The sequence below is a fragment of the Lactuca sativa genome, chromosome 8, assembly GCF_002870075.4.
Source record: "Lactuca sativa cultivar Salinas chromosome 8, Lsat_Salinas_v11, whole genome shotgun sequence".
Taxonomy (NCBI): Eukaryota; Viridiplantae; Streptophyta; class Magnoliopsida; order Asterales; family Asteraceae; genus Lactuca; species Lactuca sativa.
This window is the reverse complement of record NC_056630.2, coordinates 76,847,623-76,919,711: the sequence shown is the minus strand read 5'-3', so window position 1 is coordinate 76,919,711 and position 72,089 is coordinate 76,847,623. Positions and strand designations below refer to the sequence as shown.

Genomic DNA, 72,089 nt, shown 5'->3' with positions numbered 1-72,089 from the left:
GGGACTAGAATTGTAATTATAAGATAATTGCAATTGGGCTATGGATTACCTTATAATATAAGGTTGGACGAATTCTATGGGGAAACCCATTAGAAATCGTCCAAGGCTTATTAAAAAGGGGGTTCATGGGTTGCTTAGGGCCTAAGCATCCAAATTAGAGTTTCCTTGTTAGACAACCCTAATAGCCTCACTATTTAAAGGACCCTTAAGCCCCAAAAACGTGGTGAACTAATTCATTAAGGTTTCCACACATTTTGGGCAGCCTCCTTCTCTTCTCTTCTTCATCCTCTTGCTCTTGGTGTTTGTGAACCATTAGAGGAGTGACATTTGTGACTCTAAGCTTTCTAAAGTCAATACAAGAAGGATTTGAGATTGTTATTGCTACATAACAATTAAGGTATGATCTAAACCCTAATTCATATGTTATATTGATTATCATATACTAGATCTAGGGTTTATAGTCTTGGATGAATTGCATGTACGATAGAGAAACCTAGATCCAAGCATTAGGGTTTGTATGAGCACATAGGATGTTTTTATGGCTAAAACCCTTCAGATACATGATGTGGTTTTCACATTTGCTCTGACTTGCAGGGACTAAAAGAAAGTAGGGATGTGGAGCATGGGAAGTTGAACCTGATATGGGCAATAGGAGATCATCACCTATTACCAAGATCGACGTTTATTCTTTAGTGCTTAATAGTGGGTTGTGTTTAGATTTAAGGAATTGTTGCTATTCGTCAGAGATGACGAGGAATATTATTTCCTTCCATGGTTTGTACAGATAAGGTTTTAGATTTTCTTTTGACAATGAGAATGGATCTATTCATTCTTATTATAATGGTGTATTGTATTTGAAGTATTACCTTGTGATGGTGTATATGAAATTGTGATGGTTGTAGACTATTTAGGAAATATTGTATTGCAAATTGATTCGTCTAATGGTTTAGAAAAAGCATGCTTGTGGCATTATCATGTTGGACATGTCAACGAGAAACGCATTTCCCAACTCCAAAAAGATGGAGTGTTGGAATCATTTGACCTGAGGTCAGATGATACACGTGAGTCTTGTTTGCTTGGAAAGATGACTAAATTACCTTTCATTGGTTCTTGTCGAAGAGGTGAAGGATTGTTGGATCTCATACACACAAATGTGGGTGGACCTTTCAGATCTATGTAACATCCCGATCTTCGTAGGTATATTTCAAATCCCTCCTCTTTTGCAAGTTTCTAATTGTAGTCCCTGGAATGTTTGAGTTGGACCATGAGGAGTATAAGGACTGAAGTTGCCACTTTGAGTCGGGAGGGAGTACGCTGAGGGTACATAAGGGTACGCTGAGTGTACTAGGCGCGCCCTAGTACGTTGGGCGTACACTCACGTACGTTGGGTGTACTAATGTCTGGAGCAAACAATAATATTTGGGATTTGGGGACTATATAAACACCCTTATGGATCATTTCCTATGATTATCCTCAGCCTCCACAGCCTACATTAATCCTCCCCAAAACCCTAACTCTTCTTTGTGGGTGTAAGCTTGATTATTGTGTGTTTTGGAATGTTTCAAGAGAAGAACATTGCATCCAAGTATTAGAGAAGAAGATCAGGTTCATAGATCTGAAGTTACTTTGTGATCAAGAAGCTCCAAGAGGTATAAAGTTCTAAACTTTATGCATATATGCTTAGATCTAATCATTTTACTTTATTAGAAGCATCTATTGTCCTAAGATCCATAAAGTGATGTATTTTGTGTTATGGACATAAAGAGATGTCCTTCCAGACTCTTGAAGGGACTTTGAGTGTTAAAAATGAGGTTCCAATGGCTTATGAGGTCCCATGCAAGTAGTAGAAAGGTCTTAATGGATTAAGACCTTGGATTAAGAACATTCTGGACATCCAAAGTGATAAAGTCCAAGACTTTAAGAGTCCCTGGCATGTTTGGTCGATGGATATGAAGTTTGGTCTTAAGAGCTTAAGCCATTAAGCACTTATGAAGGCTTTTGTTCAGTTCGTGTACGCCCCGTGTAGGAAGCTGTATGCCCAGCGTACACGGTCAACGGCCCCATCTTCCAGTCAACATAAGTTGAGGTATGCCCCGCGTACCAGAGGAGTACGCCCTCTGTTGGGCTTTTGACTTTGGGCTTTAAGTTTTAGTCTGTTTAGGGGCTAGTTGGACTTGGGCCTTGGTTTCACATTATAGATATGGTGTTTTGGGCAAAGTCTTGTTAATGGATCTTGGATTTAGGCCCAATTAAGTAGTTGGGCCCAATTTGGAAAGTTGGGCCAATAATGGTCCTTATTATATGAACTTACAGATCGTGGGTTTGGTTTTGAGCCATGACCCAAATTAGAGGGGAGACAAAATGGGCTATTGTTATATGGGATTCTTGGTCCAAATTTTATATTCTCTGTTATTGACTTGTTATTCGCTATTTTGGATAATTCGGGATTGTCAGTGAGACGGTGGTTCGGGAATCTATTTCTTCGGTTCAGATCAGGCATTTCGAGGTGAGTTATCCTCACTATATCAACAGGGTCTAAGGCACCAAGGTCGGCCCTTTATTGATTGTATTCGAATTATTATTATGATATGCCTGCTGATTTACATCATGGTGGTTAGGATGCTATGTTAGTGACCTGTTAGGTCAGTGTCCTGGTTATAGGATCATGGTTATGCTTGTGATCTGTTATATCAGTTTGACTATTATATGCATGCTATTGTCCGTGTGTTATCCATGTGCACATGATTGTTTGTTTGGAGGTTGGGTTGAGGTGGTCCTACTTCGTGTTGTAGGCCAACATACCCGGGGCGGTCCGGATAGGCTGCAGCCCCTGAGGAGGCGGTCCAGTCATGTCGAACGCCCGACAAGCGGTACGGATAGGCTATAGGCCCTAACGAGGCGGTCTAGTCATGTCGAAGGCTCGGGAGCGGTCCAGATAGGCTGTAGGCCTTGAGGAGGCGGTCCAGTCATCCTGAAGGCTTATTATACATGTTGTTTGATTATTTTTCTATGTGGTTTATGTTGGTATTTTGGGGGTAACTCACTAAGCCTTCGAGCTTACATTTATTGATTTTTGTTTCTGGTACTTCAGGTGACCATGGCAAGGAAAAGGCATGACCCATACATCCTCACATTTTATGAGTTGGATTCTGGGAACTTTGATATGAAATCATTTTGAAATAAATTGTGAACTATGTTGATGTTTGAACAATTTTTGATTACTCGGTTTGGTTTTGAAAAGTTTAAAATTTTAGTAAAATTTTGTGTTGTTACAAGTTGGTATCAGAGCCTTGGTTTGAGTGAATTAGAGGAACACTCATGTGAATTCAATCTCAAATCAATGAAAGGATTCTCAAAATGATTTTCAAATGAATTTCAAAAAAAATAAAGAAAAGGGATGTGATGTGTACATTAGCCGGAGCCAGTAAGTAGACCCCAAAATACTATACAGTTGTTTGACTATGTGATATGTTAGAACAACATGCTAGTACTAGGCTAGAGATCTTCATGAAGTTGCATGATATAATTCCCTGATTATGTGATATCTGCTAGCCTAGAGTTCCTTTGTATGACATTGACATCATTACTATAGTTGATTAGTGTATGCATAACGGCTATACATAATTAAGATCTTATAGCCTAAGAATGTTTGATTTGGCCTTATGTTCTGTTCTTGTTTGATTGGGGGCTTAGGGTAGGATCGGATATTTGAAAGTCTATAGGGTCTAGCGTTATGTATGGGTAGCATATTCTAGTGCTACAGGGGTTGGTGGAAGTTTCATAGGTAGGTTGTGAGAGGCTGGGAGGCTAGATACGTGATATTTAGCATTCCTTTAGAGTTTGAGCGCTCGGTATGTTTATGTATAATGTTAAGGTGTTGTGATGATACTTGAGACAACTATGGGTAGGTGTGGAAGGTATTATGGGCCCGTACTACTAAAAGCACAGGACCCATACGCGTAGCAAGGAAGTCACAACCCTAGGGTTAGTTGGGAATTCGTTTCCAGTTATTATGTGAATTATTTGATATTTTCTTGATATGTTTTCAGTATAGTGGTTACGAGGTGCTTCGGGGTTGGATCCGGATCGGGATTAGGGTCAGTAGCTGGCGGTCAGGAGGGACCGGTACCACCCGAGGTCATCGGTCAGATGGGGACGGATGAGTTGGATGCCAGGATTTGTGAGATCCTACATGATGAGGTTGCTACTCTATTCCGGGCGCAGTTACCGGAGATGTTTGGGTCTATTAAGACTGCCATGGTTAAGTACTTTGACAAGCTCTATATAGCCCTGGCTAAGACGGCTGCCGTTGCAGCTATATTGGCTGTAACAGCGGCAAGGGGAGGAGCTATCCGGGCATTCTAGTACCGAGACTTCAACAACATGAAGCCCCCTACTTTCAATGGGGTTTAGGATCCGATCGTCGCTATGAGATGGTTTTCTGACATGGAGGGATGTTTCTTCACGTGTTCATGCCCCGCTGATCAGAGGGTGAAATGTGCTCTGAACCTGTTATGGTCCGGGGCGAAGGATTGGTGGAGATTGGTTACCGGGTCGTATAAGGAGGAGCGGCGAGTTGCGATTTCTTGGGATCAGTTTAGAGACATGTTCAGTACCTGTTATGTTCCACAGGTGGAGAGGGAGAGACTAGCACAACAGTTCTTAGATTTGCATCAGGGCACGGAGTCGGTGACGGAGACCACCAGGTTGTTTATTGAGAGGGCGATGTTCTGCCCGGAGTTTGCTTCTGAGCAGGCTCAGATTACTCGTTATATGAGTATGCTCAAGACTGATATCAGACAGTTTGTTTCGACGCAGAGATGTGACACTTTGTTGGAGCTTCAGGAGGCTACGAGGCAGCGTGAGTTGGAGATTGAGTTACAGTTACGGGAGTTGACACAGACCCCAAGGCAGGCACAGCTGGCGCCGAAGCGGTTCAAGGCCACTGACTCCAGGTCAGGAGGGCAGCGTGCCCGCACTTGTGGGAAGTGTGGGAAGGTTCATACTGGAGCCTGTCGATTGAGTACTGGATGCCAAAAATGTGGCAAGGAGGGGCACTACGCGCGAGAGTGTGGCCAGCCCGTCCCTACCCTGGATATGAGGATTTGTTTTCACTGTCATCAGGAGGGTCATGTTAAGACCCACTATCCGCAGTTGGCTGCCAGGCCGGCGCAGGCTCCAGCACCGGTTACTTTGAGGATCACTAATGGGAGGCAGGGTGGAGCAGAGCCCCCGAAAGCTTGGTGACACGTCTTCCAGCTCACAGCCGAGGAGGCCCAAGCAGCACCAAATGTGGTGGTGGGTATGTTCCTATCCTTATTTTCTCATTGAATATATATGTTTATGCTTATACATATGTGTATGCATGTATTAGGTACGTTTTTAGTAAACTCCTTACCTGCTTTGGTATTACTCGACTTGGGTGCGAGTGGGTCGTTCGTCTTTCAGACTTTCGGTAGAGAGTTCGGTTTGCCGGTCGGGGAGCTTGAGTGTCCATTGCTAGTTTCTATCGCCAACGAACTTGGAGTTTCTGCTTCTTCAATCTATCGAGGTTGCACATTAGAAATATTTGGGGTGCCCTTTCCGATTGACCTGATTCCTATTCCCATGGGGGATGTCGGCGTAATAGTATGTATGGATTGGCTGAGTCGGTTCGGTGTCATGATTGACTACGAGGGTCAGGGGGTTGTAGTTCGAACCCCAAGTGGGGGAGAGCTGGTGATTTATGGTAAGGGAACCAGATCGGGTTCTGGGTACTGTTCAACTGCTAGGGCTCAGCAGTATATTCAGCACGGGTATGCAGGATATTTAGCATATGTGGTGGATACACGGGTCAGCGATAAGCTTTTTGTTGCACAGGTTCCAGTTGTCAAGGAGTTTGTTGACGTGTTTCTGAAGGAGTTACCTGGAGTTCCTCCGGAGAGACAGGTCAAGTTCGGGATTGACCTAGTGCCTGAAGCGGCCGATGTCGCCAAGGCGCCGCATGGTTGGCACCACTGAAGATGCAGGAGTTGTTGTCGCAGCTGCAGGAACTGTTGGGCAAGCAGTTCATTCATCTAAGCATTTCTCCATGGGGAGCACTGATGTTGCTCGTGAAGAAGGATGGATCGCACCGGATGTGCATTGACTACAGGGATTTGAACAGGTTGACGGTGAAGCACCGTTACCCACTCCCCAGGATAGACAACATATTTGATCAGTTGCAGGGGGCATCGTGGTTCTCCAAGATTGATTTGAGGTTCGGGTACCATCAGATCAGGGTAAGGGAAGAGGATGTGGAGAAGACCGCGTTCAGAACTCGGTATAGGCATTACAAGTTTGTGGTGATGCCATTTGGGATCACCAATACGCCGGCGATATTTATGGACCTGATGAATCGGGTCTGCAGACCGATGCTCGATCGCTCGGTCATTGTGTTCATTGATGATATTTTGGTATATTCCAAGACTCGGGGAGCAGCATGAGGAGCATCTGCGGGAGTTATTGGGGGGTTTTGATGCGAGAACAGCTTTATGCCAAGTTATCGAAGTGCGCGTTTTGGTTACCAGAGGTACAGTTTCTGGGGCATCTCATTAACCAGGATGGGATTTTGATCGATTCGGCCAAAATCAAGGCAGTTATACGGTGGGAGGTTCCGAAATCTCCCTCTGATATTAGGAGCTATTGGGTTTGGCAGGGTACTATCGAAGGTTCATTCAGGATTTCTCCAAGATTCTGGTACCCCTCACTCGTCTAACGAGGAAGGGGTGGATTTTAGGTGGGGCCCTGAGCAGCATAGGGCGTTTGAGACCCTCAGACAGCGTTTATGTGAGGCCCCACTTTTGACCCTTCGTGACGGAGTAGATGACTTTGTGGTATACTGTGATGCATCCATCACAGGTCTGGGGGTGTTCCTCATGCAGAGAGGAAGGGTGATAGCCTACGCTTCGCGGCAGCTGAAGCCGCACGAGACGAGATACCCCACGCACGATCTGGAGTTGGGAGCAGTGGTTTTTTCTCTCAAGATTTGGATACATTACCTCTATGGCGTCCGCTGCACCATTTTCACAGACCACAAGAGCTTGAGATATATTATGGATCAGCAGAACCTGAATATGAGGCAGCGTAGGTGGTTGGAAGTAGTCTAGGACTATGACTGTGAGACCCTTTACCACCCTGGTAAAGCGAACGTGCTCGCGGATGCTCCGAGTCGCAAGATAGTCGGACCTTCTATTTCAGTGACATGCATGAGGATATCAGTGGATACCTCACTCGTGGGCTTACTCGGGGAAGCGCAGACAGAGGGTATTTGTAGGGAGAGTTGGAAAATGGAGAGGATTAAGGGTGAAAACACTCGGTTTGTGTTGGATAACATGGGATTGTTGACCCGTTGTGGTCGGGTCTAGTTTCCGATGTCTGGTGGGGTTAGACAGATCGTTTTGGAGGAGACTCATAAGTCTCGCTTTTCTATTCATCCGGGGGCCACCAAGATGTACCGGGATCTGTGTTTGAGTTACTGTTGGTCGTGCATGAAGCGAGAGATCGCTTGGTATGTGGAGAGGTCCCTGACCTATACGATGGTCAAGGCTGAGCACCAGAGGTTGCATGGCAAGTTGCAGCCTCTTGAGGTACCCATGTGGAAATGGGAGCAGATCACAATGGATTTTATCACCAAGCTGCCAAGGACGGCAAGGGGTTTCGACGCCATATGGGTCATTGTGCATCGACCGAGAAATTGGTCGAGTTATATGTCCGCGAGATTATCGTGCGTCATGGGTTTCTAATCTCTATCATCTCAAACCGTGATGTTCGGTTCACCTCCCAATTCTGGCAGAATTTCCACGAGGAACTGGGCACACGGCTGCATTTCATTACAGCCTATCATCCGTAGACAGATGGCCAGAGAGAGCGGACCATACAGACTCTTGAGGATATGTTGAGAGCCTGTTTCATTGACTTCGGTGGGAGATGGGAATCCTATCTACCCCTCGTTGAGTTCTCATACCATAACAGCTTTCATTCCAGCATTGGTGCCCCGCCTTATGAGTTGTTGTACGGTAGGAGATGTCGCACTGTAGTCTGTTGGGGCGAGGTGGCTCACAGGATGATGGGTAGGACCGAGATAGTTCTGCAAACTACCGAGAGGATTCAACAGATCAAACAGCAACTGCAGACCGCTCAGAGTCGGTAGAAAAGTTATGTTGACCAGCGCCGATCTGAGTTGGAATTTCAGGTCGGTGATATGGTGCTCCTGAAGGTTTCACCCTGGAAGGGTGTGACCTGCTTCACGAAGATGGGAAAATTGGGTCCCCGATTTATTAGACCATTTCGAGTTGTTGCCAGGGTTGGCAAAGTTGCGTATACAGTGGATCTTCCAGAGGAGCTCATCCAGATTCACAGTACTTTTCACATTTCCCAGTTGTAGAAGTGCATATTGAATGAGGATGCAGTAGTGTCATTGGATGATGTACATGTTGACGAACACCTGAATTACGTGGAACAGCTAGTGGCTATTTTAGAAAGGAAGGTAAAATTTCTATGTAGCAAGGAAATACCTTTGCTAAAGGTGCAGTGGTGACATCGGAAGGGATCTGAGTGGACTTAGGAGCCAGAGCCCGAAATGCGGGAGCACTACCCGAATCTTTTCGCTCCAACAGACTTCGGGGATGAAGTCTAGGTAAAGTGGGGGAAAATTGTAACATCCCGATCTTCGCAGGTATATTTCAAATCCCTCCTCTTTTGTAAGTTTCCAATTGTAGTCCCTAGAATGTTTGAGTTAGACCATGAGGAGTATAAGGACTGAAGTTGCCACTTTAAGCCAGGAGGGAGTAAGTTGAGCATACATAAGGGTATGTTGGGCATACTAATGTCTGGAGCAAACCCTAATATTTGGGGTTTGAAGACTATATAAAGACCCTTATGGATCATTTCCTCTGATTATCCTCAGACTCTACAGCGTACATTCGTCCTACCCAAAACCCTAGCTCTTCTTTGTGGATGTAAGCTTGATTGGTGTGTGTTTTGGAATATTTCAACAGAAGAACATTGCATCCAAGTGTTGGAGAAGAAGATCAAATTCATAGATTTGAAGTTAGTTTGTGCTCAAGAAGCTACTAAAGGTATAAAGTTCTAAACTTTATGCATATATTCTTAGATCTAATCATTTTATTTATTAGAAGCATCTCTTGTCCCAAAAGCCATAAAGTGATGTATTTTGTGTTATGGACGTAAAGAGTTGTCCTTCCAGGCTCTTGAAGGGACTTTGAGTGTTAAAAATGAGGTTCCAATGGATTATGAGGTCCCATCCAAGTAGTAGAAAGGTCTTAATGGATTGAGACCTTGGATTAAGAACATTTTGGACGTCCAAAGTGATAAAGTCCAAGACTTTAAGAGTCCCTGGCATGTTTAGTCGATGGATCTGAAGTTTGGTCTTAAGAGCTTAAGCCATTAAGCACTTATGAGGGCTTTTGTTCAGTTCGCGTACGCCCCGCGTAGGAAGCTGTACGCCCAGCGTACACGGTCAACGGCCCCGTCTTCCAGCCAACATAAGTTGAGGTACGCCCCGCGTACCAGAGGAGTACACCCTCTGTTGGGCTTTTGACTTTGGGGTTTGAGTTTTAGTCTGTTTAGGGGCTAGTTGGACTTGGGCCTTGGTTTCACATTATAGATATGGTGTTTTGGGCCAGGTCTTGTTAATGGATCTTGGATTTAGGCCCAATTAAGTAGTTGGGCCCAAATTGGAAAGTTGGGCCAATGATGGTCCTTATTATATGGACTTACAGATCATGGGTTTGGTTTTGGGCCATGACCCAAATTAGAGGGGAGACAAAATGGGCTATTGTTATATGGGATTCTTGGTCCAAATTTTATATTCTTATTTATTGATTTGTTATTCGCTATTTTGGATAATTCGGGATTGTCGGTGAGACAGTGGTTCGGGAATCTATTTCTTTAGTTCAGATCAGGCATTTCGAGGTGAGTTATCCTCACTATATCAACAGGGTCTATGGCACCAAGGTCGGCCCTTTATTGATTGTATTCAGATTATTATTATGATATGCCTACTGATTTACATCCTGGTGGTTTGGATGCTATGTTAGTGACCTGTTAGGTCAGTGTCCTAGTTATAGGATCATTGATATGCTTGTGATCTGTTATATCGGTTTGATTATTATATGTATGTTATTGTTCGTATGTTATCCATGTGCACATGATTGTTTGTTTAGAGGTTGGGTTGAGGCTGTCCTGCTTCGTGTTGTAGGCCAACATACCCGGGGCGGTCCGGATAGGCTGTAGGCCTTGAGGAGGCAGTCCAGTCATGCCGAAGGCCCGGCGAGCGGTCCGGATAGGCTGTAGGCCCTAAGGAGGTGGTCCAGTCATGTTGAAGGCTCATTATACATGTTGTTTGATTATTTTTCTATGTGGTTTATGTTGGCATTTTGGGGGTAACTCACTAAGCCTTCGAACTTACATTTATTGATTTTTGTTTCAGGTACTTCAGGTGACCATTGCAAGGCAAAGGTGTGACACACACATCCTCACATTTTATGATTTGGATTCTGGGAACTCTGATATGAAATCATTTTGAAATAAATTGTGAACTATGTTGATGTATGAACAATTTTTGATTACTCAGTTTGGTTTTGAAAAGTTAAAAATTTTAGTAAAATTTTGTGTTGTTACAATCCACTACAAAGGATGCAAATAGATTTTATGTGACTTTTATAGATGATTATAGCAGATATGGATATATCTGCTTAATCAAGCACAAGTTAGAAACCTTTGAAAAGTTCAAAGAGTTCAAACATGAAGTCGAAAATCAATTGGGCAGGAAGATCAAGATGCTTAGATCTGATAGAGTTGGTGAGTATCTTAGTATCGAGTTCCACGACTATCTTAAGGAATGTGGAATTGTTTCACAACTGACACCTCCTAGGACACCACAACTTAATGGTGTGGCTGAGAGGCATAATCGAACCTTGTTGGACATGGTCCGTTCCATGATGAGTCGGGTTTCACTACCAATCTCATTCTGGGGGTATGCCATAGAGACTTCCGTCATATTCTAAATCTAGTCCCAACAAAGAAGGTTGCCAAAACACCTCACGAGATGTGGACAGGGAAGGTTCGCTCGTTGGCACATATCAAAGTTTGGGGTTGTGAAACTTTCATTAGGCGAGAGACTCACGGCAAGCTTAAACCTTGAAGTGAGTGATGTATTTTCATCAGCTACCCACAAAAGTCCTTAGGATACTTGTTCTAAAGACCTAGTAAGAATGTGGTCTTCATAGCACGAAGAGGAGTCTTTTGCGAGAGTGAGCTCATATGCAAAGAGGCCAGTGGGAATACAATTGATCTTGAAGAAATTCAAGAGTCAAGCGATCAAGGAACCTCTAACACTAACACTCAACCCAAGGATTAAATTCATGTTGAACCTATTGACGAGTCATTACCTCTTAGGCGTTTCACTCAAGTTAGAATGACACCTGAGTTTTATGGATTCCATATAACTACGGATGGCGATACGTTTATCAGTTATAGTACACTATTAAATTTAGATGAACCTTCTAACTACAAGGAAGACATGGTGGGCCCTGAGTCTGCTAAACGAAAAGAGGCAATGGACAGCGAGATCAATTCCATGTATGACAACCAAGTTTGGAATTTGGTTGACAATGTACTAGGTCATAAGACAGTTGGGTGCAAATGGATCTTTAAGAAGAAGACCGACATGGATGGAAAGATACACACGTTCAAGGCACGACTGGTTGTGAAGGGATTTACTTAAACACTAGGGGTTGACTATGATGTGACCTTCTCACCGGTGGCTAAGATTAAATCTATTAAGGTTATGTTAGCTATAACTGAGTTTCATGATTATGAAATTTGGCAGATGGATATCAAAACCCCTTTCCTTAATGGAAAGCTGGATGAGGGTGTTTACATGAGTCAGCCAGTAGGTTTTGTGGATACTAAGTACCCAAATAGAGTGTGTAGGCTTGAGAAATCAATCTATGGATTGAAACAAGATTCTCGCAGACAGAATCTTTGTTTCGATTAGAAAGTCAAAGAGTTTGGTTTTTCTAGGAGTGAAGATAAGTCATTTGTATATGTCAAAGCTAGTGGGGTATAGTCAGCTTTCTGGTATTGTATGTTAATGACATACTACTCATAAGAAACAACATTCCAACCTTGCAGGAAGTTAAGTCCTGACTTGGAAAATGTTTCGCTATGAAGGATTTGGGAGAAGCTGCCAATATTCTGGGAATAAGGATTCTAAGGAATAAGAATAGAAGACTAATTGGACTTAGTCAAATTACATACTTGGATAAGGTGCTAAAGCGTTTTAGCATGGAAAATTCCAAGAAATGAGAGTTACCTATCTAGACGAATACCGAACTAAGTAAGACTCAGAGTCTGAGTATGGATGCTGAGATAGCGGAAATGAGTCGAGTTCCATATGCTTCCGCCGTTAGATCACTCATGTATGTTATGACATGTACTCGCCTTAATATGGGTTTTGCTTTGAGCATGGTTAGTTGATATTAGGGAAACCACGGTGAGACTTACTGGATAGCAGTTAAGAACATTCTTAAGTATCTGCGAAGAACTAAGGATTGGGTCCTTGTGCTTGGTGGTAGTGATGACTTAAGAGTTTTTGGGTATAGTGATGCCAGCTTTCAGACAGACAGGGACAACTCCCGTTCTCATTTTGGTTGGGTGTTTACCTTTAATGGAGGAGCAATGACTCTGAAAAGTTCCAAGCAGGAGATTGTAGCTGATTCTACATGTGAATCGGCGTATATAGTTGTGAGCGAATCATCAAAGGAAGCTTCATGGTTGAAGAACTTCAGTGGAGACCTTTGAGTAGTACCAGCCATATAAGAGCCTATGGAAATTTTTTGTAATAATAAAGGATCGGTTACCTTGACCAAGGAACCAATAGATCATGGTAGATCTAGACATATAGATAGAAAATATCATATAATCTTTAAACCGAGATATATGAGTTGTTGTTTACGAGTTGGTTGTGCATTGATAGTGCGTAAACACATCAGTAACTTGATGTTATAAAAAGTATTGTTGTGTACCATTTGATGAGTAAATAGTACAAGAATATAAGTCAAAGTATATCTATTCCGTTTTCCCTAAGGATAAAAAGCAATATTTTGAGCCCCTCGATGATTTGGTGTTGACTTATGTGTCAAGCCTGGTCATGACTGAATTGATGTATTCGATTAAGTTCTCTGTCATTGCAAATCAGAACTCGGGAACCAAATTTTTGGATAATGAGAATAATTATGCTCCATGTCATTTGTGTGCATGATATCTTGGAGAATGGAGGATTATATGATCCCTTATCTTAGGACACGTAACTGACTAGATCAGAGTTCGACAGCAGCTCTGAGAGCTACAATTGCTAGTCAAATTTTGAGGTCGTATTTTCAATCATAGCTTTTAGACTTATCCAAGTGGGAGACTGTTGGATTAGGTGTCTACGCCCATAACTATAATTGTTATATACTTGATTTGATAGTAGCATGGTCCTTTTGGGTCGCCTTCATATTGGCAACTAGACAGAATGACTATCGGAGAGAGAGGTTCAATCTATTATTTGGAATACTAAATTGGTATATAAAATGATTTATTAATATGTTATGAGAATAATATATTAAGTATAAATCATATTATTAATTAGTATTTAATCAGAAATTAATTTGGAATTACTTTTGGGGTTAAAGGAACTGATTAAAAGTATATGGTCTGTCTTGCAATTATTTGATAGTTGTGGTTTTGGGCTCTTGGATCACCCTTATTAGGGAGGGCCAAAAATCCGTAGAATATTCTAGAGGATTTCATCCAAGCCTTAAGGAAGGGAGTCCATGGGCTGCTTAGGCCCTAAGCTAAGGGATTAGGATTTTCCACCTCAAAACCCTAGTTGCCTCAACTATAAAAAGACCCCCCCAGCCCTAATAATTTTATACACCTCCAAGAAACCCTAAAAGAGCCAAAATTTTGAGCAAGTATCTCCTCTCTCCTCTCTCTCATAATCATCCTCTTGCCCTAGTGTGTTTGTGAGTCATTAGAGGTGCTACACTTGTGGTGCTTGTTCTCAAAGCTCAAGATCATCAAGAAATCATTGTTATTACTATATAGCAATAAAGGTATGTGATCTAATCTTTTCTTATGTTTATTTCTAAATTATTAGATGCATGTTAGGGTTTCTAGTTTTTTGTGTTCAATGCTTGTATGTCTAATAGTGAAAACATAGATCCTCAAATTAGTGTTGCATGCACATATAGGATTGTCTGCTATGTAGAAAACCCATCATATATACCCTTCCACAACTGCAGGTCTCATTGCTTATTTTGATGTCGAATAGGGGGATGCTCCGCCTCGTGATGCTCTACTAGTGGGTACTGTGTATACCTTGGAGACAACATAATTTCCTGGTCTTCCAAACGAAAGGCAAAAGTTTTGAGATCCAGTGTTAAGGCTGGATACCGAGGGGTGACTAAGACAGTTATTGAGACTTGTTGGTTTCGAAATCTTCTTTGCGAGCTTCACTTCTCTCCAGCAAAAGCCACCATCGTTTACTACAATAATGATAGTGTTGTTTACATTTCATACAATCTCATTCAATATCAGCGGACGAAACATATAGAGATTGATATTCACTTTGTTCGGGATAGGGTCGCTACTTGGCAAGTTCGGCTTCTACACGTTCCCTCCTCTCTTCAATACACTAACATCTTCACGAAAGGTCTTCCTCATTTGCTATTCTATGATTTTAGATCCAGTTTGAGTGTTTGATCCTTATCTATCCCTCCAAATGCATGGGTGTATTAGTGTATTTGTATATTAGCCCATTTAGATGTTAGCCCTATATGGTTGTATGTAGGCCCATATGTATTATCCTATATATATATATATATATATATATATATATATATATATATATATATATATATATATATATATATATATATATATATATATATATATATATATATATATATATGTGCGTGTGTGTGTGTGTGTGTATCCGTATGAATGAAACCAAGAGAGAATATTTGACGCCCTAAAATTTTATGAACAAATGATTGATGTCATCCTTCACATCGCCACAACACGAATACATCATAGACTTCAATTCTACCCCTTGTTTATCCAAATTTCATCTAGGAGGCAACATATTAAGAACAAGTCTCCAAATAAAAATGTTACTTTAATTGAAAGACACCTATTTCACCTTGTAACACCACCAGAAAGGAAGCTTGTAAGCTCCAAATGAGATCTCACATCCTTCACCAAAAGAACATCTTCCAACATTTTTGCGAAAGTGTGAAAAGAATATTACACTCTAAAAGAAAAAGCATTTTTAGAAAAAATTATAGTTAAAAAGGAGATATATATTCCAATCTATCTCAAAATAATGTATATATATTATATGTTTGTATGTATATTAAAATATTTATCCGTCATGTTTAGATAAACATTCGAACCTATCCAAAGAATACACAATCACAATTCACACATACATACACATGTCATATAATTTGAACCGTAGGAGTTATTTATAATATATGTCTTAAATGCGGTATGTTATTGTTATGCAGCCGATGTTAATAAAACAAAATTGTAATTTTTGCTAGATTTAAAAAGATGTGACAGTAAGACTTTTTTCAGGGTCTCTTATTTGTGCAAGGTGAATACACACCAAAATCCTCATCATCTAAAATATAGTTCTAAAAAACTCGTCTTGTACAAGACTACAAGTCCCATGAAACCTAAACGTAGCTTAGATGGTCTTTATCCAAGACGTTACTTAAAGCATACGGAAAGATCTCAAATAGTGTTGGGGAATATGTAATCAAAACGTCAAAATTAGTATCTGTATTCAATGATTGCTATACAAACCGACTTCCATCACAAACCCTTTAGGTAGGAATATGTTCCACTTGTATCAAAAGACCTAGGACTAGAATTCGATTCTTAGAACCCTCAAAAAGAATCTTAATGGAAACCGTGTGCAACACGAGAAATCGCTTAATGTCAAGTTATACTTATATAACACACTACATCCTTCTCGGTTATTCACCCACAAACGTAGCCAAATCGAGCAAGCAGTTAAACACACAATCTTTGCATCGAACTAAGAATGGAAGGTAAGACCTACGTGACGAAAGGCTACTCGAACCACATCAACATTCCAGCCCGAGGAGGTGGTAATGAACATGGGACGAAAAACCCCGTTAACCAATATGCAGTTGAGAGCAAGACAATTGAGCGGGTTCGAGGCCTTGCTACTGGGTGCAAGGACTTTGTTGGTTCCCCTTCAAAAATCGAGCTTCTGAAGGAATACGTTTATTCCCCAACCATGTCGAGTAGTCAAAATTCGGGCTACGACCCAAACCACGGGCTCAACTATGAGAACTCAGTCCCACCCAAATTCCACAATAATAGAAATTGGTCCACAAAAACTAGCCACTTCTCTAGCCCAAATAAGTATCATCCTTCAAGCGCGATCCACGGTTACCATTCAGCTGAAGCCCATCCGATGCAGTTTGGACCGAGCTTTGCAGTGGATGGACACGTTAGGACCGGGAACATTTATGGTCCTAATAAATCTTGGCAGAGTGCCGGACCACTTCTGACAAATCATCCTCTTTCAACTTCAACAAACAATATCAACGAAGCCTTGGGTTTTCTTGAGCATGTGAATCATTCTTCACGCTCGGAACCGAGGCAAAGAGGGGTACTCGATGAACTTTCCCTGCGTCCACAGCCACTAGAACCACAGAAGCGATATCCGCGACCTGCATTTGTTGCTAAACGTTACGATTTATACAAGAAGCACTATTGATAGCCACGAGCGTATGTGAAAGGTGCTTCGGCTCCCTTTTAGAATCCAGTCCTAAGTTACTATGTAGTTTCTACATTTTAATGTCGTATTTGAAGCTTGTCTAGGTGTGTTTTTTATGTTTAATTATGATGCATGTACTATGAAGAAAAAAACCTGTATCTAACATAAATTACGTTATATATATATATATATATATATATATATATATATATATATATATATATATATATATATATATATATATATATATATATATATATATATATATATATATATATATATATATATATATATAAAAGATTAGGTACCCGAATATTATACTACGTCGTTTCGACAGCAAACAACTTCATAACCTTTTTTACTTTGCCTCTCTAATCTCCATGCGTACGATCGACCCCCATCCCTCGATCAAAATTGGATTTTGCCACTTTCCTTCTGGACCTCTACCTAAATTTCATGAAAAAGCTAATCAGTCTAGTTAACGTACATCCAAAAAAAACTGATTACACACCGTTCTTTGGTTTGAGTTTTATGATCTTCGATGTTCATGCCGACCATGAGCCAACAACATTCAACAATTTCATTAGCACCGAGGGAGAGAACGACCATGTAGAACAAGTTTTTCGTTTTATTTCTCAGGTTCAACATCTAGGTTCGTCAATTTAATTGTGTTCACAAAGTTTCTTCATTTTTATGTTTCTCTGATTGTTATCTAAATCTCAGCAACAATCAAAGATTTTTTTTCATATCTTACTAAAGTTTCTCAGATTGATAACTAAATTCGATCTAGATTTTTAGGTTTTCTAGGTCGTGTGATTTCGATTCACATTTTGGGGTTTCAGTTTCACTTGCAATTGTAGTATATGCAGCCCATCCTGCCTACATAGGGTGATATGAAAAATGGCTGAAATGGGTATTTCGAGTGAAGTGGCGACTGATTTATTTACACAACAGGCAGAAATAGCACATAAAGGGTATAATAGATCATAATTATCATTAAATTTATTCATCATTTTTATCATCAAAATTTAATAAATAGTCTATTATAATTGGAAATAAAATTGCTACAAGGAAGAATTCTATCAAAATTGCTAACATATTATGCATATTAAAGTATGTTTTGATGTTCAACACTTCCTGTGAACTCAAAATGTCTGTATTATTGCTTAAATATTATGTTCAAATTGACCAATTCCTAATTTCCTATCAATCATGTACGGTGACCTGCTCCTGCTTCTTTTCACGGGAAACCAGATGCAGAGTAATGACATAGATTTTGATTAAAAAAGCACACATATTATTTAGCCAAAATGATTTTATGCCTTATTGGGTATGCATTTTATAGACCTTATAGGGGTATTTATGTATTTTAAAGAGACGAGATTGAGAATGAGGGTCCCAAAAGCAATGTAAGTGTTAAAAATTGATCCATTTATTGTGAACTCTTTGATTGCATGTGTTATCATCTTGTCAAATACTTTTTTTTTAAATTTTATTTGTGTTCTGTGATGCAGCTTCGGGATAGAAGATCATAAACCTTGAGGGCTGAAATATAATTTACTACGAGGGTCATACTTATGCGTAGGTGATATTTCTTGAACAGGTTGAAATGTGGTTGTATAATTCGTGTCAATTGCATTAATTTTTAGAAAGTAAAACATATTGGATTTTTATTTATTTGTTTATTTTGTCATGTTTACAGTTTCTTGACACAATTATAGAGAATGGAAGGATGTCATAGGAATACCTCAAGAAGTGAAAATGGAGATTTTGGTAAATTTAAATGAAGCTTCAACTATTGAACCTCCATAGGAGTGGGAAGCTCTGATACCAGAGCAAATTTTATTACAGTTGGCATCAGCTTGTCATATTATACAACATCAAGTTTATAGGCATTTGATTATTGATATATATTTACAAGCTTTTACATGAAATTTGTATAGGTCTTAGCTTTATATAGTCATCAAATTTGTATAGGCATTCAAATCTTTGTGTGTATGCCACTTTATCAGAAAATTTGGCTATAAAAAAGATAAGTACCGTAATATTTTGGCTATAAAATGAAAAGTTGGTTGCTAATTCTACTAATAAATGTAAATTGTTATTTCTGTTGCAAACTCGATGATGTTTTAATAGATGTTAAACTGAAATCTTTAATTTTTGGTTAGTTTTGGGTTAATCTACACATAAGTTTGATGCTTTTTTCACCTTGTTGGATGATTTTGCCCCTGTCCAAAAGATGGTATGTAATCCCCAAGAACAAACCTAAAAAACAAGCCTTAGAAACTTAAGGTTGGGGAATTTCGAATAGAGAGGAAAATACATAACTTGATTCATATCAAAAATGAAGAAAAAAAACTATTAAAATATACGAGATGGCATTTTGTCGAACACCTGGTGGGTATCCTTTACTACATTTGCAAATAAATAAAATCTTGCACATGATTTTCCAAAAGCAACCTAATATCAAAAAACCTTCACTAACCTAATGTGAAAAAAAACAATCTAAAACAAACCCGATAGCTTTTTTTGTTTTGCAGATTTGGTCAAGTTAAATTCCTACAAGCAATGATTATTTTGTAGATTACTACTTACTAGAAAAATTGAACCAGGTTCTCGTTAGGAAACCTCATTTTCAAAAATATTTTGATTCGTAACCTTGACCAAGTAGGGGAAAGATTGATTGAGTAGAACACGGTGAGCCACATGCCGATTGCTTTTTGTTGAATTTTGTTGAATTGGAGCATCATAGATAAGTTTGAAATTAGTTTTCTTTCTTCAAAACGTTGATACTGGAAGTATTCTGTTCAAAGAAGTTGATAATCATGGGAAGGAATCGATGTAAACCAGAAAAAAAAATGAAAAAATTAAGCAAATAATGGAATCATTAAACAAAACTACGTAGTTTTAAGAATTAGGGTACACAATCTTATATACCCTTAAGAAGGTTATATATATATATATATATATATATATATATATATATATATATATATATATATATATATATATATATATATATATATATATATATATATATATATATATATATATATATATATATATATATATATATATAAAAGTTATAACCGATATGTAAAGATCACTAATCTTCGAGTAACCACAAATATTCAGGTAAGTTATTATCATAGGTATACTAATGTGAAATATGACGTTAAATAACATACTTCATTTGTCGGAATTTATTTACATGCATGTGCAAAAAGACCATATCTATATTTGTATTTTAAAAGTATGTATGTGAGATCCCTTATTGAATAGGCTTGCAAGTGAATAATATCTTGTTCTTTAGTTGTTGAATGGTGGTCCGTGGTTGTTGTTTTATTGGAGTCAAGAATATTTAGGTTAGTTTGTTTTTCTAGGTCTTTCGACCTAAATTGATTAGTTTAAGGAAATGAGGATTCCGAATTAATGGTGTATTTGAGTTAAACCATATATAAAAGCGACAATACAACATTAAGGAAGGTTTAATCAACATGGTTAGCTCATAACTTACCAGGTTGACTAAAATCAACTCAGCAAGGCAATATTTTATAGCAAGGAAATCATATGTGAAAATACTTATGCAACATCCCAGGAAACACGGAAAAGATAATATTATTATATTGAAAGGTATTACCCTTGCAACCTTTGGATAAAAGCGTAGCCTGGTCAATAAAGCAGGAACTCAGACTTTCATTTGTATATAAAGACCACGACACACTTGTAAAGTTAGAACTTTTCTAATAACAAGCAATGTCGCAACACTTACAATTGACATCTAACTTAGGCATCAAAGAGCAATATCAGGGTCCTTCCAACGGTATCACTTTCTAACCTAGCATTTGTCTACTTTTGCAGTGTACCTTCCTGTTTCAGCATTAGGAGAGGATACGGCCCGATAACTACCAAACTAGGAGGCTACGTAGCAACATTGGTGTCATCCGTAATAAATATGCAAGACAATCAGCAAACCTCAAGCCCATCGTCAAACTCGCCCTTCAGTCCAATTAGCCATACCTTTTTCATGCAACAAGGTTGAAGCTACTTACCATCAAGAAATGGGGGAATGAATGAAGTGGCAGCAATATGTGAGGGCAAGAGGAATAGTAGGAAAAAATTGGGGGTTAACCAAGTAGTAAGGAGCAAAGCAAATATTGCGAGTTCATGAATCTACCGGGCACGATATTATTAAAAACACCATGCTCAGGAGAGATTTGGAGAACAAAATTCAAGTCGGGCTGCTAATGACTTGATAAGAGGACTCTAGTACGTCCAAGCAACTAGAAATCATCGCCCCCACAGAACCCAAAGTCAAGAGCTTCGGAAAAAGTGAAATATTCATGTTTTGACAACCAAAACATCTAGAAGCTATCCAGGACTGGAATGGAGACAAAATTACATTTGATGAATGGGACTACCACAATAACAACCATTACAGAGATAAACCAGTAGTCATTCGGGGGTTCATAAGGAAGAAGTACGTAAACAACATATACATGGATAGCAGTAGTTCTATGGATGTCATGTATAAACACTTTTACAGATAGCTCCTAAGTCAAGTGCAAATGAAGATTGAACCGCCAGAAGGTACGATCACTTTTTCGTTGACGCTAGCGGATTACAATAATGGCAGAAATGGCACCCGGACAATTAGGTTTGTAACATACAACGCGTCATCGCCATACAATATGATAGTAGGAAGGTCGGAAATTCACAAGTTCAGGGTCATAGCGTCTACAATACATGGAGTGATCAAATTCTACACCATGTTGGGAGTGGTAACAATCCCAACAAAAAAGGGAAGAAGGAAAGATAGAGCAAGATCACAACCAAGAAAATGAAATTGGTAATCTTGATAACATCACATGTCACCAAAGAAACACAACACCAACTCCCAGGAAGAAAATCATACAAGACAATGAAGAATGTAAAAAGGTGAAAAACAAGCAAGTAGAAGGGAAAGCAACAAGCTGGAGGCGGATAGCAACAAAGAAATCAAAATGCTAGCAAAAACAAAAGCTCTCCAAATTCAAGAGCAAGATGTTTTGATCACCATAAGAGAATTCACATGGGCCATACAAATAACAGTGGGCAAAAAAACATGATAGCACAAAAATGTTGAAGGAAAGGCAAGATGGAGTATTTGTCATTCGAACAAACGGAGAATATCGCCACCCATTATGGATAAAAACAAGGTAGGACAAATCCCTACACCAACAGTGAAAGATGTAATGCCCGTAGATCCAGGCTAGTCAATTTAGAGACGATAGACGTCAAAAATGAATTTTTAATGAAATATTATTTAGAATGAATAATCTTAACTAAGTTATAGTATATGTTACAAGGTTTCCGTTCATATAAAGAACGCCAAAATCCGAGTTACAACGAAGAAGTTATGACCTGTCGAAGTTTCGCGACAGAACCGGCACGATAAAGCGCGACGTAAATAGTGAATTTATGTTAGAGCGATATTTAGCCATAGCGATCTAAACGAAAGTCGTAGATTTCGTTAAACCGTGAGCGTGCATAAAAAGAACGTCCAAATCTGACTTCGTATGAGGAAGTTATGATTTTTCTAAGTTTCAGCTTAGCAGTATACAGCCCGAATACTCGATTTGAGATCGATCGGTTTTTAGCCGAAACAATCTAAACAAGAATCGAATATCTCGTTAATAGTAGTGAAACGATAAAAAGATAGGTGAAAACGGACGTCGGATGTAGAAGTTATGAATTTATAACGGAGTTTTCCTGTCCCGGCCTACTAAAAATAAATAATAAAAATAAAGTCAAAATTAGCCGACGGAGTCTAAACGAAAGTTGTAGAGCGTAGTCTCACCTACACGAGGACATAAAGAACGTCGAAAACGGAGTTCGTATGAGGAAGATATGAATTTTTGAAGTTTATTAAATATTTTCGATATTTAATTTAAATATAAAATAACCGATATTATCCATGGGGGGAGTCAGCGAGCTGATCCACATTACGCCCAGCGTAACATAGAATTACGCCCAACGTAATTCGTTGTTCCAGCCCCCTATAAAAGGAAGTCGAGTGCAGCCAAGTTCTTTGCTCATTTCTTCCCTTTCTCTCGTGTTTTTGTATCGTTTTTCGTGCAATAAATATCCCAAAGCCCCGGTATCATTCCCGAGACCCGAAGCAAGTCCTGAAGCCCCAAAGATCCCGAGAAGTGAAATTCCCGTGCCGAAGCTCTGCCCGCGAGAAGCCAATTTTTGTGAAGATCTTCCAGATCTACCAAAGAATACTACTTCTACAAGTTGTAGTGCTGTCCGATCATCTTCTAATCAAGTGAGTGTGTGGTCACTTTCTTCTAACACATAAATATTAAGTATTTGCTATGAAATACGTGCTACGTGTATAATATTTTGTTGTTTATTTGAGATGATTGTGGCATGGATGAATTATATAAGTTTTAATGAGTTAAACTAAATACGTATTTTGTATCTAAAAATATGTTGGGTAGAACATGAGTGGATGAGGTTGTTGGTAGGTGAATAAAGGTGGGTTGGACCATGAGATAAAAGGATAAAGAGATAAACTTGTTTTAGATCCGAGAGTATGGATCGGAGCAGGAGGTTAGTTTTAGATCCGAGAGTATGGATCAAATCAAGAGGTTAGTTTTAGATCCGGGAATATGGATTAGGTAAGGAGGTAAATTTTAGATCCGGGAGTACGGATTATGTATTTTTGAATTATGTGTTCATACGATAAGGTATCATGCGTATAGTCCCTTTTAGGAACGTGATTTTTATACGTGTATTGATTAAAGTATGGAATATACATATGTATGTAAAGTATTTGTTATTGTCCGAAATACGGGTTAGATATATTTGATGATATACAAAGTGCGAATCAGTTATGGTTCAATATATGTTAAGACGTGAATATATTATATTATTATCTAAAACTCTGTGTTAAGTATACACTAGTTAGCATTTCCTAAACGGAGTTAATATCGAAAATTGATTATAAGCATTGTAGGCTTGCCTAGTGATGGGTTAAGGCTTAAATAGGGATGTTTAGTCCAATTAAGTTTGGACATTGGGTAGCCTCTTATTAAGAGTACGTATGTTGTGATATTGCTAATCGGTGGAGTACGTCCTACGTACAGAAGTACATTTTATGTACGAAGTCTTTTTCAAAGCTTTGTGTCTTGGGTGCTGCTTGTGCCAGGGTACTATTATGTTCTCGGGTACGATTCTTTCGCATACCATAGTACTATAATGTGCCAGAAGTACTATCATGTACAAAGTCTTTTTGACAATTTTGTGTGTCGGTTACGGGAGCGTACGGGTGTACTCTAGTAGTATTTCCCCATACTTTTATTTTGAGAGAGCTTTGGAGTCAGCGTTTCTTTTTTGAGGTGATCGACCGAGCTTCATATGTCAGCGTTTTCTTTCACGAAGTAATTAAGGGAACTTCGTAGACTGCCTAAGAAAGTGTGTCGGTAATAGACCACTGATAGGTATGTCTGGTGTTATATTGATGGATAGGGTGCGTCTGGGGGTGAAATACCTCATGTATTCAGGCCACTGCTAGGCAAAGTTCGATGCTGGGATAGGTAGAGTCTGGGGGTATAATACCTCATGATAGTCGGACCACACCTAGGCATTGTTATCTAGATAACTACCCCTGACTTAAAATGTCTTGTGGTTCTTTCTTTTACGAACGAAGGTTCGTGGTGAAACTTATTCCATTCCCCTCATTTGATGTCTTTATTGATCCTCGTTTGCTGCCAGGGAATTTCCGAAGCAGCTTCGTCAGTTTGTTGTTCATATCGATTCCATAGGCTAGATCTCGTAAGATCATAGTATAGGGTCAGTATGTGGGGATCGACGGGATGGGATATATTGTTTTAGAAATATAATTTATATGTGTTTATAATATTAGTGATTTTGCAGGATCGAGATATACTTTATTATCACGTTGTTTGAACTAAGAGCTTTCATTCTCTGTGTTCCTTAGGTGATTGGGTTCACCAGGGATATTCAAACTAAGTGTTCATTAGATATTTGAACTTAGTGTTCATCAGGGATAATTGAACTAAGTGTTCATTAAGTGTTTGTGAACTAGGTGTTCATTGGGTAATATTGGAACTAAGTGTTCATTAGGTGTTCTTGAACTAGGTGTTCATTAATTATTGTGAATTGCGTGTTCACCAGAGGTAATCTAAGAACCTTGGCAACACTAGACATTGTGCTAGTTCCTTAGGGCAATCCTTAGGAATGAATGGGAGAAGGGTAATTGGTTCTTAGGATAAATCTTTAATAAATAAATGGAGATAATGGGGGTGGGTATTTGAATTGATTGTTTGATAATTAAATATAATAATTATATTATTGTGGGTTGAAAATCCTATATGCTCACCAGACTCCCAAGCCTGACCCACTCAGTTTTCTTTGCATTACAGGTAATGGCACAATTGGTGGACTTGACGAGAGATTTTGGATTATAGGCCAGTAGTTATGAATAACTATTGTAAGGTCTATTTTGTTCTGTTTATGCTTTTTGTCTGTATTGAACATGACATCCTGATATTTTGTTATATAATGAAAATACATTTCTTTAAAGAAATGCTTTGATAATTTTTATCATATTTTGTTTTGGGAACAAATTCTGCAACTGTTTTCTTTAAAAGATTACTTTGATTTTATAATACAAAGCATAAACAAATCGGTCTTTTCTGGCCGTGAAAATGGGGATGTCACAAAAGACAAAACAGAGATCGAAACCAAAAAGAGAGGAAGCCAACAACAAAAACTTTGAGGTTCATCTATAGCATGAAAGCCAGGCAAGGCACCAAAGGAGGCGCCACTAGCAAAAAACAAGGAAAATGAAGCACCAAATCAAGCCACTAGTCTCATGAGGAAAAAAAAGCGGACGGACATGACTGAGGTAGACAAGGTGGACACATGAACGTGTGTTTCAAAAGTAAAGCAAGTATAGTCGGACAACAACCTCGTTTATATGCAATACATTAAGGAAATATCACAGAGCAAGCATGAAGTCATGAATCCTAAGCAATATAAGAAGGTCTATTGTCGAGTCTTGGATGGATGGGTTCAGATGCCTCTTAATTTTTATCACAGATAGTAGACAACTATTTGTAAGTTAAATCCCATATTACTCTTCCCCATGGTTACTTGTCTCAAGTCTCAACAACTGCATTTTACTAACTATAATTTAAAAGAATTATTTGATATACTAATAAATATAATCTAAATAACTTGATGCATGTTAATCTTGTCCAAATTTGAGACTAGTGCAAGGTATTCATCTTGAATTGGCTATCGAGGGTATCTGTCACAAAATCTCTACTCTGACATATACAAGGAGACTCGTACATCATTTGCATCTAATAATCGTTGAAGTGAAGTATTGAACACTTGAATAACGGATGCAACTTTCATCGACTCCAAATCGAAGACAAATGTAAAAATATGTTGTCTGAACTATGTCAAAGATGAAGTAGGTAGATAGTCGGAAAATACACCCCAAACCACAACCCGATAATAAGGCAGAAAGCTCGCATGTCAAATCAAACATGGTAGTCATCTATCAGGAATATAACCTCCTCCAGCTAAGACCAAAGATAAGTAGCAACCTCTGTACACATAAGATAATGACATAGTAAAAGAAGACATTATACACCCATCGTATAGGTTGTAGTAACAGTCGTTTCATTTATTATGACATGCTATAATTAAAGGAATTTAAATTAGGCCGATGACAGCGTTCCAGACTATAATGGTTGTGGTGCGGACATCATTCCGAAATAAGGACACCATTCCATACTATATTTTGGAACAGTAATCTAGAATAGTTCTAAACATTATGGATATGTTCTACGTACTAGAGATGTTCTATGTATTACGGACTAGTTCAGCGTATTCTGGACATATGCAAAAGCAATTTTTTTTATTTTAGTTGTCCTAGTACACACATATGCCCACATATAATCATACAAAAGCCTAAACACAACTAAAATTCGAAAGAAAACGACTTATAGCTAAATAATCGCATCAATTCATAAAAAAACAAAAAACAAAAACAAAAAAAAACAAAAGCAAAATGTTCTTATTTTTAATGTATAATCACAAATAATTTTTTCATTACTAGAAGAATATATGTTTTGAAATTGATGCAGTTATAGAGTCCGAAATGAGATCTGAAACAGTGAGTTCGGAACAAAAGATCTAACATGTTGGTTGAGGGCACATTACTGGAGCAGACCAATTTACCCATTTACTCGTTTTGGAATTCAGGAATGGAGTTTCTGCACCATATGGTCATTTTTCAAAAAAAAAATACATTGATTATTATTTAAAAAAACAAAAAAGTGGTTTAATTATTTAATTATCCTTAAAATTATGTATGTGATTTTTCAAAATACCATGATTTTCAAAACAGACAGCTAAAAATTTACTTAAGTTCAACCATCAAACGTTATTAGACTTATTTAATATCCCTAAGTTTAGATTACAATTTTCGGCTATAATTCTATTACGACCAACTTAGGGCACATGACTGAATTTGCTTAAGATCTCTTTTTGACGTATTAAAAGTAACTACAGTGATGATTTATTCATAATAATTTTGTGTCGTTTTTTAATCGCAAGTGATGTTTTTGCGTCTCTTTTTAACATCAGGATGTTAGCGTGTTCGACTGTTTTTTCCTTAATTTTTATTTTATTGACATGATCCACTTTTTCTTGTCTTGGTGTTTTTTCTCCACACCTGTCTTCATCATCTTCTTTACCCATGTTTTTATGCTTTCCACTATTTTGGCCCCGCCATATTATACTCTCTTGGCGACACATGTCCATCTTACTGCTCCCCTCTCTTCACTTCCCTGCCAAAAGTGGTTTGATAAGACTCGTTCAAATATTTGCAAAGTTGTTCGAATAATTGCAAATTGTTGATTGTTCATGGGTATTATGTTCCTTGTTCTAATCATAAGTGATGTTTAACCATGTGGTTTTGTCTCTTTTGTTTACTTACCATGAGGATGTTAGGGTGTTTATGCCTTTACACCTTATTTTATTTTATTGACATTATTCATTTTTTTCTTATTTTCGTGTTTTCTCTTCCCTCTTTAACCATGTTTTTATTACTTTATGCTTATTTGGCCCCGCCATGTTTTTCTCTTTTGGTGACACATGTCCCTCTCGTCGCTTCCCGCTCTTCAACCTCCTGCCACAAGTGGTTTGATAAGACTTGGGCATAGTTGCTCCAAACTTCAAATAATTGCAAATCTATTTACCAATTTAGGCTATATTTGTATTTGAGGTATTGTATGAAAAACTAATTGTTAACCGAAAAACTATTTGATAGTTGAAAAGTTAGTTGTTAAATAAAAAACTAGTTGGTAACTGAAAAAGTAGCTGAAAGATATAAAATGACAGTTAAAATAATATGTTTCTATAATTATTTAAAGGGTATATTTAGAAAAAAAAATTAAAAACTCTTAAAAAGCTAGTCTAAATAGCTTTTTAAAAAACTAATTTATAAACTAATTTTTAACTTACCAAACATGACAACTTAAAACAACTCGAAAAATAAACTAGTATTAATTAGTTGTGGCGGGTCAAATACAACCTTAATAAAGTTTGACATGCAAGAAAATTAAATACTATGTTATGCTTTTCAAACAACAGTTAACAACATATGTTAAAAAAATATATGGAATAATACGTGACAACTTAAAGAAATAGATCTCTCGTTTGCTTGGATTGTGCATTGAGGCACTTTACTAAGTTATTTCACCATAATGATTTATGTATATATTTAACATTGTACATATAAAAGGAAAAACCTAAGGATAAAGGGAGTAAATCGTAAAACAAACATACATTATCATATAATTAAGGTATACATCTATTAGAGCACTAGTTTATAACCCGTGAAAACCACGGTTACAAAATTAAAATTGATAATATAAATCAGAAAATTAAGTTGTTAAAATAAACATATATTAGTAAAAAATAAGGAATTATAAAAGAAAAATGTAAACATAATAAATGTAATCAAATTTGGTAAATATCATTTAAACGGGGATAGGTGGGGTGAGTAATATTGACATATTTTGATATATTTTGTTACCATATAAGAATTTATGAGTATTTATGAATATGAGTTATAAAATGAAATTCAAATTGGAGAACCAAAACAATGACACGTGGCGTATTATTGATTTAATAGATTGACACATGGTGGAATGAGATTAACCTTATTCATTTATTAGATAGGGAGATTAGGTATGGGCCCGTTGAGATGGTGTTATAACAACTTATAACACCAAGAGGGAAATGGTGTTCATGGTGTTATGACCATATTATGAGATGGTTAAGAGGAGAAAAATAAAGAGAGAAGAAATGTGCAGCCAATCAAAGTTCTCGTTTCAATATGTCATAACACCAACAAGATATGTCATAACACCAAGGGGGAAATGGTGTTCATGGTGTTATGACCATGTTATGAGATGTCACATCAGCAAAAATACAACTTCTCGTTGCACATACCATATGCTCTTAGTCCCCTTTACGTTCAACAGTAAAAGTTGAAACGTGAAGACTAACTAAATAATCGAAGAGTACTTTGAGAAGGCCCCCGGTGAAAGTATACTTGTTTTGGTATTTGGTACTATGAAGTATGATGGCACATGTAATATGCATACCTTGCATTATGTCATTTTCTTTCCAATCAAAGTTGTTAAGATCGGGATTTTATGTATGATTATTTTTGGATTTGCAAGATCGGGATGCTAAGATCCTATAAAATAAAATATAATTTTAATTTATAATTTTAAAACATGAAAAATACCTCAAACATTCTGTTTTTTGTTCAAAAGCTATAAAAACTTCAAAATATTAGTCACAACGCACAACACAAAATGATAAACAATAAAATGATGAAATATATAAGAGACATAAAATGGTAAATTCGTTTTTTTCAAAAAAATAAAATAAGGGAAGGTAAAATCAGATCGGATCCCGATCATATCTACAATCCTGCGATCCTACTTGCGATCCGGCTCATTTTTCATACCTATGATCGTACAATCTAATGATCAAGATCACGATTTTGACAAATTTGTCCTGAACAAAGTGAGCATCCATCCCGATTTTTTTTTATTTTCATCCGTTGATGTTGAATCAACATAAAGGGCATAAAAATAACGATATTGTCACAATACACTATAGTTACTTCGTGAGAGGGACCTTTAGTTCCAACCAATGTTTTAAAAATTAGTTCAAACCGACCAGTCGAACCGGCTAGATCGAGAATCGGAGATGAGAATGGTTCAATAACACCTAGTTCTATGTCAATTTCTATAGCGGATCGAACTAGTTTGTTTCTTCAAAAACCGGTTTGAAGCAGTATAATAGAGCCAGGAAAAAACGTTTGAACTTGTTATTGGACTTGTATATTTGGACTTCACTTAGTCCGTTAAAAAAACAATTCACTAATATATTAATTAACATCCCGACCTTTCTCAATATATATATATATATATATATATATATATATATATATATATATATATATATATATATATATATATATATATATATATATATATATATATCACATTCCAACCTTGAATGATCAAAGTAACTTACTAATTAAGTATCTAGAAAGATCTCATACGTGTTTGAGAATATGTAATTAACACGCTTCCTTCGTTTTCAATGATAACGGTAAAAAACGAATTCCACCATAAACCCATTAAGGAGGAATATATATGTTCGACCTATATGAAAAGGTGTAGGACGCAAACTGGATTCTCTCCAAACCATCCAAAAGCATCCTCATTTTTAAATTAACCTTGCAACTCGTGACTATATTCTATATATTATTGTGTCAAGTTTTTGTACTATATAAGAAGACACTACATCGTTATCAATTCTTCATATCCATAAACATAGCCAAATCGAGCAAACAATTTACACACACAATCTTTACACCTAACTAAGAATGGCAGGTAAGATGTACGTGTCTAAAGGCTACTCGACCAACACCTATATTCCAGACCTACATGTTGGTTATGATCATGGACCAAAAGACTCTATGAACGACTACGTTCATTCCCCAAACATGTCGAGTAGTTCAAGCTCATCCAAATTCAACAATGGAGGAAGCTGGACCATAAACAGTAGCAATTTTTCAGAGGAAGCCCACTCAAGACTGGGTGCAACACATCATCATCCTCTTACAACTTTGACTGATAATATCAAAGAACCCTCGGGTTTTCAAGATTCTGTGAATCATTCTCCATTGTTGGACCTACATCAAAGAGAGGTTCTCGATGAACTTTCCACCCGTGCACAATTACTAGAGACAGAAAAGCGATATGGACGACCTACATTTGTTGCTAAACCTAATGACATATACAAGAAGCGCTATCGGTGGTTATGATTGGCCAAATATCTCGAAAAACGATTGTGTTTGGATATTTTAGTACTAGGTCCTAAGTGACCTCTATGTTTTTAAGTTTTTAATGTTGTATTTGAAGCTTTTCTAGGTCTGGTTTCAATCTTGTGTTCTATGATTCATTTCTAGTTGTGGTTTCAATCATCTGTTCTATGATTCATGTACTAGGAAAGGTGTTTTATAATATGAATACAAATTAAACTATGTATTATAGACAAATTGTGCCACTTATGTATGCATGGTTTTGAAAATAATATTCTATCTACAAAAATGACCAACAATACAGGAAAATCTCATTTAATTTAGAAATTATGAAAAGTACATAAATGTTTGTTATGATGTTCAAGAACCAAAATAATAAGTAAAGTAATACTACCTTTGTCTAGCCAAGCAAAACTTGACACGACATCACAACCCGATATGAATCTGACACGAAATTAGCAGGTTCGGGTAAGAGATTTCGACATGTTTATATAAGCGGTTTGACACGACACGACACGATAATTAAACGGGTAAGGTTATGGTCAAAACTTCCAACTCGAAGATGACTCGAATATGATCCGTTTAACTATATATAACTTTTTTAAATTTCATATTTTTATAAATATTTTAAATATTATAGACTTATAGTTGTCCAAACTCAATAATTAAAGGTATAATTCAAACTTTCAAAGTGACTTAATTTTACTCTTCCTCACTACCTATCTCATTAGATCCCCAATTCTAACTCTTTTTATTTTGTTTTCTAAATTAATTTTGAATTTTTTTCATTCACCTCTCAACTCCATCATTTCATTGTTTTCATTTTTTCTCTATGTCTCTTACTTTTCAATCTTTAAAACGTTTCAACCTGACATGAAACAATATATTTATAAGGTCTAAACCTTAACTCGAAACCCAACATGAAAATAAACATGTTGACATGACACGATAATTGAAGAGGTCAGGTCAAAGTCAAGTCCTCTCAACCCGTTTAATGTCTTTGACATGACAAGAACCCAACACAACACGACACGTTTGTCAGATCTACCAACTTTTAACTTTTGAAGTCTTTATCCTTAAACTTTGATCTTAAATATTTTTATTTGTGTTATAAATTACTTGATGAAACTTATAACAATAAAAAAAACATTTAAAACATAATACATTCATATATTTTGTATAAACTATTATATATTAATAACAAAAATATTTAAAATCAAAATTAAAGAATAAATACTTCAAAAATCAAAAGTTGACAACAAATATGGAACAGACGGAATAAATGTTAAAGACTAAAGGGCTTCTAGCCCTTAGGACATAAGTAAAGTCTACTCTAATAAATGAAGGTTTTTTTTGCCACTTGTCAAACTCTCATTTAATTTGCCACATGTAATTTTATGGTAATTTTAAATTAATTTTTATTTCACTTGTCATTTTATGGTTTTTCTATTTTAGTAAATGCCAAATATTATTTAATCTAATAATAAATGCATATCAATTTCATTAATAGACTTTCCTTTTAATTTCAAAATTACTAAATTAAAGTTTCATTAATTTTATTTATTCATTTATTGAAATTATTTGTTTAAATTTAAAAGAGAAAAAAAAAACACTTTAATTTTTATAATTTAATTCTCACTTTTCTTATAAATTTAAACTTCTCAAATACTTTGAATTTTATATTATTTTTTTTTTAATAAACCCATATGATATATGGGTCTCACACCTAATTATAAATAATTTATATGGGATTGAGCATTTGAACCGAATTGGACCTGGTTTTGCAGAAATTAATGAAATCGATACATCTTGTTGAGCATCATCATGTCCAATGTCTAAATCCCGTCCCAAGGTCCGAATGTCCACTCCTATATTTATGAGTAGTTCAATAAATAGTAAAATATATTAAAACTCTCAAAATGCAAATGTCCACTCCTATATTTATGAGTAGTTCAAAAAATAGTAAAATATATTAAAACTCTCAAAATGCAAAAGTGTGTCTTGAATTGAAGTTGCCAAATCCATATCGTATATCAAATGACTCACCTTATGCACTTTCAACAGGTGTGATTCATAGATTATAACGTTGTCCCTTTGTGTAAGGACACAACTATATCCCGCACTCAACGTGTCAACATAAACTACAAATTCGCCTATCCCTTCTAGAAGAGCGAGAATACACACAATCTTCGATTCCAATATGAAGAACTCTAGTAATCTTTAATTTTCGTGGTAAATAGTATATTCTAGTTGATGCTCCATCTAGGATTTCTAGCCATTATTGTTCTTCGAGAGCTATAAACTTGTAAATGTTTCTTAACCAAAAGATCAAACATTGTTCTTTAGCTAAATATCAATCTAATATTAGCAGATCACAAGAACTGATTACAAAAACTGATTCTTGTTTTTAGTATATTTTTCCCTTCGGATCTTAATTTGTGGAAATTAGAGGCGATTAGAGAGGATGGAGACAATCAATTCATGTGCTCTTTAATCCTCAGCAGATCACAAGAACCCATTACAATAACTTGAATGGAAGAAATTAAGGAGAATAAATAAACCAAAAGTGATTTCAAGAAATTCAATAAAATAAACATAATTATTACTTCAAGGATAAGTGGCGTTGTGATTAAATAAATCATTAGTGATTTCATGATTTCAGCTTTTTGGTGTTGATTTATTTAACATGGAATAGTGTCACACATGTGGGTGTAACTACGCATGTTCGTTGGATTCCAATGTAATACACATGTGCTTATGTGGCATTAAAACGATTGACAAGTTTCGCTTCACAACAAAATACATATATTTAAAAAGGATCAATTGGTTGGATGAAAACGATACATAATAAATAGTGAGAAATTTAGAATATATATATATATATATATATATATATATATATATATATATATATATATATATATATATATATATATATATATATATATATATATATATATATATATATATATATATATATAAGAACAAGAAAATTCAAATTAATTAAAGATCAAGTCATAAACAAAACCGAATAGTGTATTGATTGTCAACAAAGTAGAGGCAAAAGGGGGCTCGATTACATATTCAAGACACCTCAAAACCCTAATTCACATTTCACAGTGTATCCAAAATTACTCCAAAAAAGGTTAAAAGAATACCAACTCACATGCATTCTTGAATCTAACTCTTGGAAGCAGTTTTTTCTTTGGTTTTCTGAATCTTCAGAACCTTCTTCACAATCTTTTGTTCTTCCACCAAAAAAGCCCTAATGATCCTACAAACAAATACAACATTGCACTTGTTAACTAAAAGCAACACTCACAAAAAAAATAGAATTTAATCAAATTAGTAAATAAATATTACCTTTCTCTAACTGCTCCTGCAGAAAGAACACCACCATAAGCACGATTAACAGTTCTTCTGTTTCTTGATAATCTTGATCTCTTGTATTCAGTAGGCCTTAAATGTGGAATCTGAATTTGTAAAAGATACAATTTATAAACATTCATGTGGTAGTAAAGAAATTGAAGAACAAAACTTATACCCATGATTCTAATATGGTTGATTTTGTTAATATTTAATCTTGTTTAGATAGTTATGTTGAATTGCATACAAGAAAATGGTATGTTTGTAAGATAATGAGTCAGAAGTAGCTGGTTGTAAAGATCACTTTCTCTTTAAACAAAGAGAAATCATTGAGAATCCGTCTGAATTTTCTCATCATCCCCATTATCTTTTAACAAAATATACCATTAAAACAATTACCTTTGAAAGCTAATCCCGATTATCATTTGCATTTACAGAGATCTAAGAAAGTAATAGGCATCAAATAGACAAATACTCTCTTAGAAAAGCTAAGACTCTTAATCGATATAACTTTTTGCACAAAACAATTTTTTGCACAAAACAATGAACATTCAATGGCCGAAAACAACGACAATACAAAGATCTATAGCATGTATGAGCAATTACGTTTAACTTTTAAAAACTAAATTTATATATGAAATGCGAGATGGAATGAACATACCCCTTGGATTCTTTTGCCAGTAACAGGGCATTTAGGTCCACTTGCCCTCTTCTTAGTGGTCTGATACACGAGCTTCCCGCCTATTCGACACATGAAACAAACAATTAGGCTTTCGATCACAACAAATAACACACAGATCCTGAAATTGCAATAAAACAAAGCAAAATCAGGTCAAAAATGAAGAAAACATGATAAAACATTACCAGGGGTTTTCACAACCCTGTGCTGGTTTGATTTGGTGGCATAGCTATGGCGTCTCCGGTATGTGAGCCGTTGAACCATTTCGACCGGCGGCTATGTGCTAATTTGTTTTCACGAGAGAAAATTTAAGAGGGAGATAGAGATGAGTATATAAAGGATGCCCTAGGTCAAATACATATATGGGCTTGTATGCCTGAAATCTAAATTGGGCTTCTTTTATTTTGATGATAGATATAGTATTTGATTTCCCTAGTAAAACCAAATGCAATAACTATAAATAATTTTTTGATAAAATGAAATAGACAAAATTACATAAATAATAACTACAAATAATTTTCTGCTAAAATTAAATAGAAAAAATTACATAAATGATTCTTATTGTTGACAAAATCAACTAATTCTAGTCTTTATGACGAATTCTTTTGCATAGATGGTTTTCATGATTTCAAAATCTTGCAAAAACAATCCTTTTGGCTAACGGTGCTAACTTTTTAAGTTAAGTTCATGTGAAACGACATATTTTTCATTTCTATCATAGGGACCATTTATGAAATTTGTTCATGCCATATGAACTATTCGAACAAAACGTCAAAATATGTAAGCGAAAAAATGTACAAAAAAAATATAAATAAATAAAACATTAAAGAATATATTCGAACAAAAGTCAAAAAAAATCTAAATCATAGAAATATAAATAAATTAAAGATAAAATTTCACAAATGGTCCTTTTGCTTTTCAATTTTTCCCCTAAACTAGTATTTATGAAAAAAAAATATTTGCATGCATGGTCCCTTTGGAGCAAACTTTGCACATAATTAGTCTTTATGTTGGATGTTATTCTATATGTGCCATTACCATGCCCCATGTGCCTTGCACATGAGTACATTTTTTTCATTTCATGTAAGGTCTACACCTAATACTTATTTAATCGGTCTCCTCTTTTTCAAATATGTATACGAAGTTGAAAACCCTTGTGAACCAAATGAAGCTCAAGAAAACGAAGTCGAGGAATGGTGATTTGTGCTTGTGGAAGCAGCGATCTTGTCATCGTCACGTCTTGGTCAAATCATAATCCTAGAAGGCAATTTTGGTCTTGTATTTGAAATAGGAGCAAGTGTGGTTGGATCAGGTGGTACGATGAACATATGTATATTATATCAATGGAAGTGATACTTGGGATACTGAGGTCTATGAATAAACTCCAACAATCTCTTCGAGAAAGCCTACATGCAATCTAGAATGTATAAGCTTTTTGTCAGTTTTTTTTTAATTTGTTGCCTAAACAAGGGTTGAAATGATTGTGTAAGATCCAGATTTCCAGGTATTATATTTTATCATTTATTTTTGGAGTTAAGAGAGGGACTCGACGAGTTGACGTCTGGACTCATCGAGTAGGATCGCGATTCGCGGACTGATAAATGAAGGGACTCTACGAGTCGATAACGGTGGACTCGACGAGTCCGTGCTGACGACTGAAATCCTAAATTCTCGGGCCTGTGCCCTATTTAAAGGACCTTATAGCCCTCATTTGCGGCTACTAGTCCAGAGAGGGATACCCTATTGATCTTGAGCGAGTTGTGAGAGAGTTTGAGCCTCTTTGATCATTTTTGGTGTGATTTTGCAAAGGAGAAAGCGTTTCCAGCAAGGGGAGGTCAAGAGGATTGCATTTCAGTGGGTTTTCAGCTTGGATCTTCAGTTTTGAGGTAGCTATTCGATCCTATTCTTTTATGGCTTGTTTAGTTGAGTATAAGTATCCCATTGAGTGCTAAACTCTAGATCTGGACCTTTTGAGGTCCAGAGAACCTGAACCATCCTGCTTTTTGTGGTTCCATGGGGAAATGGACATAGGTTGCCATGTTAGAAGGGATTTCACCAAAATAAGTCTTGGGTGCAATGCATGTGTAGCAAGATTCGACCTTTACGTGGTTATTGGTCATGGGGAAGTCAGATCTATAGATTAGGGAAACAGATCTGACCTTAGGAGGTCAGATGAGTGTTGTCATGGGAGCAACTCGCCGAGTTCATAAGTGGACTCGACGAGTCGAGTCAGGGTTGCCCCGCGATTCGTTGCTGAATAACCCGACGATTGGAGAGGGAAGTCGTCGTGCCAAGTGAGGCTAGGAGGATTCAGAGGACCAGTATGGACTCGCCGAGTCACCTGAGTGCACTCGACGAGTCTGGTCAAAGTTTGAACGTTGACTTCGTTGACTTTTAGGGATTAGTCAATGCTTGGACTTTTGAGTTATTATAGGGGTAGAATGATCTTTTACCCTTCTTAGAGAACTTAGAGGGGAATTAGTCTAGCCTTTGAAAGTCATGTTGATTAGAGTAATTATTTATGTGATTAGGCGGAGACTAGTTCAGTATTTCCGAGTTCGAGATTCGTCGAGATTTCCGGAGGTGAGTCTTCTCACTATACTTTACCTAGAGTGGTAATTAGAGTTACGTGATAGAGTATCTTGTATGTTGTTTATGTGATGTGTTGCACTGCATTATTTCTATGTGATTTATGTTGTGTGTATATCAGAGTTACAAAGTTAGGACTGGAAGGTCCACAAAGTTAGGACCAGAGGGTCCACAGAGTTAGGACCAGAGGGCCTACAGAGTTATTGCCTCGAGAGGCTATTATGTGTTATATGTGGTATTTTGGGGAACTCACTAATCATTTATGCTTACAATGTTGTGTTATGTGTTTCAGGTACCAGTGAGGATCGCGGGAAGGCGCCGGCATGATCATTACACACATGAGGAGTTTTTATACTTTATGATATTGGGTTGTGTTTCTATGGATTAATATGTGATACAATGAGATTTTTATGATATTTATGAACGCAAGTATGTTTTTAAAAATGTGAAAAATTGTTTGAAAAATTACGGTGTTACAGATTGTAGGGTTAATCTATTTTGTTTTCGAATGTAATGGTTGTATTACGTTGAGTCTATTGTGGTGTCTTATATTGAGCATGTTGTGTAAGTATTGTTGGTATTGTTCTTTTTGTGTAGCTGGATCCTCCTTGTAATGTGATGTATTAATGCAGAAATTGATTAAAATATACGTTGAATGTGCATCAATTATTGTTTCCTATTGTCCATACCTAAAGAAGTAAACCAATCAAGATTACATGGAAAAGAGTTGTAACATCCCAGAATTTGCAGGTATTTTCGAATCCTCCCTTTTATTATAATCTTTTTCATATTTAGTCCTTAGGGGTGGAAGGCATGGATCCATGAGATGCCCTAATGTCCAAAAGTTGCAACTTTGGATCAAGAGGAGTACGCTAAGCATACATAAGGGTACGTTGAGCGAACTAGGTGCGCCTTAGTACATTGGGCGTACACTTATGTACGTTGAGTGTACTCACGTTAGGTGAACTTGGACTTATGTGCCTCTTCCAATATCTTCTGCAGGGCCACCAGTAGCTCAACCTCATATCTCTATACATTTTTGTAGCTCCCAAATGTATAGAGAACTTAGACTTATGTGCCTCTTCCAATATCTTATGTCTTACTCCTCTAGATGTTGGAACCCCACCGAAATGTCACGTTCTTCTTGGTCAGGCGGGTCAAAGGCACCGCAATCTTGGAGAAATCCTGAATGAATCTCTGATAGTACCCCGCTAGACCCAAAAAGCTACAAATCTCAGACGTATTCTTTGGTACTTCCCACTGCATCACTACCTCAATCTTGGCTGGATCAACCAAAATACCCTCTTGGTTGATGATGTGTCCCAATAATTGCACCTCTCGTAACCAGAAATCACACTTCGAGAACTTGGCATAAGGCCTTTCCATCCTTAGTGTCTCCAATACCTCTCTCAGATGCTGCTCGTGCTGCTCTTTAGTCTTATAATAGACCAATATATCATTAATAAACACGATCACTGACCTATCCAACATCGAACTACATACCCTGTTCATGAGATCCATGAACGTCGTTGGGGCATTGGTGAGCCCGAATGGCATCACCACAAACTCATAGTGACCGTATCGAGTCCTGAAAGCTATCTTCGACATATCCTCATCCTTAATCCTCATATGATGGTACCCCGACCGAAGATCAATCTTGGAAAAACAAGATGCACTCTAAAGCTGATCGAACAAGTCATCGATCCTCGGAAGCAGATAATGGGTTTTCACTGTTAGCTTGTTCAGCTCCCGATAATCGATGCACACCCTGTGTGACATGTCCTTCTTCTTGAAAAATAGGATCGGTGCTCCCCATGGAGAGCTACTCAGACGGATAAACCCTCGGTCTAGCAGCTCCTAAAACTGCGTAGACAGCTCCTGCATCTCGGGTGGAGTTATCCGATATGGTGTCTTGGCCATCAGAGCAGCACCCGACACCAAATCAATACGAAACTCTACCTGCCTCTCCGGAGGTACCCTTAACAACTCTTCGAGAAAAAACATCCTGAAATCTCGTACAACCGGTACACTCTCCAAGTCTGTTGTGGGCTCGACCCTTGTATCTAAGATGTATGATAGAAATCCCGAACAACCCTGATGGAGAATTCTCCTCTCCCTCGCAGTCGAACGAAGAGTTTAAGTCCAATTTTTTTGCTACATGACCCAACTAATTTTTGTCCTTTTAGCTCTAACCCTATTCAATTCAAGAGAAGCATCCCCTTCAATTTCCTTAATATGAACCTTCATTGGGGTCATGAAATAGTAGAACATTATACCTCCATCATTTTACCCTAAGACTGTCAACATATCATCTAACTCGTGGACTGAAAACACATACATGTCCACAAAATCAAAGTGATCCACTAGCCTTTCCATGTAAGACCTTTTGGGAAGTGTATTAGTGAACTAAACCCCATGGTTTATCTTGAATGTGTAAAGGGATTGAGAGAACCCCTCTCTAAAACTACATCATATTACTCAAAAACATGCTACATGCATATTCATAAACAATATTTTACATTGATAGTTTAATTACAAAAGACTGGATACAAACCGATTAAGTTTTAGTATATTACATAACTACCCAGGAAATTATAATTGTATACATACATGATCACTAAATACAAAAGTAATATTATTAATTATTCTAAATCTTCCAACAGTATGTGTCTATACTGGATGCTTATTACCTGCAATAGTTAAACACTGAGAGGGATAAGCGGTGACACTTAGTGAGTTAAAAAAATAGATACAATATAATGTTATGTCATATATATATATATATATATATATATATACCAATATGACAGAAGCAAAGAGGAACAAAGAACAACAAAGGCATATGTGAATCATGTGACAAGCTTTCCATATCAACAAATGATCTGATTCAAAGATTTACAATCAATGAGATACAACAATTTCAACTTGATATACATCAATAAGACTTCAGCCCAAGTGACACAGAAAATAAACGATTTCGGAATTAACATTTTTCTAGAAATTTACAGGCTTTCAGCCTTACCTAGCCTTTTGCCAATGCCAAAGTGATGCTTAATCATTCACTTCATGGTCAAAGGCTACATACCAATATCCAAGTGGTGCTTAGTCATTCACTTCGTGGTCAAAGGTGTAGCTTATTATTATAATAACACGGGAAAGAACATTGCACATATAACAATTGTTCATATAATTTGAACTCACCGTGATATAACCAGAGGTTAAAATAGTAATTTGGGCAGCACTTCGTTTCTGTAATTAACTTTCTTCGATGAAAACAATGAGATTTATTGAAAACTGGACCTTGCGAGGGTTGAGCTTCAAACTGAAAAGATAAATTTCTTGGGGTCTTCTTACACTTCGGGACGTTTTTCGAGTGTAGGTATGATCCCGGGGCTTCCAGGGATGTTGGAATAGCTTAAAAATGGATTTAGGGATACAAAATATGAAATTTCCAAACAAAACCGGGAGGCTTCGCACCTCCCTTTATATAGGGGGAGGCTTCGGCCGAAGGGGGAGGGAGAAGGACACGCGGCTCGCATGCGAGGGGCTAGGCGTCGGATGCGAGGGCGAGGTACGCGTCGGATCTCGCAGGCGCCACGCTTCGGAACTTCGGACGCGCCACCAGTGCGACGCATGTCCCTTCGCGATTGGAGCTCGCTTCGGTCATGCCACGAGTCGGACACGGGGCAGGCTTGCGAGGGTGGTATGTGGCTGATTCTGAGCCATGCATGAGAAATTTCTCGGATTTTGTGCCCAAAATTTCAAAAATTCATAACTTTCGCATACGAGTTCCGTTTTCGACATTCTTTATATGCACGCGTAGACGAGACTATACTTCACAACTTTCGTTTAGACCCCGTTGGCTAATTTTGACTTTATTTTTAATATTAATATTTTTAACAGATCGGGACATAAAAATTCGTTAAAAATTCATAACTTCATCATCAAACGTCCATTTTCGTCTCTTTTTAACGTTGTACTACTATTGACGAGACCTTCGATTCTCGTTAAGGTTTTGTCGGCTAAAGCTAAAAAGTAGTTTATTGAAAACTCACTTTTTACGTTAAATAGTGTTTTGTCGGTTTTGTCGCGGATCTTCGATTGGTCATAACTTCTTCGTTATAACTCATATTTCGATGAGGTTTTTGCCTAAATGTTTCTAACGAGATAATCTACAACTTTAAATACATTATTTTTATTTATTTCCAACTTTATATTTTCGTTAATTTCAATAGTTGACTTTTGATCAGAATCTCATAAGACTTTCAATACTTTTTGAGTGATTCTAAACATAGTTTTACTTCAATTCCTCATAAAACTATCTTGTTAGAACTCAACAATCAAAATCATATATTAAATAATATTCATTTTTAAACAAAACACGATAATTGAACGTGTATATTACAGGGATGCTAAAGAGCCTGAGACGAATATTTAAGAAATAGATGTTACGAATAGAAAGAGAAAACAAATACATACGTCATTTGGTCAACCCTAGCATTATAAGCTCATGCCTTACCATGCTCTTTACATATGTCAGGTGCTTGAGTATATCATGGACGTAAGCTCCACAAAGTGAGCATCATTCTCTTCGAAACCTTAGAACTACTTGCTATGGAGACAATAAATTGAGAATCGACACAATGTCGTGAAGAAAAGTGGTTGATCAAGAGTTTTCTTAAGCAATGAGTGGGTAATGATTATTTTTGTCTGAAACTTAACCCCTTTGCCACCCTATACAACAAGATGACCTAGATGAAATGACGAAAATTCCCTTATGTGCAAGGAACATGGGGCATGGTAACGACACATATAGACAGACATCCAACATAAGTACTAATTACGTGCAAGGTTTGCTCCAGAAAGGGACTATCCAGGAAAAAGAAGTTTATAAGGACTATTTTAAGGAAAATTAAAATAAAAAGGACTAATTGTGAAACTTTGTCTAAATTAAATAAAGAATAATAAATAATAAATAAATTACATAAATGGTCCTTGTGACAGGAAAAATTACATAAATGGTCCCTATGGTAAATGGATAATTTCACATGTGATTTAACTAAAAAAAAGTTAACACTGTTAGTCAAAAGGACCGTCTTTGCAAAATTTTGAAACCACGGGGATCATTTATGCAAAAAATTGTCATACGTACTAGATTTGATCGATTTGGTCAACCACAAGTACCATTTATGTAATTTTGTCAATTAAATATGATACATATGTAGTCCGAGGATGAAAAGTTGGAGTGGTTTAACTTTCGATTCACCGGTACAACATTTTCAGGGTTAAAAAAAAACTCGGTTCGAACCATGAGCGGTCCTAGAGTGGGGCAGTGGGGGCAATTGCCCCCACAAAAAAATCATTAAAAAATAGGTTTTTTTTTCAAAAAAATATATTTTAACCCTTCAAAATTATATATTTTGACTCATCAAAAACATTTGTCCCCCTTAAAAAAGTTATAAAAAAAAATTACCCCATCTTCGGAAAATTCTTGGATCCGCCCCTGGTTCGAATTGATCCAATCCCGAGATGTGATAGTTTATTTGATGGATTGATCTTTGTAGCCACTTTAATCCCCCCCCCCCCCTCCCCCCCCCCCCCCCCCCCCCTTTTTTTTTTTTTGTAAATTGTTATAGTCATTGCTTAGTAAAAATTGTAAATTACAAAAATAATAATCATAATAATAATAAAATAAAAAAATAAAACAATAAAACAATGCATTGTTTTATTAATATTCTTAACCTGTAAACAAAAAATTGCTTTGTTTTATAATTTACCAAAAAAAATGCATTATTTTGATTAACCTGCTGAAAAAGACGAAATTTATAATTTTGGAACCAAAAAGACTATAACAACATAAATCGACATGGACCAAAATTGCATTGCAGTATTTTCAATAGTTTACAAGAAAATGCATTATTGTTTAGTTTATTAAAAAACTTACAAAAAAGATAATTACATAGGTATTTATTTATAAACAGAATTCTCCTTAGTCAACAATTACATTACAAAGCAAGTAATAAGTTTAGTAAAGCCCAGTATGGTTGAGTTTGAACCGGTCTAAAAATATCCGGTCAAAACCGGAATCTAGTCTCGACATGTAGAAGTTTAGAACAACTAAAAAGATGTAAAAAAAACCTGACCCTATACGCTTGGAATACCCCGATGGGCATGCATGCTAACAATGATGAATTTATAAATTAAGAGTGTAAACAAATTTGTCATAATCAAAATAATCACACAAAGATGTTCATATAAATAGCCCCAAAAATAAATAATCCAAAAAACAAATGGACAAACAAGATAAACGCTTATTAAATAATTTGAGTTCGAACTTAATTCTACCTTGATAGGGTCGAATTCTAAAAACTTTAAGGGTGTGTTTGGCACGGAGCTTTTGGAAGCATTTGGGAGCTTCTAGCTTTTAGCTTTTGACAAAACGTTATAGTTTAAGCAAAAAGCTTCGTTTGACAGTACAAGCGTTTAACTTTTAGTCTTAACAAAACGCTCCGATTCTAAAAGCTACTTCATGTAGCTTTTAACAAAACGCTCCGGAACTTTTGAAATCAATTTCCATAATTACCCTTAAATATATATATATATATATATATATATATATATATATATATATATATATATATATATATATTTTTAATCAGTTGTCCTTTTATGTAATTTTATATATTTCAAAAGCTTCCAGCTACTTTTGCCAAACATTCATATAACAAATAAAAGCTACAACTTCCCGCTACCAGCTACCAGCTACCCGCTTCCAGCTAACAGCTACTTTTGCCAAACACGCCCTAAGTACAAATACAAAACTCAAAACATATAACGAGTAGAATTCAACTTTTGAATTCAAGTCGTACTCATGTTTGGATAAAAAATAGTCATCAAGTTTATAACAAAGATCCACTAATAAAAGATTTTATAATCCATATATTGATATATAGCATACATAAATACACCTTCAACCCTCCACAATAACTTAACCAAAATTTCTGTTTTTACTCATATAAACTTTACTAAATCCACTACTTCTCCATCTTCCTTCAACAAAAAAACATGGATCATAGATAAAGAAGTGGGATCTCTACTCATATATATATATATATATATATATATATATATATATATATATATATATATATATATATATATATATATATATATATATATATATATATATCTCAAAACTTACATTTTTCAACATGGAAAAAGCAAAAACAAACTATCTTCAACTTCAACTTTTCGATCTACAAACTTGATATTGTTCAACTTACTTTGACACCAAACCAATTGATCTCTACTCAATCTTGGCAAGCTCAAAACTCTTGAAACCAATCTCAATTCCACTTGTGACACAAACATATGTTGATCCAATATTGTTTCTTGATGTTTTTGAAACTTTTTCACTATGCAATTTCCTGTTCTTAGCATGTCCTTGAGCCTTCTTTCCTTCTACAAAACACCCACAAAACGTTTTATAGAATGTACAAACGTAAATGCACATAGTCCAAACCTACAAGGTGTAAATTGTAAAATGTAATATACAAATACAAACCTTTTGATGATTTGTTTTGATTTCCATGAAAAGGGTGGAATCATTAGGGTCTTGAAGATGTGCTTTGGTTCCTTGAAGGATTATTGTTAAGAACAAATTGGTGGTGTCTTTATCGGTGTGAAGAAATTCCCAAAATACTGTCATTGATTCCTTGATCATGGTTGCCATTGTTGATATTGAAACTATATCTTCTTTGTCTTCTTTTCTTGCCTTCTTTTCTTTTAAATTGTCATCTACAATAAGAAACAAGAAACAATCTTGATTTATGGAAGTGTTTGGTATTCTGGAATCGTCGAAAGAATGGAATGGTTGATTCCGATTCCATTGAATGAAAAGAAGTTGCTTGTTTTCCTTATTCCATTACCTAGCTCATTCCATTCCATCCAACTAAACAAACAAATTTTAAAACATTTAAACTCCAAGACATTGAAATTTACCTCTAATGGCTGGAACTTGAAGAAGGCCTTTAAGGATGCATCTTTGTTTGGTGTAATTAAGAACTCTAGGCCCTTGAAACAATTCATCTTCTGTAAACCTTCTAAGAAGAACATAAAATTGTTGAAACTCACTTGCAACTTGGTTATAAGATCGGTAGCCTTGAGGATCATATAATTGTAATTCTTTCGATTTTTTGTATTGCCAATGAAGAATCTCCCATGAGAGACAAGCTTGTCCAACATACACAATTTCTAAATCTTTATTTAATTCGGTGATGGATTTTAGAGTGGGGTCCGCGTATATTCTTCTTAATTTACATGGCCATAAACTTGGTAAAAGGACTGATTTGAGGGCTGAGAGTGATGTGTTGTTTTCTCCCGTGTTCATTTGGTCCGGATGCTTCATTCGTAGAAAATCTGTAGTAAACACCAAATCGATAATTAGAATGTTTCATGTAGCAATACATGTCACTAAAACCCTATTTGTTGTGTCAAATAGTACGAGTACCGATGTCAGTGAGACAAAAAGTACAGGTACTAGGCACTATCTGACACAAAAACATATAGATACTATCGATACCATCTGACATAAAAAGACAAAAAATACCGTACACTATTAGTATAGTAAGTACACTATGTCAATAGGATAAAAAGTACTTTAATGTAACAAAAATACATTATATCAATGACATAAAAAAGAAAAAAACATGAGAGAAAAGAAAAAATAGTGGTACATTAATAAAATGAGATAAAAAGTTTAGGGTGCATTTGGTTGTGAAAAAATTTTCTAGATTTCCAGGGAAATTTTACAAAAAAACAGAAATTTTGAAAATGCGTTTGGTTCGTTCAGTTTTCTAAGAAAATAAAAAATTTTATTTTTTCAAATTATATGTAAATTATAAAAGTGATTTTTATAGTTTTTCAAATTTCTAAGATAAAAAATGAAAACTCAACCGGTCCTAACCACATATGTTTTCTAAAATTTTCATTGAAAACTAGAAATGAAAACTCAACTTTTTAGAAAATGAAAATAGTTTTCCACAACCAAACGCATCCTTAGTTAATTGTCGATCTCTCGTATGATCAATTGTCGATCTCTCGTATGATCAAAAGACAAAATTACCCTCCTTGTCATTATTATTGAGAAAATGGGTTTAGTATGTTTTTTTTCTGGTCGGTCAAGTTTATATCATATCATGTCAATCTCTTATTCATCATTATTATCGTTGAAATTCGTTTTAAAGATTATGCAAGGTGACTCATGTAAAGTGATGTATGTGAAACACGAGTAATGGGCAGAGCTTTTGATGTTATGTGATGGAGACACCCACACCCATACCCATAAAAAATCCATTTAATTTGAAAGCCAACTGTTAAAAATACAATTTCTTTTTTTTTTTCCGAAAAAATTATATCGTAGTACACCTAATTTTTCAGCATCATTAAATTCACCAAACAAAAGATTGGATTTTCTTTTTAAGTTCTTCAAGTAGGATAGTCCTTTTCACCCATCTCCACAGTAATACGCATGCCGACTATGTACTTTTTAACTTTTCGTATGAATGACACCAACAATAAATGTCGTGTTTCCTCAAGGGTAAATTGGTAATTTCACTTTAAACCGTGTAGTGAAAACCGGTAAAAGTATCGCGAATAGTTTACAATCCAAGTGAGTGTTCATGTTACACTTGTGACTTGACTTTTAGAGCCATAATTAGTGGGTACAAAAAGCCATATATATTCATTAAACTAATGAAAGGGTATTTATAAAAGTTAGATCAAGTGGGGAATATGTGTAAAAAGCATTTCTATAATTGTTGACCAATAAAAAATTGTGATCACAATTTGGTGAAAAATTCTTGTTTCTACAGAATAAGGATCTTGCTAGTTGTTACCAAATAAATATTGATGGTTTAAAAGGATATGGTGACCCACTCCTCAATCAATTTTAAAACAAAGATCCTCTATAGGAGCAATTTGTAATCAATGTATTTATTAAATGGCAAATTAAAAAAAAAAAAATTATATACATGTTTATGTCAGCTTTGCTATTTAACTATTGATACTTTATTACGTATTTTTTCCAATTAAATTATAAAAGTTTCGGATATTTTTCAAATTAACGTGAACGATTATATCATGTCAAAGTTATTAGTTTAGAAAAATATTTCAAATTTCGATTAGAAAAAATAAGGTATTGGTTGTTAAACGGCAACACAAGACAAAATATAAAGATCTTTTTTTTTTTTTTTTTGAAAATAAAATTTTAGCAAATTTATTTTGGGCACACGTTTTCTTTTGTTTACAAAAAGTTGGTCAAAGTTTTAATCTAAAAAAACTAAACTTTGTCAACCCAATGACTTTTTGTATTGGATTCTAAGAGAAATAGTTCTTGTGAGTTAATTAGCATTTAGAAGAATAATATTTTGGTGTTGAAGTTGGAAATAAAATTAGAATTTCATATTTATAAACATGTTGTTGATGAAAAATGATGATATGATTAGAGAACTTACTTATAGCCTGCAATGTTTGGTAATTCAAGACATCTAATTTTCGCATTTTTTCATTGTAGCTTTTGTAGAATTTCTGAATTTCTGCCATTAAATCTCTATGCTCCAGTTTCTCATCCATTTTTAAAGGTTTTAAATCTTCTTTCATTCTTGGAGTTTCAGATTCTTCAAGAATTGTGGGGAGACCTCCTGTTCTTGCATTCTTTAATTCCATTTTCATCTGACCAATTAACTCTTGATGTTCAAGTAACACATCAGCTTCATCTTCTTCTTCTTCCAAATCCAATTCCCATGTTTTCATGACTTCAGTTTGTGATTCCATCTTTTTGGTAAAAGCATCTGATTCATGTTTGGCGTTGGAATCAAGATCCCGTTGTTGTATGTTCTCATGATCTTTGAGATTGGGTTCGAATTCAATGTAATCATCGTCAATTTCTTCTGGACTCAAACTTTCAGACTCTTTTTCATTGATGATTTCGACATCTTGAGGACTAATTGAGATAAACTCATTACTGGAATCATATGATTCCAGATGGGAATCTAGAGAATCAGATTCGTGTTCTTGAGATAGTTGAACTCCATAAGAAAAACTATCGTTTCTCATGAAAAAATCCCCCAACCAATTAACTTTCTCCGGCTCCGAAACTCCATTTTTACCCGAATTCAATTGATCTTTCACATGTAATTTCACAGATTCCTTCGATTTTTCTTCAGAATTGATGGAATCTGGATTTGGAAGATCAGCGCTTTGATGAATTTGAGTAGAAGAAACCTCTGGTTCTATGAAATCGTCAACTTTTTCATTTGATGGAAGATTTGAAGTTTCATTCCATCCTTTCTGTTCATCTTTGATTTTAGGCTCTTGTTCGACTTCTAAGTCGCTAAAGTCTTTTTTACTTATTCCCTTTTCTTTAATGATGAAATCGTCTTCCATGACCGATTCATGAACAGTAAAGCTAGCTGATTCTGGAGCTGCAACAAACTCGCTAAAATTATGAACAGGCACGAATTGGTACTTACTTGTGTTCGTCATCGTTTTCAGCTCATTCTCCATGAAAGCTTCCCCTGTATTCCGTGATTTTGCCTCGGTGACGCCTTTATAGCTCATAAAATCTTCTTCTTTCATCTGAAACTGAAACCCGAAAGTAAACTCAGATTTGTAGTCTTCATCGAACCCAATAAAGTTCGAACCACGGGAGCTTCGAGCAGTTGGCTCTTCTAGCTCATTGAAAACCACAGTTGTATCCAGATTATTCTCGTGATCATTATCAATTCGTGATCTGCAAAACAACCCACCGATTTATTCCAAAATTAGATGAACAAAAAGCAAAAACAGTATAAAAAGTTCCGAACTTGAAACTCACCTCGCCAGGTGTTTGATCAAATGCCCAGACAAAAACAAAACGAAATCGCATACCAAAACCCACAGAAACCTACAAATTTTTTTCATCGTTCTCTGCACCAAATCAGCTGTAACCGGTTCATCCATGAAATTAAAGTAGGATTTTAGGGTAAACAGCTTATGGGTCGCCATATTAACAGGCTTAACTCTTAAGATTGTAAGTTTATCATTCTTCAAGTAAAGGCGAAAGGGGGAGGAGAGAAGAGTGCTGAATCAGGGAGGAAATTAAATTGAGAATGGACAAGAAGAGTTATGTTTGGTGAAATATATGCGGCCATGTTGGCGAGGATTGTGGGTTGAATAGGATTTCCATATGATGATGCGATTGCGAGGGGGAAGAAAGCTACATGAACGGAGTGATTGGAAAAATTATAGCCATTAAACGCGTAATGGAGTTTTACCCGCTATAAATACGAAAATCAGAATCAAGATCGTCAATGGGATCATCGAAGGTTCCAAAGACTCTACTAATCTTTCAAATTATTATAAAATGACAAAAATAATCATTTACACTAATTTCATTACAAAAATAGCTAAAAAAAATCGAAATTACATAAATGGCCACCCATTTCGCAGATAAGAAGGTCCCATCTGCGAAATGGGCTTCTCATCTGCGAAAGTACAAGTACCTAAAGCACAATTGTGCTTTAGATACTTGTACTTTCGCAGATGAGAATTTTTTTTTTTAATATTTTTTCTGTATATATAGGGTTAATTTCGCAGATGGAATAGGTCCATCTGCGAAATCCTCTGAGTCTATCTGCGAAATGGTGTATTTTTTTGTTTTTTTTTGTTTTTTTTTTTTTTAAGTTTGACTATGAAATGAATTGGTTTGACTACGAAATCATGTTGCTATTCAATCATTTTTTGAGCAAATTGTAGAGAGAGTTCCTAAACAAATAACAACCAAAATGATATTTTTTCTACAAAAGTTTTTATATAACAACATGATTTCGTAGTCAAACCAATTCATTTCATAGTCAAACTTAAAAAAAAAAAAAAAAAAAAACCAAAAAAAAAAAAAAAAAAAAAACCAAAAAAATACACCATTTCGCAGATACTCAGAGGATTTCGCAGATGGACCTATTCCATCTGCGACATTAACCCTATATATACAGAAAAAATATTAAAAAAAAAAAAATTCTCATCTGCGAAAGTACAAGTACCTAAAGCACAACTGTGCTTTAGGTACTTGTACTTTCGCAGATGAGAAGCCCATTTCGCAGATGGGACCTTCTCATCTGCGAAATGGGTGGCCATTTTTGTAATTTCGATTTTTTTTGACTATTTTTGTAATGCAATTAGTGTAAATGGCTATTTTTGTCATTTTCTCATTTATAAAGGGGGTGTTTGGTTTATTTGTTTGAGAGGCCAAAAGTCATTTTTGAAAAACTTGAAAAAAATCGGTTTCCCGACTTTTTCAAAAGGTTGGTATCGTTTGATAGTTTTTGTCTGGGAAAGTGTTGTCTGGTAAAGTGTTGTCTGGAAAAGTTTTCTTACTGAGAAAGAAACTATGTCGTTTGATTGTACATCTAATTGACTGTACTGAATGATGAAAAAAAATAATAAAAAAAAAATAAATTTAAAAAAAGTTATTTAAAAAAAATTAATAATCCAATAAAGAAAAAAAGAGGCGTGGTTTGGTGTATAATTGTCATTCCAACCCATTCAACCAGAAAGTTATGATTTAGGGTTTTCTGGGAAAGACATATCTTACCGGGAAAAACCATTTCTTTTGTGCAAATCAAACAGTCTTTCCGGACCATTCAGCCAGAAAGATTTGTTTGGACTTGAAAAGATGCATATCAAACAGGGCCTTAGTTTTCCTTAAATCCAAAATCCAAAAGTAACTTTTAAAATGCTTTTACCAAACATCTTTTGTCTTTTATCTTTTCTTCAAAAAACTTTTGGCTTCTCAAAAATAGCAAAACACCCCCAAAATAATTACAGACTAAAATTTATTTACGAAAAAAATATAAATTACTAGTAAAAATGATGATTTGGTTTATTTCTTTTGGTTTCATTACTTATCTAGTCCATTAAATTCTCATTATTTTATTTTAATTTATAAATAAGTCACAAACTAAAATCTACCTTAATAAATGAAAATGACTTTGCCACATGTCCTCTTCTCATTCATTTGGACATATGGCATTTTCTAGAAATTTTAAAATTTTCTATTTTCCACTTGTCATTTTATTGTATTTTTGATTTTATTAAATTAAAATCCACATTTAATATATAAGTTAATATATATGTAAGGTATTTATTAGAAAATGGTTTATATATGTAATGTATCTAATGCATTAAAGTCTCATTAATTTTAATAATTCAAAAAATTTCTTATTTTTCTTATAAATTTAAAGTTTTCAAATTGTTAAAATTTTATATTTAATTTTTTTTAAATAAACCCATGTAATACATGGGTCTCACACCTAGTTAGTGATAATTTGACTATTTTCTCCATTTAACATATATTTTACCAGTTTTATTGTTGACATTGAAGCCTAGCAATTCAACGTAGCATCATATAACTCATGGTATCTATCTTACCAGTTCATTTAAAAATTAGGAGTCCAAGTCATCAATGAAACCGGTGAATATATGTTATATGGAGAAAATGGTTAAATCATCACTAAATTTTAGTTTGGAACTTATTCGTAAATTATGGTAAATAATGAGATTTTAATAAAACCGGTAAACCGGAAAAAATGGTCAAATCATCAATTTTATTGGTAATTCATACTTTTTTTGTAAACAAATTTTAGTTCATGACTTTTTTATAAATTATGATAAAATATTAGGACTTTTCTAAAGATTTCCTAATTTATAATCTTTTATATATATATATATATATATATATATATATATATATATATATATATATATATATATAAAAGCTAGATTGTTGCTTTATTATTATTATTTTTGTCTAATTACTTTACTTTTAAATAATTAATATATTATTAAAAACATGGTTAAATATTATTTCCAACAATTGTTTATGGTAGTAGAAAATAATAGCATCTATAATGTATTGTTTATTATAGATTAATGAAGTTGTAATCAACATATATTAAATTAAACCATAATCCGATATAAAATTTTCAATAGACATATATTTCAATTTTATTAAATTATTCATAAATAATAGTTCCAAATATTAACATTCCTATTTAGTTTCTTTTTGATCTATATGTTCTTTTTTTTTTCAAAAAAACTATTCAATTAGGAAAAAAAATTCATAAATAATTGATTTTTCTGTGAAATTTGTTGCATTTAACTTTTATAAAGTTCGATGCATTGTAGCATTGTAGTGAAAAAAAATTTATAAAGTTAAATGAAAAGAGAATGATGATATGTAATCTATTTAAATCTATAAAATTTATGATAAGTTATGAATCTTAAAGACAAAATCAATATTGCATAATTAAAGAACTATGATCTAAATATTAACATTCAACTATTTGATTGATTTCATAATATATATATATATATATATATATATATATATATATATATATATATATATATATATATATATATATATATATATATATATATATACCCAAACTAACTGCTTCCATTAATATACCATATATGTTTGGATCATAATAGTCCATGTGATACATTAGATTACAAAGGAGCTTAATAAGCTCTATTAAGTGCTTTGGTATGACTTCTTTAAACTTCATCTTCTTTAAATATTGTGTCGGCAAAGAAAACTTCAGAAACACCTGATTATTTTGGACCTCGTTACAATAACATTTGCACTTTATATTCTCCTCCTTTATGACAAATCACTGTTCTTTCAGAAGTTATCTTCACTAAATTACAATGCTCGGGAAAGCATCCTGAATAGCCAACAACCATGCTAAATGTTATGCTATTTCTTTCTGATCTTTTTTCTGAATATGCATCGAATGTGGTCACTCGAATAACCATATTCTTAAGATTAACTAAGGGAAACCTTTTTTTGTTATTAACCCTAAAGAAATTCTTCTCCGTCAAATACACAATTCCCCACAGTTTCAAAATTACTCACTGGGAATCCTCATCTCCCACCACTCACAATATTAAGAACCTTAATCAACCCCGCTGTTTGCCTTATGCATGTAAGGTATACACAAAATATGATCATATAGACTGTCAAATGATGATTTTACCCTAAGTCAACAACCAAAACAAGGAACAGGAAATGAGGCTAAATCGATCATTCTAGGCCTATATAATTCTAATCGTATACAACTTTGAAACATACACTTAGCAATTAACTGAGTCGATATCAAATCCAAGTAATACATAACATCCAATCCCCTAGGCTATAAGGCATCACACAAATAAGGCAATTCTATCATACGATTACTGAAGGTATCCTTAGCCCTAATTTAGCATACAATTCACATATCCAACATACTGATCATAATACATAAGTATGGGTAGTTTGGGAACCACTTACTTGAACTCGACCGATTGCACGCATCGCACCCCTTTTCTAGTCTTATAAAAGAATCTTTTTTAGAAATTCAATTTTCTCTAAAAAGATTATCATTTCCTCAGTTTGAGTTCTGGTACACCAGAAGGTATGCCTGAATCCCTCAAACCAAGGCTCTGATACCAACTTGTAACATCCCAAAAATAGTGATAAAATTTTCATTTTTATTTTAATCGAAACCATCAAGTATTCATAAGAACCAACCAAAGTATGTCAAATAAGAGTTGTTATCAGAGTACAAATCCAAATCATAAAGAAAATATGAAACACATGTGGATGCACTACGATCAGGTCGGGTCCTTCCCTTTTCGTATCAGATGTACCTGAAACCACAAACAAACTGTAAGCACAAAGTTTAGTGAGCTTCCCAAAATAATATATACAACATACATATAATATAACAACATGTGGCTGTGTTAGGTCCGCATCAACCCAAAATAACAACAAGTAGTTGTGTCGGGTCCGAATCAACCCCTGGGTCCGTATCAACCCCGAGTCCATAATAACTCCAAGCCTAGATTAACTCCATACATAAATCATACAATCACATCAGTAAAAATTTTTGGATTAGTGTCTAAGCCTGTAACTATATTTGGTAAGTATTTGACCCGGTTGTGCATGATCCTTTTGGGTTGCCTTCACTATAGCAACTTGACAGGGTGATTTATAAAGAGAGAAGAGATATTATTATATTAATATATTATGAGAATAATATATTACAGGAATAATAATATTATTTGATTAATGTAAGTTATAAATTAATTAAGAATTAATTTGGTGACTTAAAGAGGTTAATTGAATAAAGGGGCATAAACTGTCAAATGTATGATAGTTGTGTTTTTGGGCTATGAATCCTTATGGATATTAGGGTGGACGAATTTTAGGGTTAAGATATCTTAAATTCATCCCAGCCTCATATCTAGAAGGATCTTTGGATTGCTTAGGGCCTAAGTTATTCAATTAGGGTTAAGGGTATAACCCTAGTAGCTCATAGTATAAATAGATCCCATGGGTGAGGGAAATCGGCCACTCTTGTAAGAAAGAAACCCTAGAGCCGATTTCCTCACCTCTCCTCTCTCTCTAAATCATCCTCTTGCTAGTAGGTGTTTGTAAGCCATTAAAGGAGTTACAATTGTGACTCTAAGCTCCAAGAACAAGAAGATTCAAGCAAGCAACTTAAGGTATTCTTCAAGATCTGATTTCATTTGTTATGATTCAATTGTTTACATTAGATCTAGAATTGTAAGCCTTGGATACATTGCATGTTCAATTAGAGAAACCTAGATCCAAGCATTAGGGTTTGCATGTGCACATAGGAAAGTTCTTATGGCTCAAACCCATCAAAAATTATACAATAGTATACATTCTACTCATACAATACAGTGGGTCGGCCTTGGTGCCTTCGACCCACTTAAGGTGGAAAGAAGACTCACCTCATAGATAGACGAAAAGTTGAAGCAACACGCTGCTCTGGAAACCATGCTATTGGTCACCTTTACAAATAACATCGACCAAAAATCAGACTATAACTCAAAATACCCAAAATACCCCTAGGTCAAACTTAGTCAAATCCTAGTCAAAGTCAACAGTCAAGATGGACCCTCCACGTTGTGGTCATCCTTGGCCACGTCGTGGCCTTCAACCAAAAAAACAGACGCGAATCCCCCCATTCGCCATGTCGTGGCAGACTAGGCCAATCGTGGGAACTGGATCTAAAAAATCTTAATGAGTTAAACCGGTTCCTCCAATTCCAAAGGTTCCAAAATCTAGATCTGGTCATTTCTAATGCCCAAAAGGGGTAAAATTACCACCTTTATCACTTGGGATCCACCAAGAGGTCTAGATCTCAAGTCTTAGGTCCAAAAAAGGCTAAAGAATGGCAAGCACTTATCAAGAACAACTTAATCCCTTAAATCTCAAGCTTATTTGCTCCAGAAGAGCTTATAACAACAAAACCATCCTAAAGTTTGATGCTTTTTAGACTTGCATGTCCAATGCAAGTCTTGGACTCAACTTAGGTCAAACATGAGATTTTATGACCATAATCTTATGCGTGGCACAAACCCACCTCAAACTTCTGATCCAAACCATGAACTACTCCCAATGATCCAGAGATTCATAAAGTTGCAAGCTTTATGAAGTCTCTCCATCCCATCTAACAATATCAAGAAAGGAATGGGACAAAATACAAGATCTAGCAATCTATAAATAAAAAGTTTGGAACTCGGGGACTTACAAGAGTCCAAAAGATGTATAATAAGATGGTGAGAATTAAGAGTTGGTTGTTGAATCCAAGTCTAGAAGTTACCTTCTTCTTCTTCTAATCTCCAAAAACCAACACAAAAAGCATAGATATCAACAATGGGAGTTAGGGTTTGCTTGGAGGCTGAGAGAGTGTGATTGAGGCTAAGGGTGAGCAACCCTAACCATCACATTCCCTTAAATAGGATGCAAACCCCAGAAATTACGGCTTCTCATTAAAGATCTGCCACACTGTGGCGGCCATTTAAAATCCACGACACATCAACTCCCATCACGTCGTGGGATGCCTTCAACACGACGTGGTATCACCCAAAATCCAAAATTCATAAATTTTAAATGCCTCCAAGGATCCGGACGTTACTTGAACTCTGCATCTTCATTATTTCCCCTAAGAACCTTGAATATGAAGTTCTAAAAATGGTATCTTCAAAAAGATCATTCTTACTAATAGTCATGACCTTTGTGATCCTTTAAACGCCATACTTTGTCGTTAGGTTGTCCCAACACACCATGGAATCTAAATTTCACATCTTAAATTTTTTTTTCTGAATCAACCTTATCTTATTTAACTTTTAACTCCTTGTATGTAAACATCTTCAAAGTTATAGGTATGTCTAGTTGATTTTTGTTTGAGTCTTCAACATAAAAGCTAGATATAGGAGATTTTTCAAAGAACTAAATTTATATGAAGGCTATAAATCTGATCGTTTATGTAAGGTCACACCTTCTGATGAGTCAAACACTCTACATGTTATCTGTCAGCATCAACGTCTACATTATTGCCAGCGCCGGCGTATCAAGTCCATCAGCGTCAGCGAGTAGTATAGTTATTCTATGTAATCTTTTGTTTATTAGGTAATGATATATATAAGTATAGAATAGACAGTAGATCTGCTATCCTTGTGATGATGATCGGTTCTTAGTATACATTAAATATTATCCCTTTAATTAAGGGATATACTTGTATAGATTAGTACATAATCAACTTTAGGGTAAACCCTAATGTTAGGTATGTCTTGGTGATTGTCTTTGTGACAAACCGTCTTCTTAGTGAAGATAAAACATTTCTTGGTGAAAGAAAATTTGGAGAACTCCCTGTGTTATTTACTTTCTGTTCTTTGTATGCTTAGATCAGTTTACTGTTGTTCTTTATACTCTAAGTGTATCCGATCGACATAAACCTTCAATTGGTATCAAAGCAAGTTTTTGATACACTCAAGTAATCATGTCGACCTTTTTCAATCCAAAATCAATTTTATGCAACAAGATCCCTCCATTTGATGAACACAACTTCTTTACTTGGATATCAAAGGCCATGGAAGCTCTCGAGTTCATGGATTTTGATATGCTCGAAATCACCAACAAAGGTCCTGTCGCCAGTATGCATCAATCATCCAATGATGGTGCATTTGATAGTAAGTTGAAAGGAAAATATGTGCCCGGATATAACAAGGAAGAGAAAAGGGTGCTGAATCTCGATGTGAATGCAAGAAATGTTATTGGAAACTCACTCTATTATTTTGTCTATCGATTGGTTCAAAACTATTCAACAACTCAAGAGATGATGATTACACTATCATTTTCTTTTGAAAAAGAAAACTCCTCAGATGATGAAGGTAAGTGTCTCATGGCACAGATCATTGAATCTCACGCTGACACTTCAATTGATAGCATTGGGACTCTTGACACGGATCCTTCTTAAGTTGCTGCAGACCTTAAGACAGAATGGGACGTTACATCAGCCTATCAGGTAAAAAAATCTCGTTAACTACTCTTCTGTTGAAAACATCGAAAAAGATCACATGATTGATAACTTACGTTTCGATTTATTGGTCTCAAATAAAGAAAGATCTTCTATCAGTTTTGAGTTACAGAAACAAAAAGAAAAACTCACGTTTTTCGAAAACTCTCTTTCTGTATCAAAAAAGGAAAACACATGTATCTCGCTGACTGGTAATTTTCTTCACACTGAAAAAGAAAAAGCTATTGATCATTCTAGTGTTTGATAAGGTGTCTAAGTCCATAACTATATTTGGTATGTACTTGACCCCATTTAGCATGGTCCGTTTGGGTTGCACTTCACCGGAACAATTTGGACTTTTGAGAAGAGGATATGTATGATTTATTAATATATTATAAGTTATAATATATTAATATGAAATCATATTATTTAATTAGTATTGATCAAGAATTAATTTGGAATTAATTTTGTGGTCAAAAGAGACTAATTAAATATAGAAGGATTGATTTTGTAAATCATTCATTCTTATAATGTGGGCTAATGATCCATGATTCCTTATGTTGGGCTTAACCCATGTGGTGACCCATTGATACTCCATGGAGGTTAAAACCTATGGATCACGAGGAATGTGGAAAGTCATGCACATTAGGGTTTACATAATGTAACCCTAATGTAACCACACTATATAAGAAGCCCTTTGGTTCAAGAAATTAGCACCTAGAGTCTATACAAGAGTGTGACCGATTTTTGTGAGCTAGAGAGTCCTCTTCCAAGTTTCCAAGTGTTAGTGGTGATTTGTGATTCCACTTGATGCATTCATACTATTGGTGCTAGGCTCTTAAAGCTCCAAGAAACAAGCTACAACAAAATGTATGTTATCTAACTTGTTTTATTACCCAAGTATCAAAGTTTTGTATGCTAGCTAGGGTAATACCTTGGAAAATGAAAGTTTGCATGCATAATAGAGAAAACATAGATCAAAGGTATTTAGGGTTGCATGTACACCTTAGGAGTGTTAGAATGCTCAAAACCCATCAGCTAGATGCATTCAAATCATTTTAAAAAACTGAGCCTCTTCTCACTTTAATGTCACAAGAACTATTAATGCTTAGATTCTAGATCAGTGTGAGAATGTAACATCCCAAAAATACGAGCCAAAAATTTCATTTTTAAAACATATACTTTGCAAAACATTAGAAATAAAACATTCACCGATAATATCATTTCGTAAAAGATGCCGCGTGTCTGAAAACCATTTTATAAAACATAATAATGTCAGAGAACAAATCGCCAGGAAGATCTCATAGTGCGGAATACAAAGCATGTATGTGATGTGCCGCTACAGCGCCGGCTCCTTCCCCTTCGAAGAAGAGGTACCTAAAACCAAAACTATAAACCGTAAGCACGAAGCTTAGTGAGTTCCCCCACTGTACCACATACCAAATAACCACACAACATACATATATTGTCAGGCATTTCTGGGTGCCCGACCTACCCCTTCGGTCCTCTCGAACGGATACTGACTAGCATATATGGGTGCTGGTCTCCCCTTCGGTCCTCTCGACCGGATGCTGACTAGCATACCTGGGAGCTGGTCTCCCCATCGGTCCTCTCGACCGGATGCTGGGGACTATTTCACCCCTACCACTACCACATAACACGTATCACATAATCTATCTAGCATGGCTGGGCATGACTGCCCCTTCGGTCCTATCGACCGGTAATCTGGGGACTATCTCCCCTACTGTCACTAGCACATAGCATCATATCATACTAGCACATAAACATAACACAGGTAGTAGCCACCCTAGATGAATATCACAGAGACAATCATCTAATCCTACAACTCCTACTACTGGGCCGGCATTGTGGCCTTAGACCCACTACTACTGGAAGGTAAGTCACCTCAAAATAGTTGTTGATCTGCGTGGGAACTGACTGCCTTATGCTGCTGCTGCCCCGGAAATCCTCCGGCTATAATTCCCACAAAACACTTAATCAAATACTGCTAACCGACCTCAGGGTAAAATGACCATCTACCCCTAACCAAGCCTAGAGTCAAAGTCAAAGTCAACTTCCAGTTGACCCGACTCGCCGAGTTGGCTCGCCAACTCGTCGAGTCCCAATCTATCCGGTTGACCATAATCCCGTCCCTACTCGTCGAGTTAGGCATTGACTCGACGAGTTTTCCTTCTAAACTGATGTCCAATAGTCCTTCATCCTACTCGTCGAGTTGTATGAACAACTCGTCGAGTTCATCTTCATTCGAAGAACATTCTATGCTGAGACTCGCCGAGTTGTATGAACAACTCGCCAAGTCTATTCTTGAGGCATGAAGATTGCCTCGGACTTGCCGAGTCAGGGCATTGACTCGCCGACTTCCTCCATGAGTGAGTCTGGATTCCAACTCACTGAGTCACCCCCCATGACTCACGACCCTACTCAACCAACATGAAAAGGGGAAAACTCGGGGACTCGCGACTCGACTCGCCGAGTCCGATGAACGACTCGCCATGACCCTCTGGCCAACTTCTCCCTAACATTTTGGGGTCCTGGACCTCCGTCAGTACAACATTTCGAATGGAGGACGGTCAATACTCGCGTGGTAGCTGTTGTTGTACGAGAACTTAGCCAAGGGAAGATAGGTATCCCAGCTACCACCGAAGTCTAGCACGCACGCCCGCAACATATCCTCCAAAGTCTGGATGGTCCGCTCCCTCTGACCATCCGTCTGCGGGTGAAAGGCAGTGCTAAAATGCAGACGAGTGCCTAACTCGTCATGAAACTTCTTCCAAAACCTGGAAGTGAAATGTACATCTCTGTCTGATATCACTGACACTGGCACCCTGTTCCGTGCCACTATCTCCCGGATATAGATATCGGCCAACTTTTTGGCCGAGATACTCTCCTGGATCGGAATAAAATGGGCGCTCTTGGTCAATCGATCCACGATGACCCAATTCGAATCTACTCCACATGCAGTCGTGGGAAGCTTTGTGATAAAATCCATCGAATATCTTCCCATTTCCACAACGTGATATCCAACGGCTACATCTTGCCGTGCGGTATCTGATGCTCGGCCTTGACCTTCCTATAGGTCAAACATCACTCGATGTGCCAAGCCACATCCCGCTTCATATAGGGCCACCAATAGTCTAAACGAAGATCCCTATACATCTTCGTCGTCCCTGGATGAATAGAGAATCGGGATTTGTGCGCCTCCTCCATCAAGATCTGGCGCATGCCTCCGTGATACGGCACCCACACCCTACGGTGTAGTGTCAATAATCTTCGACTATCATAATCGAAGGAGGTGACTTGACCCACTATCCGCTTGCTCTTCCGATGTTCCTCCTTCATAGCCTCCTGCTGAGCTTCCCGAATCTGCTCTAATAGTGGAGTCACCACCATCATCCTCATACACACATCCCTAACCGAAGCTGCCTCATGTTCAGATTCGATTGATCCATGAGGTACCTTAAACTCTTGTGGTCCGTGTAAATGGTACATCGAACCCCGTAGAGGTAATGCCGCCAAATCTTGAGGGCGAAGACCACCGCCCCCAACTCTAAATCATGTGTCGAGTAGTTCGCCTCGTGAGGCTTCAGCTGCCTCAAGGCATAAGCAATGACATGCCCCCTCTGCATCAATACTGCGCCTAAGCCTGAGATAGACGCATCACAGTATACCACAAAATCCTCTACGCCCTCGGGCAGGGCTAAGATTGGCGCCTCGCACAACCTCCGCCTCAGAATCTCGAACGTTGACTGCTGCTCAGGCCCTCATCGAAAGACCACGACTTTCCTAGTCAACCGGGTCAGGGGTACGGCTATCTTAGAGAAATCCTGAATGAATCTCCGATAGTAGCCTGCTAATCCTAGGAAACTCCGAATCTCGGATGGAGACTTCGGAACCTCCCATCTCATCCGGCCTCCACCTTGGCCGGGTCTACTGATATCATGTTCTAGTTGACGAGGTGCCCAAGAAACTGCACCTCGCGCAACCAAAACTCACATTTGGAGAACTTGGCGTACAAGCTCTCCCTCCTCAAGGTCTCCAAAACCTCTTTCAGATGCTCCTCGTGCTCCTCCTGCGTCTTGGAATAAACCAAGATGTCATCAATGAAAACTATCACAGACCGATCCATCATCGGTCTGCACACGCGGTTCATGAGATCCATGAACGCAGAAGGAGCATTGGTGAGCCCAAACGACATCACCACGAACTCATAATGGCCATAACGCGTTCGAAACGCGGTCTTCTGCACATCCTCCTCTCTGACCCTCATCTGATGATAACCTGAACGCAAATCGATCTTGGAGAACCAAGATGCTCCCTGTAACTGATCAAAGAGGTCGTCAATCCTCGGGAGTGGGTAACGGTTCTTCACCGTTACCTTATTCAGCTCCCGGTAATCTATACATATCCGATGTGACCCGTCCTTCTTCTTCACAAACAGGATCAGGGCTCCCCAGGGTGAACTGCTCGGTCGAATAAATCCCTTGTCTAGCAGGTCCTGCAGCTACGTAGACAACTCCTGCATCTCGGGAGGAGCCAACCTATAGGGTGCCTTGGCTATCGGGGCTGCACCAGGAACTAGGTCGATCCTGAACTCTACCTGAAGCTTCGAAGGTATTCCAGGAAGCTCCTCCGGGATCACATCGGCGTAGTCTCGCACCACTGGGACCTCGCTCACCATCGCCTTACCCGTCTCCCGGGTGTCCATAACGTAAGCGACATATCCCGCGCAACCCTGCAGAAGGTAGCGCCTAGCCCTTGCTGCTGAACATACTGTGGGTCCACGCTGTGGCCTCTCGCCATGGATCACCAACTCTCCCCCACTCGGGGTCCTGATTCGCACTAGCTACTGTGCGCAATCTATCACCGCCCCATTAGGGATCAACCAATCCATGCCTATAATCACTTTGTTCCCACGCAACGGAATGGGAACCAAATCCACCAAGTAGCGCTCCTCAAATAACCTCAGGACACAATCTCTGAACACCGATGAGGCCCGCACCGATCGATCATCGGCAATCTCAACTTCTAAAGGGCAATCCAACATGCCTGAGGACTCAGTAAACTTCTTGCTAAGCGCAAGAGAAACAAACGATCGGGTAGCACCTGAGTCAAACAACACCTGAACAGGGATACCGTTTACATGGAACGATCCCGTCACCACATCGGGTGCGGCGCGTGCCTCCTCGGTTGTCAGCTGAAATGCGTGGCTCCTCACCATTGGTGCCTCTGCCTTGACCTGTCGGCCATCAGTAATCCGCAGGGTAGCTGGAGTTGGCGCCTTTACCGGCGCTGATGCTGATAACCGGGGGCAATTGGCCTTCTTGTGGCCCCTCTGGTTGCAATGGAAACACAACAACTCAGACGTCTGTATCATAGGTGCAGGGGCGGTACAATTCCTGCTGAAGTGCCCTAACTTGCCACACTTGTAGCAGCCCGACGATCCCAACTTGCATGCTCCCTCGTGCGTATTGCCGCATTTCCTGCAGTGGCCCCGCCCCTGTTGGCCTTTCGGCCCCGCATCTGGTCCCTTGGGCTTCTTCCCTGAAGCCCCCGTAACATGCCTCTCTTCCGCCTTCCTCTTTCGGATGTGCTCCATATCTATCTCCCTCTCCCTTTCCCTGGGAATCATAGAGTCCAGGTTAGGGCAAGCTGAAAAACTGACATGCTCCCGGATATCAGCTCGTAGCATGTCATGATAGCGGGTCCTCCTCATATCCTCGTCACCCGCGTACTGGGGAACCAGTAACGCCCCTTCCCGGAACTTGGCGGTGATCTACGCCACAGTCTCCGTCGTCTGTCTCATATCTAGGAACTCCCTGGCCAGCTGCTGAAGCTCGACAGTCGGCACAAACTCTGCCCTGAACCTGGTCACGAAGTCCAACCAGGTCATAGCCTCGACAGCCGAGGCTCCCAACGAGTCACCAACGGACTCCCACCAATCCCTAGCTCGATCTCTTAAACATCCCGCTGCAAATCTCACCTTCGACCCCTCAGGGCAGAAGCTAGTCAACTGTGCAGACTCAATGTCTGCAATCCATCGCTTGGCCGCAATGGGGTCCTTCCCCCCGTGAAAATCCGACGCACCACTGCCCCTGAAGTCCTTAAAGGATAGTGTGCAAGATCCCATCTGGCCAGATGCCATGTCGCCCCTGAATGCCCTGAGGCGATCCTCCATTAACTCGACTATCCCTTCCTTGATCGACCCGAAGATAATAAGGGTCGACTCAAGGATGCCCATGGTGATCTCTGACGCGATGAACTCGCGTAGCCTTTCATCTACTGGCTCGGAACCTGATCCCGAACCCGATCCCTCTCCTGAACTGCCAACTGCTGGCATCGAGCGTAGTACCACCATTCTGGAATACATAAATAACAACCGTTAGTGATACCGATACTTCTTGAGGGATCACATCTAATATAAGTTCCCTGGTCTTATCTTGGCCTTCCTTCGTTCGGGTACGGATCCTTTGCTTCCAGTAGTACGGGCCCATACTACCTTCCACATCTATCCGTACCTTCTCCAAGGACTGCCTTGACTCCACCAGATCCCTGTTACTACCGCTGATCATTGCTATACTCATCCTAGGCTTGCCCTAGGGAAATCTCTAACTCCACCCTACCCGGTCCTCAGCTGCTGAAGGCCTCCTTGTAATGCCAATTAGCCATTACCTGAATACCATCACATGTGGTGAGGCTCAGATAATCCTTCGAGTAACAGACTCAGCTCTACAACGGTTAGACTCAAACGAGAGCTACACAATAGGGCAAAATCCAGCACTCTAAGATTATTCAACCCTGATCACATGTGACGTGACGTATTCACCTAATGTCTAACTCTCATCACTCGGAGTCCCACGAAGCACAAAGCAAGCAGCATTCAGACAAAAGGGAACAATCTCAAGTAAATCCATTCCCATAGAGAGAAACTGAACTAGCATACAATACTAAACTCATACTATCAGGCATAACCTAAACAGGCTATCCTACTACTGTCTACTCAATTCTAGCATGCAGTTTTCATACACTGAAGCACATAAAGCAGGCACATAAGGCATCACTCCTAGATCCTTAGTCCTATTCTAGCATGCTTTTCTACTAAAACTGATAAACATAACATAAGCTTGTATGGGTACTTTGGGGAATACTTACTTGAGCTCGGCTGGTCGTGCACATCACACACTTTGTTCTTTCTTAAAACTCTTTACTTAGCCTTTTAGAAAACATTTTCTTTTTCAAAATCTTTTAATCCCTCGATTTGAGTTCAGACACCCCCGAAGGTGTGTCCGAATCCCTCAAACCAGGGCTCTGATACCAACTTGTAACATCCCAAAAATACGAGCCAAAAATTTCATTTTTAAAACATATACTTTGCAAAACATTAGAAATAAAACATTCACCGATAATATCATTTCGTAAAAGATGCCGCGTGTCTGAAAACCATTTTATAAAACATAATAATGTCAGAGAACAAATCGCCAGGAAGATCTCATAGTGCGGAATACAAAGCATGTATGTGATGTGCCGCTACAGCGCCGGCTCCTTCCCCTTCGAAGAAGAGGTACCTAAAACCAAAACTATAAACCGTAAGCACGAAGCTTAGTGAGTTCCCCCACTGTACCACATACCAAATAACCACACAACATACATATATTGTCAGGCATTTCTGGGTGCCCGACCTACCCCTTCGGTCCTCTCGAACGGATACTGACTAGCATATATGGGTGCTGGTCTCCCCTTCGGTCCTCTCGACCGGATGCTGACTAGCATACCTGGGAGCTGGTCTCCCCTTCGGTCCTCTCGACCGGATGCTGGGGACTATTTCACCCCTACCACTACCACATAACACGTATCACATAATCTATCTAGCATGGCTGGGCATGACTGCCCCTTCGGTCCTATCGACCGGTAATCTGGGGACTATCTCCCCTACTGTCACTAGCACATAGCATCATATCATACTAGCACATAAACATAACACAGGTAGTAGCCACCCTAGATGAATATCACAGAGACAACCATCTAATCCTACAACTCCTACTAGTGGGCCGACATTGTGGCCTTAGACCCACTGCTACTGGAAGGTAACTCACCTCAAAATAGCTGTTGATCTGCGTGGGAACTGACTGCCTTCTGCTGCTGCTGCCCCGGGAATCCTCCGGCTATAGTTCCCACAAAACACTTAATCAAATACTGCTAACCGACCTCAGGGTAAAATGACCATCTACCCCTAACCAAGCCTAGAGTCAAAGTCAAAGTCAACTTCCAGTTGACCCGACTCGCCGAGTTGGCTCGCCAACTCGTCGAGTCCCAATCCATCCGATTGACCATAATCCCGTCCCTACTCGTCGAGTTAGGAATTGACTCGACGAGTTTTCCTTCTAAACTGATGTCCAATAGTCCTTCATCCTACTCGCCGATTTGTATGAACAACTCGTCGAGTTCATCTTCATCCGAAGAACATTCTATGCTGAGACTCGCCGAGTTGTATGAACAACTCGCCGAGTCTGTTCTTGAGGCATGAAGATTGCCTCGGACTTGCCGAGTCAGGGCATTGACTCGCCGAGTTCCTCCATGAGCGAGTCTGGCTTCCAACTCACTGAGTCACCCCCCATGACTCACGACCCTACTCAGCCAACACGAAAAGGGGATAAATCGGGGACTCGCGACTCGACTCGCCGAGTCCGATGAACGACTCGCCGAGTCATTCACATACAATGACTATATACTCGATTTTGCTTGAATCCAGCCCATGCCATACGTAGATCTGAGTTCTTAGGGCTTGATTGACACATAAAGTTTCCAACTTTACGTGTAAATAAACACCAATGAAGGTTTTAGGGCTCAAAATGCACTAAAAGAGTAGATCTAGGATTTTCATGCAATATGGCTCCAAAAAGGCAGTAGATCCGACCTCCTGAAGCTCAATCATGCCTAGATCTAAAGGTCAATCAACTTATCACAAACCCTAATTCATAATTAAGCTTGGAAATGGCTCAAGAGGGACTTTAATGGAGCTCTAAGGGACTCTTAGCATGAAAACAGAAGGAAACTGAGTTATACCTCAAGGAATCTCTGAAATAACACCAAGATGCTTGGCCTCCTTCTTCTCCTCTTGATCTTCTCTCCTTTTTCTCTCAAAATCTTCAAGAAATCACACCAAAACACTTCGATCTCACAAGGAACGAGGGTAGGACGATATAGGGAGCTCTGAGGGTGAAGGGGGCGAGCTTAGGGCGCATGTGATGGTTTAAATAGGGTACAAACCCTTGAAATTAGAGTTTCATCAAACAGCGGGGACTCGTCGAGTCCAGAATATGGACTCGCCGAGTCACCAACTTAAACGTGCTCATATCCCGGCTCTACTCAGCGAGTCGGGCCTTCAACTCCCCGAGTCCAAGGCTAAAAAAACAAGATACTTAGATAAATTTTTCATACTAGGAACCAGGTGCTGTAGAGAATATTCTTGGAGGCAATATATAAGGTGTTTTTTTTAACCAAAGTTGTTGAGTCAAAACAAACCTTTTATAAAGTTGACTGTTTAAAAGAAGATTTTAATAACAGATTTGTAACTTCTTATTTTATAAATGAAACTTTAATTGATACTCACTGCTCCACTTATTCTAACGATATCACCAAAAGTGTTTCTCAATTATCTGCTCTTGATCCCTCTCATCACCCTTCTCTCCGTGAGTATGTTCTTCCCTGCACTAAGATTTTGCTAAATTTTCCTATATGTAGTGGTGAAGTTCATTTGGTAAATATAATTTTTGACATTTTCCTTAGTGAACCGTTAGCAATTCTGAACCTGAAGGTTAATCAAAGTCCTCTACTTTTGATGACTCTTCAATGTTTCATGAGACTCATGACAAGGTATCATCTTAGCATACCATCGATGACATTCCTTGTTCTAGAACTAAAACAAGATCTCTTAAATCAAATTGTCAAAGTTCTTTGGATTCAATAGTTAAAAAGAAATCAAAGTTTATTGTTAAAGGAAAGAATCCTAGAATCAAAGTTTATTATCGATGTAGCGATGCTTCTCATAAATTCAACGAGTGCACTTTTCAAAAGAACTCTGTTCGCGCTGACAACATCATGACTCGTAATGATAAGTAGATTAAAAGGGAAACTCGTTGAATTGTCTCTCTGATGATATTTATAATATCTTCTCTTAAGTGACCCATTGCCAAATGGGTCAATGTATATTATATGTGTATTTTTTTCTTGTTTCAGGGCTTATTGTATATTTTAGTTTCAGGGTAAAGAACATATTTGGTATTTAGCCAACAGTTGCTCAAGAAATATGACAAGATTCAAGTCTCTCCTGGAAGATTTCATAAAGAAGGATGGTCCGACTGTTACATATGGAGATATTGACAAGGGAGCAACAAAGGGATTTGGATCGATTAAGTGCAATTTTGTTGTTTTTAAGAATGTCTCTTATGTGAAAGGTCTTCAGTATAATCTCATTTCAATCATCAAACTGTGTGACGCTAGCTATGAAGTCCTCTTCAACAAGAGAGAATGAAAAGTTGTTGATCAAAAGAATGTCACTAATCTGACTGCAAACCAACAGAATGCCATGTATGTTTTGGATATGTTTTCTGCTGGCAACTCTCTTTGTTGTTGCTTTTTCTCTCGTTCTCAGTCTCATATAAATTGGATGTGGCACAAGAGGCTATTGCACTTGAGTTTCAAGAATATATCAAAGATCTCAGGGGATCAGCTTGTAAGAGGAATTCCTAAAATGCATTTTGTCAAGGATAAGTTGTGCTCAACGTGTGCAAAGGGAAAGAAAACCAAATCTTCCTTTAAACCAAAGTCCTGCTCTTCCATTATCAAACCTCTTCATCTTCTTCACATGGATCTTTTTGGACCAGTTCCTGTTAAGTCAAGAGCTGGGTAGAAATACAATCTAATCATTGTTGATGAATTTTAAAGGTTTACATGGGTAGTCTTTTTAAGAAATAAGAGCCATGTTGCTGATGAAATCATGTCTCTCATCAAGCAATGGGGAGTTCTCTATGATCTTAAAGTTAGACAGTTACATAGTGATCATGGAACTGAATTTATAAACTACTCCCTAAAAGACTTCTGCTCAATCTTAGGAATTTCTCAGAACTTCTCTGCTGTTAGAACTCCCTAACAAAATGGTATTGCATAGAGATGAAATAGAACTCTCAGTGAAGATGGAAGAACTATGGTCGTTGAAGCTAGTCTTCCTTTTTCATTTTGGGCTGAAGTTGTCAATATAACGGGTTATACCCAAAACCGGTCCATCATTGTTAAGCATCATGGGAAAACTGCTTATGAGATTTTGAAGGGAAGGAAACCGGACATCTCTTGTTTTCATGTGTTTGGATGTGTTTTTTACATCTTAAATCAAAGAGATCATCACTCGAAGTTTGAAGCTAAAGCTGATGAAGGAGTGTTTCTAGGTTATTATAGTGTATCCAAGGCTTTTAGGGTATTCAATCTTTCAAGGAAAACTGTCGAGGAAACAGCTCATGTCACCTTCAATGAAGACACGTTCATTCATGATCATTTTGATCACCCCTCATCAATACTGAATGAACTTACGTACAACCCTTCAGACCCTGTTCCTGATTTCTTGCCAAATGATGTTGAGCTTGTTGTTCTCAATGTTGATCAATTCATTAGTTCACAACCTATATCTGAAGATCAACCTGTCATCCTTGAAGAAGCTAAACCATCCAATCAAGAAGGCTCTTCTCAAAGTTATACAAATGAAAGTTCTAATCCAAGAATTCTTCAAGGTCATCTTGAATCTCAAATCCTTGGAAATGTAAATTCTAGGATTCTCACTCAGAGTATAGTCAGCAGAAACTTCTGCATGTTTGTAAACTTCGTCTCAATGATTGAATCAAAGAATGTTACTAATGCCTTGAAAGAAGCTAACTAGGTCAAGACTATGTAGGATGAGATGAATGAATTTGAGCTTCATCATTTGTGGACTCTTGTTCCCAAGCCTCAAGGAAAGACTATCATTGGCACTCGCTGGGTTTTCAGGAAAAACTGGATGAAGATGGGATCATCATAAGAAACAAAGCTAGACTTTTGGCTCAAGGTTTCTATTATTTCGAAGGGTTAGACTATGATGAAACATTTACTCCTGTTGCTAGACTTGAAGCAAATCACCTGTTTCTCGCCTTTGCTTCTTTTAAGAACTTCAAAGTCTATCAACTGGACGTCAATACTGCCTTCTTGGATGGATATATTCAAGAAGAAGTTTTTCTAAAACAACCACCACGGTTTGAAAGTGAAGAGTTCCCAAATCATGTGTATCGTCTTCATAAAGTTGTCTATGGTTTAAAGCAGGCCCCTAGAGCATGGTATGACACATTGACGAGTTATCTTCTTGCAAGTGGATACAAAAGAGGAAAGATTGACAACACCTTGCTCATCAAGCATTCAAGACCTCATATCATTCTTGCTTAAGTGTATGTTGATGATATCATTTTCGGATCCACTGATGAAAAGCTAAGTTTGGAATTTGTAAAGATCATGGCTAAGAAGTTCGAGATGAGCATGATGTGTGAACTAACTTTCTTTTTGGGATTGAATGTTAAAAAAATAATTGGTGGAGTTTTTGTTTGTCAAGCTAAATATATTGCAGATATGCTGAAGAAGTATGGTTTCTATGATTGTAAGCCGACAAAGACTTTGATGTCCTCATCAACGTCTATTGGCGTTGATCCAAATGGCGCTGATGTGAATACAACTCTATTTCGAGGAATGATAGGCTCTATGCTATATCATACTGTCAGTCGCCCTGACATTATGTTTGCTACTATATTGTGTGCTCATTATCAAGCAGATCCTAAGAAAGCTCATCTTTTCGCTGTGAAAAGGATCTTTCGTTACTTAAAGTATACACCTAATCTTAGGTTATGGTATCCTCATGATTCTGAGTTCAAGTTAATGGGATACACTGACTCCGATCATGGTGGATGTGGAATTGATCGCAAAATCACTTCAGGAGGAGCTCAAATGCTTGGAGATATATTCGTAAGCTGGTCCAGCAAAAATCAGACATCAGTGGATTGTTCTACTGCTGAAGCTGGATATGTAGCCGTTGGAAGGTGTTGTGTTTAGATCGTATGGATTTAGAATCAACTCTTAGATTATGGTACAAACTTCTCAAAGACTCCCATCTGTTGGACAACACCAGTGTCATTCAGATGATACAAAATCCAATGCAACATTCCAAGACCAAGCACATTAATATCCATCATCATTTCATGAGGAATATAGTTCAGAAGGGAAAAGTGGAGTTGTTCTATATTCCATCCACTGATCAGTAGGCTGACATTTTAAAAAAGGCATTGGACGAGAAGACTTTAAAAAAATTGTTTGCAGATCTTGGCATGCTTTCAATGAATTAATTTTTTTCTAACTGTTTTGATTTAACATTGATTCTTCTTGCTTTCTAAAAAACACAAAAACAAGTGTTGCTTTTCTTATGTGTATAGATTTTTACATAGCTTTGCTTCTAGTACTTACAAGTATTTTCTTTTCACTCTTATTCATATTTCAGGCCTATCTAAGATTTATCTGCATCTCCTTCCTTCAGAATTTGTAAGGATTGGAGCCATCCAGAAAGATCTGAATGCTTTTTGTGTTGAGAAAAAGAGTGGCATCATGTCCTCTTGTTCTTGCGAATGCACTCTTTCTCCTACGCTCACTATTATGGATGCAAAGAGCAACCATCAATGTAGT

The 72,089-nt window shown here is 37.2% G+C and overlaps 3 protein-coding genes, 1 long non-coding RNA gene and 1 other non-coding gene across 7 annotated transcripts in view; 2 read left to right on the top strand and 3 right to left on the bottom strand.

Annotated features, from left to right (window-relative positions):
- The first annotated feature begins 17,050 nt into the window (after nt 1–17,050).
- LOC111891169 (uncharacterized) lies at nt 17,051–18,891 on the top strand. Of its 3 annotated transcripts, XR_006186157.1 has the most exons (3): nt 17,154–18,255; nt 18,361–18,449; nt 18,549–18,891. It is a non-coding gene; the product is annotated as an uncharacterized LOC111891169 (long non-coding RNA). The 3 variants fall into 3 exon arrangements; XR_006186156.2 differs by having other exon boundaries at nt 17,051–18,431; XR_006186155.2 differs by having other exon boundaries at nt 17,051–18,449.
- A 15,369-nt stretch (nt 18,892–34,260) lies between these two features.
- LOC111891170 (60S ribosomal protein L34) lies at nt 34,261–35,672 on the bottom strand. Its single transcript, XM_023887249.3, has 4 exons — nt 35,514–35,672; nt 35,311–35,390; nt 34,647–34,756; nt 34,261–34,557 (listed from the first exon to the last, which is right to left on the bottom strand). Exons 1-4 carry the CDS (start codon nt 35,590–35,592, stop codon nt 34,464–34,466), a joined length of 363 nt encoding a protein of 120 aa, XP_023743017.1. The 5' UTR covers nt 35,593–35,672; the 3' UTR covers nt 34,261–34,463.
- LOC111891178 (small nucleolar RNA R12) lies at nt 34,922–35,013 on the bottom strand. Its single transcript, XR_002850102.1, has one exon. It is a non-coding gene; the product is annotated as a small nucleolar RNA R12 (small nucleolar RNA).
- Nucleotides 35,673–44,833: 9,161 nt separating the features above from the next.
- LOC111891173 (uncharacterized) lies at nt 44,834–50,217 on the bottom strand. The gene is made up of 5 exons (XM_052767115.1): nt 49,793–50,217; nt 48,432–49,708; nt 45,919–46,335; nt 45,482–45,714; nt 44,834–45,378 (listed from the first exon to the last, which is right to left on the bottom strand). The coding sequence occupies exons 1-5, from the start codon at nt 49,960–49,962 to the stop codon at nt 45,124–45,126; spliced, it is 2,352 nt and encodes a 783-aa protein (XP_052623075.1). The 5' UTR covers nt 49,963–50,217; the 3' UTR covers nt 44,834–45,123.
- A 20,657-nt stretch (nt 50,218–70,874) lies between these two features.
- The window catches only part of LOC111891157 (uncharacterized mitochondrial protein AtMg00810-like), an 8,640-nt gene continuing 7,425 nt past the window's right edge, over nt 70,875–72,089 (top strand). Inside the window, exon 1 of the mRNA XM_023887237.1 lies at nt 70,875–71,452. Within this exon, the coding sequence (XP_023743005.1) occupies nt 70,875–71,452 (578 nt within the window). The remainder of the gene's footprint in view (nt 71,453–72,089) is intronic.

Bases quoted from the DNA above. Each gene is read 5' to 3' on its own strand.
- LOC111891170 (XM_023887249.3), bottom strand. From the start codon at position 35,592: ATGGTTCAACGGCTCACATACCGGAGACGCCATAGCTATGCCACCAAA. The intron at 34,757-35,310 runs GTATGTTCATTC...TTACAAATTCAG, and splicing joins CTGGCAAAAGAATCCAAGGG to ATTCCACATTTAAGGCCTAC. The intron at 34,558-34,646 runs GTAATATTTATT...ATTTGTTTGTAG, and splicing joins GCAGGAGCAGTTAGAGAAAG to GATCATTAGGGCTTTTTTGG.
- LOC111891173 (XM_052767115.1), bottom strand. From the start codon at position 49,962: ATGGCGACCCATAAGCTGTTTACCCTAAAATCCTACTTTAATTTCATG. The intron at 49,709-49,792 runs GTGAGTTTCAAG...GTTGTTTTGCAG, and splicing joins TTGATCAAACACCTGGCGAG to ATCACGAATTGATAATGATC. The intron at 46,336-48,431 runs GTAAGTTCTCTA...TGTTTACTACAG, and splicing joins CCAAACATTGCAGGCTATAA to ATTTTCTACGAATGAAGCAT.